Consider the following 72,089-nt stretch of genomic DNA (forward strand, 5'->3'; position numbering starts at 1 on the left):
TGAAGGTATCTTTTCGGTGTATACGACTGTGAAACCTATGATCAGTGTTGTCCCACCATAATAGAATATCCAGAAAAGTCACAGATAACCCTATGTCACCAGTCGTAAATTTCAAAAAGTTAACTGTGGAGTTAACTTCTCTGACAAAGGAGTTAACCGTGTCCTGATTTCCTTCCAAAATGAAAACCAAATCATCTATAAACCTGCAATAAAAGGAAATATGGAAAATATTCCTTAATCTATCAAGATGTTCCTTTTCCCACCAAGTCATGACTAAATTTGCATATGAGGGTGCAGCAGGAGAACCCATGGCTACCCCCCGTTTTTGTTTGTAAAAAGTTTCATCAAATAAAAAATAATTGTTTTCTAACACAATGTCCAGTAGTCTACAGATAATAGAAACACTACTTACACTATATTTATTACTTCTTGTTAGCAAAGTTCTAATGGCTTCCACCCCATCTTCGTGGGGAATACAGGTGTATAATGATACCACGTCCATTGTGAAAATAGTGAATCTATTAGGATCAAAAACTGAAGTATCCATATAATCTCTAACTCTGGCCAAAAAGTGCCAAGAGTCCTTAATAAAGGATACTTGTTCACATACTAAAGGCCCCAAAGTAGCATCAAGAATAAGGGAAATCCCTTCAGTAACAGAATGGGGTGAAGAAACTATGGGTCTAAATGGTGAGTCCGAAAGATTTTTGTGTATTTTCGGAATACCAAATAGAACCCCAATTTTAGGTTGTTCATTAACACAAAAATTGTAAATATCAGTAGTTATTTCACCGGACATTAGTGCTTCATATAAATGATAATGAATCAACCGGTATCTTTTCTTGATTTCAAACAGGGGAATAACTTCGTATTCTTCATTGTTGTTTAAAATTTCTAACATCTTTTGTTTATATAATCCCTGTTCCATAACCACAATGTTTCCCCCCTTATCACTTTTCATAAATCTCAACATTTGGTTTTTGTCACGCAGCTGTTTAAACGCCTTTCTTTCTTCCAAATTTAAATTGTGTTTATAACAGTTTTTACCTGATAAAACAGTGTCAAGTTCTTTCAAACATACTTCTTCAAAAACTTTCAAAGTGTACATCAACTGGGGATTATACACAGATGGCTTCCTTAAAACATTATTTGTTTCTGGTACATTATACATCAAATAAGATAAGTTTAATTTTCTAACATATTTTTTGATGTCTACCACTGTTTTGCTAAAATCAGCTTTGACAGATGGAACAAAATTCAGACCTAATCTTAAAATATCCAGTTCACTTTCAGTAAAAACTGTGTCAGTCAAGTTAATAATGTCAAATTGGTTGTTATTCGAAACTGTAGTCAAGTGTCTCACATTTCGTCCCCTGAGGAGTTGGACAATAGAAATGTCCGACTCCTGGTAAACACTGTCTTTTTGGTGACAGGTGGATTCTTCTTCGCTAAAAAAGAAGAAGAAGTAGTGGTGATAGTAGAAGAATCCGTTACTGAACCGCCTGCACCTGTATTGATTTTAATCCTGTTTACACAGTCATCCAATACTTTTTCTGTTAAGTTGTTACCGGCTAAATTAGTGTCACCGGGAACTTTATCGGCTTCATCATTAACACAGTTATCAAAAACGTTGTTGCCATTGTCAGAAACAGTTATTTTGGAAGGTTTTTTAAAAACACGTTGTTTATCAGTCGCAGCAAAACTAGTACCGTTGATATCAGAATTAACAGCAGAAACCACTGAACTGTAGTTCCGCCTATTGGTGTTAGTAAAGTTGCCAATGTTAGCTTTTTTGTTATTATTTCTAAAACCACTGATAAAACTGTCAAAAATAGTCCCTTCTTCATAAGAAGTGATGTCCCGTATTAGTTTGAAATGCTTCCGGTTTGTCACTTCAGTGGAATGTTTATCAATTTCATCGGTTAACTTGTTAAAAAAATCAACCTTATGGTTCTCTAATAGTGAATTACTGATATCTTTCTCAATATTAGCAATTTCACCCTTTAGCAACAATAATTTCGATCTATTGTTATCTATAAGAAGCTCGAGAAATTTTAGCCCGGCTTCGTTAAAAAAAGTAACTAACTGGTTGAACATGGGCTCGCCTTTATTGACGCCATTGGGGCATTTAAAAAATCTGAGCCCCTTTGGCACAAGCTTAAGTTCAATACACCGTTGGAAATAACAATTTTCCAGATATATAGAACGATACCTTTTGAGTAATCTTGCCAAAACGTCGCGTTTCTTAATAACCCCTTCCTTGTTGAAAACTTGCTGGTACTGTTTAGCGTCCCCAAAAGGATTAGAAAAGTTGTCAAAGATTGATTTTAGATTATATCCAGTGCACCCACGATCTCGAACTGAAGGAGCCGTTCGGCCACTCCCATGGTGATGTCTGTGGATGTGATTGCGGTTAGCTCTTTCTTCGTTGGTGACGTCAATCACGGTGTCCATTTCGGTAAAAGAACCAGTTGGACTGGAGGCGTTCGCCGCACAATCACTTGCTTTGGCTTTGGTGACTAAAAACTTCAAAGAATTTTGTATATCCATCAAGGTGGATAACAGTAAATTCTCGACACCTCCTGAAGTAGTCCCTGGTGTCGGATGAATAGATAGACTAAGCAACGGTTCCTCTCTGTCTTCAGCCATAGTGGTAAGACAACCAACAAAACCGCAAAACCACTAATTCAACCAACAAAAAAGTAAAGGTTGAAGAAGAAAGGACCAGATGGTACAAAACTAGTATAGACAAGCTGTATTCTGATGAAGTCATTTGACGAAAGCATTTATTAAAGATGATTACGCTATTTCTGTTTGCTTGCCTATACTAGTTTTGTACCATCTGGTCCTTTCTTCTTCAACCTTTACTTTTTTGTTGGTTGAATTAGTGGTTTTGCGGTTTTGTGTTTTCATATAGGGGTAACTCTCACAGGTCTGAGTGTTTGGAGTTTAGAGGAGAGGGATGTCTGTGTACATGACGCAATTGCAACAGTGCCTCAGAATGGACAAGTGCACCAGGTTAATGGGTGAAAGCACAGAAAACTGCACTTCAATCATGCCAGGAGGGGTGGTCATAACTTCTAAGTACTAGGGTTAATTCTGTGAGGAACGAGTACTGCCGATGGCTCCCAGGTGTGCTACACTTATTGATACAATAATCTGTTGAATTGCAAAGCTATTATGCTATATGAAGTGCAAGACAAAAAGAACTAGCAAGATGCAAGGGAAAAACTGAAGGCAGATTTTTTGCCACCTGTAATACTTTACCTCAGCTGTGCATTTATCAGCACCTTTGTCCAGTTGTTTGTCCAGTAAGCTCTGTACCACATGTGGTAACTGTGTAACACTATAGTACAAATAACTAGATAGGCAGGGGTTCTAATCTTAATACTAGCAAGTGTGTTTGTGTGTGTGTGAATCATATACTGTGTGGGTTACACCATTTTGAGTTGTGTACCCCCCTTTAGACATCCCCTCACCCCAGTTTATTAGTCCTGTTGATGTCATTCACCTTAGAAGTACATTTGGGGAGGTGAAATTGTATAAGCTCCATGGCGCCTTTGACAACTGTGTAACACTATAGTAGAAATAAGTAGATAGACAGGAGTTCTAATCCCAGTACTGGCAACTGTGTGTGTGTGTGTTTATGTGAGAATCATATACTGTGTGGATTATACTATTTTGAGTTGTGTACCACCCTTTACACCTCCCCTCACCCTAATTTAGTAGTCGTGTTGATGCAATTCACCTTAGAAGCACCTTTGGAGTAGGTGAAATTGTATAAGCCCATGGTGCATCTGATTACTGCAGGATACTATAGTAGAAATAACTAGATAGGCAGGAGCTCTAATCCCAGTGCTGGTAACTGTTTGTGTGTGTCTGTGTGAGAATCATATACTTTGTGGGTTATACCATTTTGAGTTGTGTACCACCCTTTACACCTCCCCTCGCCCTAATTTAGTAGTCCTGTTGTTGTAATTAACCTTAGAAGTACCTTTGGACAAGGTGAAATTGTATAAGGCCCGTGGTGTGTCTGATAACTGCATAACACTATAGTAGAAATAACTAGATAAGCAGGAGTTCTACTCCCAGTACTGGCAACTGTTTGTGTTTGTGTGAGAATCATATACCGTGTGGGTTATACCATTTTGATTTGTATACCACCCTTTACACCTCCCCTCACCCTAATTTAGTAGTCCTGTTGATGTCATTCACCTCTGGACTAGGTAAAGTTGTGTAAGCTCTGTGGTGTATCTGATAACTGTGCAACACTGTAGTAAACAAATAGGTAGGAGTTCTACTCTCACTGCTGGTGTGTGTGTGTGTGTGTGTGTGTGTGTGTGTGTGTGTGTGTGTGTGTGTGTGTGTGTGTGTGTGTGTGTGTGTGTGTGTGTGTGTGTGCGTGTGTGTGTGTGTGTGCGTGAGCAGTATTCTCTGTGTGTTGGGTCAACACAATATCCTCCAGATGTGTGGGATTTACAAATCTGAGGTGTGTTCCACCCACTACACTTACAATTGTCCACTGTACAAGAGCTGCTGATGTCAGCCACCATATACTTACCTGTATACACCCCTTAGCCCTGTAAGCAACATGCCACATGCAAAAACTGTTATACAGGCCTGTTAATTGTGTACAGCTGTACTCTGGATATGACACACTCGTGTTCCACCCACTACACTTACAATTGTCCACTGTGCAAGAGCTGCTGATGTCAGCCACCATACACTTACCTGTATACACTCCTCAGCCCTATAAGCTACATGACACATGCAAAAACTGTATACAAACCTGTTAATTGTGTACAGCTGTACCCTGGATATGACACACTCAGTGTTTCACCCACTGCACTTACAATTGTCCACTGTACAAGAGCTGCTGATGTCAGCCACCATACACTTATCTGTATACACCCCTCAGGCCTATAAGTTACATGGCACATGCAAAAACTGTTATACAGACCTGTTAATTGTGTACAGCTGTACTCTGGATATGACACATTCAGTGTGTTACCACACTACCATACTCCTTGTAGATAATGTATGCAGGGCCACATCCTGATGACACACAGATGCCTAGAAGACAAACAGAATACATTATGGAGACTACATTCTGTCAGCATTAATAACAAAAATAATGCATCATGGCTGGACAGCTACACACTGACGTGTAACCATTAAACATGCTGGCTGACAATACTTTACACAGCATTACATTGCTAAACTATACTAAATTCACCCTGTGCATCAGACCCATATTTGCATGTCCCTGTTCTTTAAATGGGCCATGCAGAGGTGGTGTGTGTAAGTCTGGAGGTGACCTGACTGTGATGGTGATGTGTGTGTGTGTGTATGGATGCAAACAGTCACGCCATATGGCTGCCCTACACAGGGGTATGTTGGACAGCTGTAAACCATACATGGCAGGGTGTGCAGGTCACCATCTCTGGCCATGGACATGGGAACTGGGCCTTCCAGGGGACCCACTGGCATGACCTGGCACAAGGCCAGATGCAGTACTACTCCCCAATAGTGACTACTGTCTGCTGGATCTGCATCCCTGTTGGGACCAGCCAGGGCTACGTGCCCATGGCCTGCTGCATTGTGGCATGGACAGCGACCCCCCTGCAGTTGTGCTGCTGGTACTGCCACTTATGGAGCGAGAAGCTGCATGGCCACATCGACCCTCAGCTGTTCGTGCTGCTGTCCTACAGCCACATGGCAGACAGTCATCTTCCACCACGTGCTCTATCACAGACATTCCATGTTCAAGGATTGACATTCCATGGTTGAGGATTCCCACCATCTCACCCAACCATCTATCTATGACCTCAGCATAATAACGGCGGGCATCAGCATGATCATGGAGGTTGTTACGCATAGCAGGAAGAGTGGCATTCATGACCCTGATAAGCTGTCTTGTGTTATGTTCACTATGTGGCTGTGCCTCCATGATGGTCTGAAACATGCATCTGGTGACACTTGCTGTGGCACTTGTGACAGGGGCATGACCTTCGAGTACCCCTGCCGGTTCACCAGTGTGGCACCTCGCCTGTTATCTGGCTATGGCTGGTGTCTACAGACAGACTTACCATAGTCACCACACTTGCCTGTTCCATGCCACCACCTGCCATCTGTCCATTATCTATGGCCACTGGTGATGGGGTATGTGCGGGCATTGTGACTGTGTGCAGGGATGGGGTGGACAACAGTAGGATGCCAACCAATGGCACAGATTCAGCCCCTGACAACCCCACCTGTGCCTCACTATGGCTATCAGCATTGTCAGAGTCTGCAGAGATGCTGACATCAATTCCCAACCGGGAGGGATCCCGACTCCCATTGCCACCTGTGAGGGGTAGACAATAAATGTAAATTAATACCTTATATTATGGTTGGCTGCCACACACACAAAGACACACACACACACAGACACTTACAGGTGAGGTGACACAAAGCTATTACACAGACCTTACCAAAAAAGGTGACATACATGACACAGCCCTCATTATCATGCATTGCAACCATTCTCAATCCTTGTTACTAACAATATAAATCTCTGGGATCCATGAGTACTGTTAGTAGGTGACGTCCATTCCCCTAGCACACACTGCATGCATGTACACATTATTGTTGTTCACCTGTATAGCACAGTGGCAACTACTGTAGACCATACCTCACAACTGTACAAATCATTGAAGAACGTGTAGATGTCTGGCACATATGTTTGCTCTGTTCCTCACAACCCCTATGTGTTTGTCTGACACATAACTGGGATCATATGAGGATTGATGTCACTAATTAATGACATACATTTGATTTGCAGACCTCATCACCAGCAGTGAATGTATATTCAAACAAATCCTGTTACACCAACAACCTTCTAGGCTTAACATGGATATGATAAATGTACACACCCCTGTTAACATGGCAGGCTCGTGTATCATGTAAACTGAGACCACAATACTGCATTCAAAAACATTACCCACCTTAAATGTGACATATGACCTGTGCAATCCAATCGAGAAACAAATGTGTTAGTTGTGAAATATACTGAGTGAGATGTGTACGATACAGCAGTTGCATTGGTGTGGACACTCTTAAAACAATGCTTTTTTGAAACACTTGTTAAGTGAACTACAGCAGTCACTCTTCCTGGGAAGGGGAGTATTAACATGGCACATCTTGACTTGGCATTATTTGGGCAGTCTTCCCTGCAAAGGTCCCCAAACTGGCAAGGGCAACTCATGTGCACAGACATTGGAGGTCACACTGGGGGTTTACTATTGGTGTTAAGTCTGGTCATTGTCTGGCCCAATGCATACCCTTGATTGTATTCAGGTGGAGCCATTCTTAGGTAGCTTTGGATGTATGTTTCAGATCATTCTCATGTTGGAAGCTGAAACCCCTCTCCATCCTCAGCCATCTTGAAGACGGCTTTGGTCCAAACATGAGTGTTATTTGAACTGTTCATAATTCCCTCCACCGTGCCTACAGGCCTAGTTCCAGCTAATGAACAGCAACCCCAAAGCAGGGCACTGCCACCAGTGAGCTTCAATATGTGGATGGTGGTCTTCAGGTGAAGTGAGGTGTTACTTGTGCACCACATGTTGCTTTAGGGATAGTGGCTGTAAGTTTGAACCTTTGTCTCATTACACCATTGCACATTTCAACACATGCCTTTGGGAAACCTGGTGTTATGTTTTGCTACTTGTACACAGCCCTGCATGGTGTTTGGTGTGGATAAATGCTTCTATCTACTGACCATACACCATAAGCCAGACTTATGCAGAATCCTGGTGAGTGTTGCCACATGTACTACACAGCCAGTACTTGCCAGAGAGTCCTGCAAGTCCATCGGTGTTGCTGCATGTCTCCTGGCAGCCTCCCTGAACAGTTCTCAACATGTTCTGCCATCTGTTTTGGAAGGACATCTGGTTCTTTTCAACAGCACGTCCCATATTCAATCTACCTTTTGATGACTGTCTCCACTGTGTTCCATGGTATATGCAATGCTGTGTTAATGTTGTTGCACCCTACCCCTGACTGATACATTTCAAATGTGAGATCCCTATGATGCTTTGTAAGATGTGTGCAAGCCATGGCTGCTTCTGATACAGGCAACTGAGCAAATGTCATGAATACACCACTCCGACAGTGGACCATTATTTGTTATTACATTGACTCCCTGTACTTGATGGCAGGTGTGTACCCAAGCAGAGTGAATGCTGTCAGTACATCACAAGCTGCTCCTAAAATGTGTTATTTAGAGGGTGTGCACACATATGCATCCAGCATATTATAAGGTTTGTATACCCCATATTTGGTGGCCTAACATATTGTTCGGTTTTACAAGTTAATTGTTTATGTTATGGTCACATTACAGGTTGGAAAAGGTGTAGAATGTAATATTGTGGTTTCTCATTGCATATATCAGAAACACTTTGCATCTTGACAGGGGTGTGTACACTTTGGTATCCACTGTATAGGATTAATGTTTCATACATGTCCCTACCATAGGCCATTTGTCCCCCCAGTTTGTTGGTCTCTGTCCAGACATCTTACACTATCAGATTGTGAGGTATGCTGCAGGAATGTTACATTACCCTTCAGATAGGGCCCTGTGGTGACCACTGTGATGCACTACAGTTAATGCCACCACAAGCAAACATGGACATCAAGCAGTATGGCTAGGTGTGTATTGGGAAAGCACAACAAAACAATTGCATACTCAACAGCTACAGGCTGCTGTTCCACTTGTAGACCAGAGGGAGCTAAATAGGTGTGGGAGAGAGGTACTGTCAGCAGACTCCCGTGTGGCCTTGGTACAGGGGGGAAGCAGCATTTCTGCACATTAACAGTACAACCCCCCAATACTACAAAATATGCTGCCCAGCACCATAGATGTGCACTTATGTGCATTACCAAACCCAGTCCACAACTACTATCTTATCTGACATATGCATGTAGATAATCTACAGATACAAACCCCAGTACTATGAAGTGTGCTGCCCATCACCATAGATGTGCACTTATGCGCATTACCAAACCTTGTCTACACCTATTATCTTATCTGACATATGCATGTAGATACTCTACAGATACAAACCCCAATACTATGAAATATGCTGCCCATCACCATAGATGTGCACTTATGTGCATTACCAAACCTCATCCACACCTATTATCTTATCTGACATATGCATGTAGATATTCTACAGATACAAGTATGTATGATAAAGTACTCTACTAATGTGCACTAGGGCCTTACCTGCACGATCCTCGTCCATTGTGTGGGGGGGCACCAACATCCATAATGCTGGATTCAGCAAGATGTTGTGTGCTTGGGGTGGGTGCACCAAGGTTGGTGAGGAGCTGCTCGGTGGGTGTCAGTGGGGCCTGTAAGACTGGGCCCCCACCTGTGGCTGTTGCTTCTCTGGCTATGGCAGCAGCCCTTCACCAAGCATTACTTATGAGGTCGGTAGCACGATGCCAGACCTGCTCGCAGGTTCTTGTGTGCAGGCTGACATAATTTACCCTGTGGACTAGGTCATTCCACAGGGCGGTCCACTCCCGCAGATGCTCCTGAGTACGGCCAAACATGACTTCATAATGGTTGACAATGGTGTCAATTATTTCAGGTGTTTCTGCTGCACTGTAGGGTGAATTTCAGGTGTGCTGCATCCTGCCTGGAAGACATAAACAGTGAAACACATCACAGCACTTCATACATTTGTCAACAGTTGTTGTTGTTGTCTTTCGGCTTTTCCCGGTTAGGGGTCGCCACAGCGGAACTCTGGTCCGCTAATGATTGGCAGTTGATTTTCACGAATGCCAAGGTACCAGCTTGATGTTCAACCTTCAACAAAGGCATGCCCATTTACGCATGTCTTTCAAATGCCCACCCAACCGCTGGGAGGATATGCAGACTCCACACAGAAGGCACTCCCCGCACTCCAGCCAGGAATCGAATGGGAGAACCTCTTGCTGTGAGGCAACAATGCACCACGGCAGAAGTCTATATACAGTTGTTAACTGTATGGACAGAAATTGCACATCAACAGTGGATATTTGTTGCCAGCATTCACAACTACACCATACCCCTGTAATCTATCAGCACAATATTAGCTTGCATTGCACTCCTGGCCCTGATGTGTCATATTTCCCCAGTGATGGGCAGTTAATTGCATAAACCTCTATTCCCTATTCATTTATGTGTAGAGGAATGACAGTGGCCATCTTCCATGTGGATGGGGTGTGGATGTTGCTGAGGGTGTGTTTGACTATAGTGTGTGATGGAACTGTGAGCATATGCCCAAGTTTATGTAGAATGCAGACATGGATGTTATCAGGCCCCATGGAGACTTTCTGTTGTTGCCTTTCAGTAGGCAATATGTACCTGCTCACCAGTGATGAGGGGAGGGGTGTGGTTGATGTGCATATCTCCCTATAGGGATGGGGGGACAAAGGAGTGATGTTCACACTTAACCTGTCTAATGCAGGTTTCCTATAGCTATGGCATGTGTGTATGAGGTGTGATTTAACACCAGTACAGGGTGAATTGTGTTGTTGCCTCTGAGACTGACAACATATGCGAAGACTCCCTTGTGACTGGCTTTGGCAGTGTGGATATGTGTGATTTGTACTCATAGTTAGCCTTACAGGGAGTCACATGTGACCTTACATGCTTGTTTAGATAGAGGTGGACATGATTCCAAGTTGTTGTCTGCACCTATGTGGCCCTGCACAGCAATATAGCAATCTAGTATGTGGTTTGTGTATTGCTGCTGTCCACTAAAGGGGATTACTCTACCTTGGTGGAGGTGGGTTTTACAGGTCAGGTATTGCTGAGTCCATACAGTTAAAGTGGCTATAGTGTACACACCCCTGTTACAATGCCTGATCTTTGTGCTATTTCAACTTGACACCACAATGACTAATTTCAAAACAATTCCCACCTTTAATGTGACCTATAGCCTGTACAATTCCATTGAAAACATAACAATCTGTTGTGGGAAAATATCTGTAAATTGAAATCAGTACAATAAGCTGGTTGCATGAGTGTGCACACCCTTAAACAGATACTTTGTGGAAGCACCTGTTGAGATGACAACATTCAGTCATCTTAGTTCAGAGTCTATCATCATGGCACATCTTTACTTGGTAATAGTTGCCCAGTCTTACTTGCAACAGTACTACAAATATATCAATTTGTGAGGGGATCTCTTGTGCACAGCCCTATTCAGGGCAACCCACAGATTTTCTATTGGATGTAGGTCTGGCCACTGGCTGTTACATTCACAAACTATAATTTTCATCTGGTGAAGCCATTATTTTGTCAATGTGGATGTATGCTTGGGTAAAATCTCTCTTCATCTTCAGCTTTCTAGCAGATGACTGAAGGTTTAGGGACAAAAATGGTTGGTATTTTGAACTGTTCATAATTCTCTCCATCTTGAGAAGAGGCCAAGTTCCAGCTTTTGAAAAGCAACCCCACAGCATACTGTCACCACCATGCTTCACCAGGGGGAATGGTGTTCTTTTGGTGATGTAAAGTATTGGTTTGAGCCAAACATACTTCTTGGAATTGTGGGCTAAAGGTTCAACCTTGGTGTCTTCAGATCATGACACATTGTCCAACATGCTTTTTGGAGACTTGATATACTATTTGGCAATGTTTGTCCAGCCCTGGACATTTTTCTGTGTATGAAAAGGCTTTCATCTAGCAACCATACCCCATAGGGCAGACAAATGGGGAATACAGAAGATTGTTGTGACATGTGGCACACACCCAGTACTTGGCAGGCATTCCTGCAGCTTGTTCAGCATTGCTGTAGGTCCCCTGGCAGCCTCCATGGCCAGTTGTCATCTTGTTATGTCATCCATTTTGGATGGACGTTCAGGTGTTTGCAGTGTCACTGTTGTCCCATATCTTCTCCACTGTCTGATGACTGTCTGCACTGTATTCCATGGTATATCCAATGTTGTGGACACTGTCTACTCTTCTCCTGATGGATATCTTTCCACAATGAGATCCCTTCAATGCTTTGTAAGCTCTCTGCCAAACATGTATTTTGCTGTAGAAAGCAACTGAGTAAATGTCAAATAAATCCTTCTAGGAGAGCTGAACATTATTTGGGGTTAATCAGAGTCTTGTTAATTGATGGCATGTGAGTAACCAAAAAGATAATGCTGTGATTACTGCAAGAGGTGCATCAATTAAGTAGTAGTTTATGTGTGTGCACATGTATGCAACCAGTTTATAGTATGTTTTTTATGTTTTATGTTTTCTCCCCTAAAAGATTTGCTTGTCAATAGAATTGTACAAGTTATGGGTCACATTCAAAATGGGAAATGTTTTGAAAAGATTTTCTGTGGTCTCATTTTTGTATGGTAGGAATGGACAGAGGGTCATAACACAGTTGCACCCTTCTCCAATTACAACCTGATAATCATGCCTATTCTACTACCCATATCATTATCATGGCAATGCAACAACCAGTACCTGTAAACATTTATGTCTGTGTATGCACTGAAACTGATATTACACACAAGTAGAACATGCACAACTTACAGTAAGTTCATTGCACAGTAGGCTTTGCTATCACAGGGCTGACCTGGAGGATGTCCCACATTCATATCTAGGCTATTATGTAACGGTATCATTGTTAACAGACTTGACAATGGTTTACCTAACATAACACAACTCTATGCATAAGTGACTACAGATATCAGGCACGCATGTCTTATAAGACTGTACAGTTGAATGGTATGAACTCACTTTATCACATGTATTTCAACACACACTTCTGCAACAGTACTTTACTATGCACATGCTCTGCATAGGTCCCTTATATTTACAAGACAAAATGTGCATCATAGTTATATTCACAAGTAACGTATGGATATGTACAACATCCAAGTAGCTGGCAGTGGTAGAGTCAGTGGTGTTTTACAGACACTGCAGTAGTTGGCAAATGTCAGCTGTCCTTTCCTGGGTTGTGTCAGGGGCCTGAGCTGTGATCTATGTCACTGCAGACAGAGCCACCTTCTATGACCATCAGTGCTGCTCAGCAGTACATCAGTAAAGCAAGTCTTATTGAGACATATTCTTTCAAACTCCTATTTTCCATTATTACAGACCATCTACTGCATTCAATTACATGCTTACTTGTTTCACATACTTTTTAAGTGGATTTGGTTAAATACTTCTTCTGTATTCAGTCCTTCTGTTTTTAATTGTATCACTGTCTATGACGTATGTGGTTTGAATACATAGTAGCTTGACTTTTGTAGATAATGCTCATGACCATGTGATGGCCTGTGCACCAACTGGTGTTCCCCAGTTGCTAACTGCATACAGAGCAGCTGTGTAGTTACTCCAATAGGCAATGTCATGACAGCACACTCCTATAACTGAGTACTCCATGTGGGCATTGGCCCATTCCCTTACCTGTGAGGAAGACATCCTGAAAGTGTGTGAGCTAATACCTCTTACAACAAGACTTGTGGAGACAAGCCAACTAAATGGTGGAGAAGGTTCAAGACTTAGGGGCAGAATGTGAGTATTGCTGTTATATGGTTTGAATACTGCTAGTTTAACAGGGTTTGTCTGAACATGCTACTTCTGCATGGGTTTCAGTCTGATAAAGTTTCTGTGTCTGCATAGCTGTCAACTGTAGGGCTATCCACATAATGGCGAGAGGTTTGCCTGTTATGTTTTTTCTGCTCCTCAGGCAGGTGTTGTCCTTGGCACATCAATAGCATATTCTGGTGAATGCAATCAGTAAATGCTAACATACACACACCTCAGTATTTATTGGTAATACATATATATGTATCACCATACATATCTATCCCTCTCTGTATGGATATGTTTCTTTTCATACATATATTTGTAGATACCAATCACTCCTGATTGCAAAGTGTCTCTTCCCTATTGTAAAGTGGCTGTAATGCATGGTATGTGTGAAAAAGCACCAAGCATTTCTGTAGCTCCGATGGATTAGTGGCACACTGTTGCTGTGGTGTACAGGCTCCTGAGTTCAAGACCTGTAAGGGCTGTTTATTTTGTTGCTGGGCAGAACAGAGGCTGATGGAAACAGAGTGATTAAAGCAGTTTTAAGCAGCTGTAAGCGGGTTTGCCAGGGTTTGTGTGATGGTAAGCAGTGCTAACTTACGGTTAAACCAATAGGTGCTTAACCTGTGTAGGCTTCACTTAATGACATTTACCAGTGCGCAAATCCATTTAGCTGAGCTAAGTGCATTCACATTTGCACAATGCTTAAACCTGCTAACCATAGCTCAGCCCTGGAAACCATTGCTCACATTCCAGTCTTATAAAATAGCAGAGTAATGGCTTCATTAATATGTGTATTTGATTTCCTTTACAGAACTTGCTTCTATGTGCTGTCATTACAGTAGCAAGGGGTGTGACTGTACTGTATGGGACACTTGTGTATACATAAGTAATATCACATGTTATATGAACTCACACTTGCATGTTACATCAGTTACAGTACATTGGTTGCCAAAAAAATGTAACACATATTGTATTATTGAATTAGTACTGTTAACACTGCTTTTCCATGTAAAATTCGGTACTCGAACCATGCACCCCTGCATGCAAAGCTGGGACTCTGCACTATCTTGTTCTTGGGGTTTGAGCTGTACGTTTTGATATATCTCCTATTGGATATTAATATGATATTATTATATTAACTGTACAGTACTGTGTTTTTGGACATGCACTCTCTCTATATATTTGTATGTAAGTGTATATATATATATATATATATATATATATATATATATATATATATATATATATATATATATTCATAGGTTCATAGGTGTGTACTAGGCTAATGGGCCTGGAGCCTTTAGAAGCCTAGCCCATGGGATTACCCTGGCATTGTGCCACCTGACCATAACTCACAGCGCCTCTGTCGAGTAAAGTCACTGGAGTGATCCCTGGGGTGGATTTTCTACTTCCCATCCACTCATCAAGATTTCTCTTGAAGAGAGCCAGTGAGGTGTTCTGCTAGACATGTATACCAAGTGTATTCCATATCATGGGCACTCTCTGTGTTATGAACCTGCCCCTGAACCATGTTGTATTGATTGTGGTAATGAGGTTGAGGTCTGTGGAGTGTATGGTGTGGGGGATTGGGATTTCTCTAGCTGTAGTATTTCTAACAGAGCTGGGTCAGACATAGTTTTCTAAGTCAAGCAGAGATCACCTCTATGTAGGCAATATGATACAGAATATAGTTGGAGTTTGTCCATATAGGATAAGTGTTTAAGGCCTAGGATCCTGTTTGTGAGGTACTTTTGCAGCCTCTCCATTTGTTGCAGGTGTCTAGTGAGGTACATGCCAAATGGGGCATTGTATTTGATGATTGGCCTAATGAGGGAAAAGTAGAGGGAGACAATGACCTCATTCTTCCTGAAGGCAAAAGCCTTAGTAATGAGATATGCCACACAGAAGGACTTTCTGACCACAGTGGCAATGTGGTGGTCAAGGGAAAGGTTGCTGTCAACCTGTGTTCCTAAATCTCTTATAACGCCTTCTGTGTTCAGGGGACTACTATTGATGTGGTAAGTCATGGAACCGGGTTTCTCCAAAAGGGGATGACTACATGTTTTTTTGTCAGTGAGCTTAAGGCCATGGTTCTGATACCAGTCGTTGGATTCAGTGAGGGCTTTCTGTGGGATATCAACATCACTTGCGGAGTTAATAACAGCTCCCAACTTGCATTTGTCTGTAAACTTTGCCCTGGACTTCAGAGGTGTAGATACTAATTAGGAGAGGACCCAGAACCAAACCCTGTGGGACTCTACTCATGACTGGCAGTAGTCTGACTTGGAGTTAGCTACTTTCACGGTGTAGGTTCTATCTGTGTGCTGGTTTGCAACCCACCTAGTGATATAGGGGCTGATGCCTAGCTTAATGAGTTTTTCCATGATTCTTGAGTGGGAAATGGTATCAAAGGCCTTGGCCAGACCCAGGTAGGCTGTATTAAACACCTTGCCTTCATCCACAGCTCTAGTGACTGACTCAAAGAAGTCAACCAGGTTGAGCAGGCATGACCTACCCTTCACAAAACCAAACTGTGTTGAATCCAGAGTCTGGAGATTTCCTATATCCCTGTTTATTAGGTCCATGATGATGTGCCCAATAGCTTTGCATAAGAGACTCATCAGGCTAATGGGGAGATAGTTCCGAGGGTCTGTAGTCACTACTTCTTTGTGGGGAGGGATGACTGTAGCAGTGTGTCATTCAGTAGGGACATGAAGCTGTGGTTGAACAGGGCACATAGGTGAGATGCCAGTTCACTCTGTAGTTCATGTAGAACACAGCCTGGGATATTGTCAGGTCCCATAGCTGCTGTATTCTTGGCCTAGCCTGTGCAGCAGTAATACTAAGTGCCTGGCAATCTAATGGCATTGTGATTGGTCCTTCATTGGGGGAGAGAGGTGTAAAGGAGGCACTGAATCTGTCAGCCAGTATATTGGCAATATCTGCTGGCTCAGTGTAGGAGGTAACATTGTGCAGTAGCTCAGAGCAAATATGGGTATTGCCAGGGAGATTCTTTACATAACTATAGAAGGCCTTGTGGTTGTCTTTACTATCTGCTGCAATTCTGTTTTCATAGTTAGCTTTAGAAGATTTGATGAGGGATCTCAATTTTTTGCTGAGGCTGGTAAGGGAGTTTTTCCAGTCCTGTGGCTTCACCTTATTCCACATCACTTTCCTCCTTCTGTTGTAGAGTTTGTCTATGGCAGGGGACCACCAGATTGGCTTCATTTCTTTGGAGGGGAGGGTCTTGGTTCTATTGGGTATGGCGGAATCCATGCATTTGTGGATGTGTTCATACACTGCAATGGTGTATGATTTGGTAGTCATGCAACTATTCTCCATTTGCATGGGTGCCATGAAGTTAGTCAGCTCTGTTTGTAGGAGCCCAAAGTTACCTTTAGAAATGTTTTTCATGGTGGTTACGTTTGCAGGGGTGGAGGGATGTGGGTTTCCAAGGAGATTAGTTTGTGGTCAGATCTAACCATGGAAGAGTTGATTATTGGTGTACAGCAACAGTCGCTCATGTTAGTAATGACCACATCAAGGATGTTGCAACCTGTAGTGGGGGTATGAACAAGCTGGCCCATATATATTTAAAATATTATTTATTTATTTATTTAGATTGGTTGACCGGGAGTGTCCGACTGGGCGTAGGTCCATTTTCAGCAGAGGTCCGGGGAGAAAATCCCCACAGTTAAAATAAACAGACAGTAGTTACATTGGATTACATAGCGATTAACAATATAACATAGCAATTACTTACAACATATATATATATATATATATATATATATATATATATATATATATATATATATATATATATATATATATATATATATATATATATATATATATATATATATATATATATATATATATATATATATATATATATATATATATATATATATATATATATATGCATTTATTTACTTATATATACACACACATACACACACACACATATATATATATATATATATATATATATATATATATATATGTATATATGTATACATTTTATATGTATATCTGTACTTATATTATGTATTTATTTTTCCATATATATGCATCTCATTACATATATATATATATATATATATATATATATATATATATATATATATATACACATACACACAAAACCTGACTGAATCATGTATTCATGTTGAATGACTGTGCTGAATGATATGTTTGAAAAAACATCAGCTGTTTCTGTAGTTCAGATGGCTTAATGGACAATTGCTGTTGCTATGGTGTATAGGGTCCTGGGTTCAAGACCTGCAAAGGCTGGTTGCTGGGCAGAACAGTGGCTGATGGAGACAGAGTGATTAAGGCAATTTTAAGCAGTTGTAAGCGGGTTTGCACAATCATAATTGATACCAACACATGGTTAACCAGGAAACTGCTTAATCTGTGTAGGCATCACTTAGCATCACCCAAACTCACTTACTGCCACTAACCCCAGCACTAATTCCTTTAAAAGAAAGAAGGGGTGATAGGAAAGTGGTGAAAAAAGGGGGCACACAGAGGGAAAAACAATATGAAATACAGCTAGGGATGTGCAAGAAAGGTCCATAACTGTCCATTTCTGATTCAGCAACAGCTGTGCACTTGTACAGAATTTGGAGGTGAATTTGGACACTCAAACCTCTGAGAGAAGGGTGAGAACAACAGTAATGTGTTGTTAAGCCAGTTCGAGCAGATTACATGTGTCCAGTGCCTACATGTTCGAAATGGACAGCTATGTATGGGGTGACATTTTTTTTTGTGGGGACAGATTGCCTTTTTTTTTTTTCCCATAAGGTGAGAGTGGGATGTTGGGGAAGGATAGTAGGTATATTTGGGGATGTAGGTTGGGTAGGAAGGCAGACAAAACAGACAAGACAGCAGACAGGGGAGGTATATAACATATGTGGGGGGGTAAACACCTTGGCCAAGGAGGGTGGTTGGGAATCGGATGACCAGAAGCCCCCAAATGGATACAGTGGGACTGAGATCCCCACCCATGTGCAGTCACCACTGCACCTTCATGGCCCCAAAGGTGGCTGTGTTGGGGGCTGAGCAGGAGGGGTAGGCTGACCCTCAAGATGCACCACTTGGCTTTCAAGCTGGCATAGCAGATCTCAGAACTCCTTTCAAAGCTCACTATGCACCAATCCCCAGATCTGATGATAGGTGACAGTGTCCTGTCCATGCCTGCTCCCGGGGGGGGGCAGGCCCCATTCCCTGAGGTGGTTCCACCCAAAAGTCGTGCAGGACCAGGGGATGTGGAGGTCCCATGTTGGGTTCCTAATGTGCTGGGGGCCTGGTGCCATGGCCAGTTGAGGAGGGACAGGTGGATCCACTGTGATCAGCCTTCCCAGACATGCTATGGTGTTGCAGTTTTATAACATATGTTGGTTAGTCATGAAAAACATTTTCCAAGATTAGTTATAACAGCATACATAGGTATTCCTTTGACACCCGTGCCTTGACCTAGCAATCAAGGAGCCTCAATCCTCACAACTAACACCAGAGAGGGCGTCTCATATATGAGGAAAGGATAACAAATACACACAGTAAAGAGCACTTTCCCTTAAGACCACACAGAGGTCACAGTCAGTCAAGGGCTGGTCGCTCCCTTGCTCCCCAGGTCCCCAGTAAGACTCCCCACTGGCACAGCTATAGGGTACAGATCTCAGCCTAGCTGGGCAAGCTAAAATCTCCAGCACCCTCTCTGTCCATCCAGTACTTCATGTCCCTGCCCAAGTAGCTGACATATACACGTTTTGAGATGAGTTCACACAACTTCACAAACACGTTTGGGAAAGGCTGGCACAGTTCTCCAGCTGTGCCCCTATTACTCAGACTATATGGTAGTACCACTAGCCACCACCCAGCTAATATTTATCAGCTACTCACAGGCCCTTAAAATGGTGTCCAATTATTACTGTGCAATATTATTATCCAATAATAAGTGTGACCCAGGGCTAAAGCTATTAGAGGGGCCTGGTACCGTTTTACCAAAGACATGCAATGTACTCTAGAGCTTAAATTATCTCTACATAAAACACCCACAGTTGAAAGTGTTTAAAAATATTTAATAATAATAAAGACAAGACAATACTACTACAACACAATGCTACTCAAGAGTTCAGAGATCACAGAGAAATACTTAAAACAATACAGTAGGAAAGGTCTGATATGAATACAGAAAAACACTTAGTCTAAATCTTCGAATTCCTAACTACTCCTAAGAGAAAACACAGTGGTAAAATCCTACTTACATACAGAACAGAAGGCAATGCTGATGAGATGAAAATGTCCAATATCAAAATGCTTAATAATCTCTGGTTCTCACTGTTTAAATTGAAACTACAGTTCTGATAAAACATTACATAATTTCTTTCACTTCCCTTGGTTCCCAGGCCACTCAGAAACTGCATTTACATTCTTTTACACTTAGAGCAATAAAGGACATTCCACGTGTAAGTTCTGGTCATTACCTTTAGCCTTAAAACAATAGGCAGGAAGCTTTCATCTACCTGGACTGGAGCCGACTTGTAAAACATCAAAGGCGGTGATGAAATAATTTTAATTTCAAAGGACCACCAAGAAATGCTTGACTTAGCTTTCTTTACAGCAGATGGCAATGTTGCCACATTGTTTTAAGTTCAACCTTTCACAATATTTACAAATTATAGAATTATGTACCGAATTCTATTGGACTAGGCTGGCAGCCTTCACCCATCTCTACCAGTCTTCACATACCCCCCCCCCCCATAGAACTTAAGCTAGTTTTTCAAGTGCCCCTTGAGAAATGCTGCTTAAGAGGATTAGGTCTGAGTATACATATCCCATTCCCTGTCTTGAGAGCCCAGCTGCATTGACATTGTTACTCCCACTGCGGTGCTGCACTGGCATATCATATGCTTGCAACCCCAGGCTCCATCTTAACAACTTGGCATTTTGCTGATTGGCCCTGTTTAGCCATGTTAGAGGGTTGTGATCTGTCATAACAGTGAATTTTCTTCCATACAGATAAAGCTGAAGTTTCTGCAGTGCCCACACTATGGCTAGACATTCCATTTCTACAGCTGCATAGCATTCCTCCCTGGGTAGGAGCCTACAACTGAGATAAAATCACTGGGTGCTCTTCCCCCTCTGAAGAAATCTGGCTAAGTACAGCCCCCAACCCATGGTTTGAAGCATCCACCTGCACAACAAATTCTTTATTGTAATCTGGACTGGCTAACACATGGGGCCCTCTCAAAGCTTCTTTAAGCTTCTGGAATGCCTGCTCACATGCTTGGGTCCACACAAATTTACCTCGCCTGTTCTTCCTTGTCAGGTCTGTGAGGGGAGCAGCTATGGAACTATAACTGGGGACAAACTTTCTGTAGTACCCTGCTGTCCCTAAAAATGCCCTCACCTGCTTTTTAGTAACAGGTGCAGGCCATGTCTGAATGGCTTCCACTTTAGCAGGTTCTGGCCTTAACTTACCACTCCCCACTCTATGTCCTAAGAAGGAGACTTCTGCCATACCCACCTGACATTTGCTTGCCTTAATGGTCAACTCTGCCCTCTGTAGTCTGCCCAGCTTCTCCCTGGCATGCTGAAGGTGCTCTGGCCAGGAATGGCTGTAGATTGCAATATCATATAGGTAAGCAAAGGCAAACCCTCCTGCTCCTGTTTAGATATTATCTACCAGCCTCTGGAAAGTCGCTAGGCCATTGTTCACTCCAAAGGACATCTTTGTGAACTCATGCACGCCCAAAGGAGTCACAAAGGCTGACTTCTCTCTAGCATTGGGGGTCAAGGGCACCTGCCAGTAACCCTTGGTAAGATCAATGGTTGTAAGATACTTAGCCCCACTCAGCTGCTCTAGGTCTTCATATGTCCTACACATGGGGTAAGCATCTGACTCTGTGTGACTATTTCATTTCCTGTAGTCCACACAGAACCTGGTGCTGCCATCTTTCTTTGGCACCAGCACCACTGGGGAAGCCCAGGGACTGTTGAACTCTTGAATCACCCCTAGTTCCAACATCTCTTGGACCTCCTTCCTCAGAGTCTGTCTCACTCTCTCAGGCACCCTATAATGGGCCTGCCTAATAGGCCTTTGGGGTCCTGTATTCACCTGGTGCTGCACTAGGTGGGTGCACACTGGTTTCCCAGTGAACATGTCCCCAAATTCCTGCAACACTGCTCGGATTTCTCAAACCTGGGTAGGAGATAACTACTGGGACATTGCAACCCCTTCCACTGAGGTGTCAGCCTGAGCAACACTGAGGAGATCAATCCCCAGATCTCCCTCAGACTCCTCCTGCAATCCACTGCAAATGCTCAGCACAAGGGCTTCCCTATCATGGTAATGTTTCATCATGTTAACATGGTACAATTTGTGCCCCTGCCATCTGCCTAGCAGTTCCACCATGTAGTTAACATCACTTACCTTTCTTACCACCTTGTAGGGACCCTCCCAAGTTGCTTGCAGCTTGTGTTTGACAGGAATGAGAACCATTACCTGCTGCCCCACAGCATACTCTCTAGCTCAAGCATTCCTGTCATACCACATCTTTTTCTGTTGTTGGGCTTCTGCCAGGTTCTCCTGGGCCAAGCCCATGAGTTCCCTGAGCCTTGTCCTGAGGTTTAGGATGTATGCCACAACAGACTCCTTGTGAGACTTACACTAACTTTCCAACTCATCTCAAATTAAATCTAGAGGTGCCCTCACCCTATGCCCATACAGCAACTCAAAGGGTGAAAAACCTGTGGATTCCTGGGGAACCTCTCCATAAGCAAACAACAGATGAGGCAAATATTTGTCCCAATCCCTCTTAAACTGATCTGCAAATGCCCGTAGCATGGACTTGATTGTAGAGTTTAACCTCTCAACACGACCATTAGTCTGGGGATGGTAGGGGGTGGTCTTAATGTGCTTCACCCCACAGGACTTCCACAGACAAGCCAGCAGGTCTGACATTAAATCGGCACCTCTGTCAGTCAATATTTCTTTTGGGAAACTTACCCTGATGAAAATCTCTGACAAAGCATTACCACCTTCTCTGCCTCAATGAAGGACAAAGCCACTGCCTCAGGGTATCGTGTAGCATAATCCACTACCACTAGGATATACTTTTTCCCTGTGGAACTTGGGGTACTCAGAGGACCCACAATATCCATAGCTACCCTCTGAAATGGCTCCTCAATCACAGGCAAAGGCACTAAAGGAGCTCTCACCTTGTCTCCTGCCTTGCCTACCTTTTGGCACTGCTCACAGGTTCTGCAGTACCCCATTACATCTCTTGAAATTCCAGGCCAATAGAAGTTCTGCATAATATGCCTCTTTGTACATTTTATGCCCATATGACCTGAAAGGGAATATCATGGGTTATGGCTAGAAGCCCCAGATGGTAGGCTCTAGGCATTACCAACTACTGTACTCTCTCACCTTCTAGCCCTCCCTCAGGGGTCCACTCTCTGTATAGTAACCCTTTGTCCCAATATACAGATTCCCCATTTCCTTGAGAATCAGGTGCCTCCCTAGCTACCTGCCTCAGGCCTTGCAATGTAGGGTCTGAGAGCTGAGCCTGTCTCAACTCTCCTTGTAACCCTTCCCAGCTCCCCTTCCACAGGAGGTCTGGCATCCTCTGATAGTAGTGCCTCACTGTCAGCCTGGGTACTACTACTCACCTCTACCTTTGCAGTCACTCTGTCCAAGGGACCATCAGTACCCACAAGCAGCTGTGGCTCACTTTCAGTTTCACTGCTACAGGGTAGCTCCCTCCCTGAAGTAACCACCTCACCAGTCCTGGCTGCAAGTATGCAGTCTGTTTGGGTCTCCCCCAGGCTACCAGACCCACATGCTTGTCTTCTAGCCTCACTGCATGTAACTGCATAAGCACATGGTACTGCCTCATCTAAATCCTTCCCTATCAGAACATCTGCAGGATGGTGGTTCAGTACCCCTGTTGTCTCAAGACAACCTACTATTGGCATTTTATCTTTCCGGCTTACTGGCTCCCTCACCTTTGGTTCCCTACCTTGCCTCCATGGACACCTGTATGCCACATGGCCCCACTGGTTGCATTCATTTAACCCTAGCTCCTGGATGTGTACCTGGACTAGTGGCTTCCCCTGCTACTGACAGATTCTGTTGGGGCAGTCTGTGCTGCCCACCATGGGTTCCTTGAGACCCATGAGCAGTACTGTGGGTCCCCTTCCTGTGCAGGGCTACCCTGCTTGCCAGGTATAGGTATCCCTTCTTCCCCAACTCATCTGAAGTAGCACATTGTCAATCAGCTAACCAGATCCTCATGTCCTCAAGCAAAGTGCTAAGGGCTTGTTCCCTCACCAAAAGGTCTGCCAGCCCTTCAGAAGTGGTGACCTGACATCCACTGTCCCACCTATGGAAATAAGTGCTCAATTCAGCAACATATTCACACACACATTCATCTGCCTTGTGTCTATGCTCACAAAACATTTTCCTATACGTTTCAGGTGTTAGCTTAAACAGTTCTAAAATACATTTATTTACAGCAGTATAATCAAAACATGCAACGTCAGACATTTTAGCTAATGCAATTACAGCATTACTATGGTGTAAGGGGATATGGAACCGTACCCAGAGCCCTTGGCCAACTTCATACTGTTTACATACTCTCTCAAACATATGAATGAAACTATCAAAATTATCTCCCTCTTTAAACTGCGGAAGAAATTTACTGACTTTTTGTGCTTCTGGGGTCCAGTTACTCCCTTCCCTATTATCTCCATGACTCTGGCGAAAAGTCAGCATCTCCTTCTCATGCTGCCTCTGTTTTTTTTGTTCCTCAGCTTCCAAATGTAACAGTTTCTCATCCTCCTCAGCCTGTAGATGCCTCAGTCTCACAGCTGCTTCTAATTCCACATGCCTGGCCTCCAACTTAAGTCTCTTTAGCTCCAGATGGATTTTTAAGTCCACTGCAGAAAGGCTGAGCTGTCCATTCTTCGGGGGAATTTTATCTCTTCTGCCACTCTGATTGTCCTCCTGGTTGCCGTTTTCTGATGCAGATGTAACCAAGGCTGCAGTCAGGTCTGCCTTAGTCAGGTTTCCATGCACCAGTCTCCTAGCCTGGCACATCTCCACCAGATGACTCCTAGTCAGCTTTCCATAGTCCTCTGCTGACATGCTGCCTGCTCACCCTGACTAACTAAGCTAACAAAAGAAATAAAACAATTGTGATCTGAACTCTGAGTATTTACTGCGTGACTGTTTTAGAGTACAAAACACCTTCAAAGCTCACTGTACACAAGCTACAGGATTCCCTCTATCCACACCACTACAAGCCAATTAGTATTTGCCAACTAATTAATATGTGATGTGGATATCCCACCGCTGCCAAACACAAATGTGAGGATATCCCAACCACTGCCACCAATTAATATGTGAGGATATCCCAACCACTGCCAGCAATTAATATGTGACATCCGTGGCCTGGCCCAGCAATCAATGAACCTCAGTCCTCACCACTAACACCAGAGAGGGAATTTCATATATGAGAAAAGGATAACAAATACACACAGTAAAGTGCAATTTCCCTTTAGAGCACACAGAGATCACATTCAGTCTGGGGCTGGTCACTCCCTTGCTCCCCAAGTCCCCAGTAAGACTCCCCACTGGCACAGCTATAGGGTCCAAATCCCAGCCTAGCTGGGCAAGCTAAAATCTCCAGCACCCTCTCTGTCCACCCAGTGCTTCGTGTCCGTGCCCAAGTAGCTGACACACACACGCTTTGAGATAAGAGTTCACACAACTTCACAGAAACTTCTGGGAAAGGCTGGCACAGTTCCCCAGCTGGGCCCCTGTTACCCAGACTATACGGTAGTACCACTAGCTACAACCCAGATAATATTTATCAGCTATTCACAGGCCCTTAAAAGGGTGTCCAGTTATTACTGTGCAATATTATTATCCAATAGTAAGTGTGAACCAGAGCTAAAGCTATTAGAGGGGCCTGGTACAGTTTTACCAAAGACATGCAATGTACTCTAGAGCTTAAATTATCTCTACATAAAACACCCACAGTTGAAAGTGTTTAAAAATATTTAATTATAAATAATAAAGACACAAGACAATATTACTGCAACACAATGCTACTCAAGAGTTCAGAGATCACAGAGAAATACTTAAAACAATACAGTAGGAAAGGTCTGATATGAATACAGAAAAACGCTTAGTCTAAACCTTCTAATTCCTAACTATTCCAAAGAAAAATCACAGTGCTAAAATCCTACTTACATACAGAGCATAAGGCAGTGCTGATGAGTTGAATGTCCAAGATAAAAATGCTTAATAATCTCTGATTCTCAGTGTTTAAATTGAAACTGCAGTTCTGATAAAACATTACATCATTTCTTAAACTTCCCTGGGTTCCCAGGCCACCCATAAACTACATTTACATTATTTTACATTTAGAGCAGTAAAGGACATTCCACGTGTAAATTCTGGTCATTAACTTTAGCCTTAAAACAATAGGCAGGAAGCCTTCATCTAGCCAGACTGGAGCCAACTTGTAAAACATAAAATGCAGTGATGAAATAATTTTAATTTCAAAGGAACAACAAAAATGCTTGACTTAGCTTTCTTTACAGCGGATGGTAATGTTGCCACATTGTTTTAAGTTCAACCTTTTAAAGTGTTTACAAATGATAGAATTATGTACCAACTTCTATTGGACTAGGTTGGCAGCCTTCACCCATCTCTACCAGTCTTAACAATTCCCATAACCCAAAACAACAGATATGGAACAGTTGCATAGAAAACAGAACACATACATATATGGAACCAGAGTGCGCATTATAACGACATGTAGGTTACATTGATAGCAACAGGCCACCAATGATAGCATTTGAACAGGGAACATTAATAGTCAAATGTTTAAATATTTGTAGAACAATAGGACACATGTCCCAACAGTAGGTTTGGTGAAAAACATACCCATTGATTTATGTTTAGATTTTGGTGCAGATAGGGTGGGGGAGAGGGAGAGATGTCAATTAACAACTGTATAGGCTTCAATTGCTCACAACTTTAATGATCATTGCTCTAATCATTACTCTCCAGGTATTATCTCACTTTACATCATCCTATGGCCTTGGGTTGGATAGTGGTATGTTTGAACACAGTGTATAATTACAGCCTTCTTACAGCTAATTTATACCTTTTCTTACCTGGCAGACCTGTGGAGAAAGTTTCCGTTAACACTACCTGACTGTTTCTATCCATATTTACATTGTCAGTGTTACATATGTGCACTCATACTGTGTGTGTGTATGTGTGTGTGTGTGTGTGTGTGTGTGTGTGTGTGTGTGTGTGTGTGTGTGTGTGTGCTACTGACATACTCTACTATGATTTCTATCGATCACCCAGTGTGACACTTGAGGGATATTTCTTGGAGGAGACTACAGACTGTATAAGTACAGCCGTTTTACAGCTAATATATACCTTTTCTTACCTGGCATACCTGTGGAGGAAATTTCTGTTAACACTACCTGTCTGTTTCTACACATATTCACATATTCCTGAGTGAAAATATGCATACAGCTTACTACCACTCCCGGGATTTGAACTGTGCCTGTTTGTGCATAAAATAGAATAAAGTTTGTGTTTCATCAGAATGAGCTCTTGAGAAACTGCTGTCTCTCATTTGACTGTTTTCTGCCTAATACTCTCTTGGTTGTATAATCTGAACTTGTAATTCTGACATTCATGCATGGCAGATAGTTCTTATACTGTGTATTCATACATTGACATAGCACAGTCTGAAAAACACTGGTTAACACAACATTACTATTCAGGTATCAGATCTTGGTGCATGGAACATTTCATGTAGTTAATCTCCTGTTTTACAACTCCACAATCTTTGTCAGATGAGCCTTGATTACTTAATGCTTTCAGAGCTATAGTTGCTGTGCAGAAACTGTACACATTTCAATTCATGCCACCACATACAAAAGTAAACACGACCAGTCTGGGGTTTTGACTTTTATTGACAGGTACTGACACTTTTATTGATATATACTCTGTACATCACTATTACTCTACTAATGTCTCATTTAATCAGTTCAAACCATACCCATTTTAAATACTGAAAGGTGACATTCTACTCTTTTATATTTATTGCTATGAATATTACAAACTAGATTTGTACTCACCAGCCTCACGACACAGCCTTAGCAGCCTGCTGGCATGGGTGCCCCATGTTCGCAGCCCTCTCATCTGCAGCTGTACAGGAGATAGGGAAACATTTATGCATGCATATCCATCACATTCACAGGCTGGACTTTGGAAAACACTTATTGATACTGATACTTACACTCAGCTGAGACATTCCTCACCCATGCATCTTGGACCCACCTGTCCAAGAGCTCCCTCTTCCTATGCTTCAAGTCAGCAAAGTGGTGATGGACCTATTCACCAGTCTGAGGGATGCCAGTGGCACTGGTGAGGTCATGTGCAAGATGGTCCCAGGCCTTTGCTTTGTATTGGGAGCCCTGGTACTGATCCTGCAGCAGTCTCCCTTCATGTTTTGTACTAGGAGTCCAACCATGACCCTGGACTCCTGAATGCCCCAGCACTGCGCCTGAAAGTGCACACCTTCACTAACTCCAGCCATAGTGCCTGCAGTAATGAGCTACAACTGGTTATGGGCTGTATTCCACCCTGCAAGGTTTAAATAGGGCTGATTTCCTGCACTTTGCCGTGATTGGATGGTTTTGAATATGCTGAGCTAAGTAAGTCACGGGCAAACCAGCTTGGCAAAGATAGGCATTGCTTAAAGGGATAGATGCTAAGCACTGCTTACCAGTGCACAAATCCACTTAGGCTTGATAATTATTGCCAAACACACAAATATAAGCAATGCTTACTCAGGCTAAGCATAGCTGAGCATAATTTAGCATTGTTCATCTTTCATTTTATGGACTATCAGGATTGTGGGCTTGATTCCTTCTTAATTATATCTTATGATATGTATGTTTCCCTTCCATAATATCCCCCTATGTGTGTTCATTACATTATATTCTTTTGTGGCTATACTGCATGGGACACTTGTGTTTATATGGGGGGTCACATCTGTACTACACTGACACCACACATTTGGACTTGCTACACTACCCTGGTTAACAAATATATATTATTCACTACCTATTTATAAAACAGATACTTTTACTGCTGTTTTCACATATAAAAACGTACAAAGTGCAGTGGAGCTCAAACCATGACTGTTTGCATGCTATGTGAATGCACTAACCACTACACTATTCGACTTTGACTGCTTTGCCTGTATGCTTCTATTTAGCTCCTTCAGATGTTTCAGCTATGCTATACACAGCTGCATGACATGCACAACCCCTCAGCTGTGCTTAAACTTTATTGGGGACAGGAAAAAAAATAAACTTTTTTTAATTATTATTTACTGTAGGGGTATGCACATTGCTTTCTGCAGGTTAGGGCAGGACATCCGGATGACTACATAATTCATGGGGGAATTTGTTTACATGTTCCTCTCAGGAACATGTTTACTTATTTGGCATGCTAGCATGTACACTGGCATACCATTCTGGACATTATGTGTGCTGGACCACTGTGGGGGGCTGTGCTTTTGTGTGTTTTGTCTGCAGACACTGTTATGTTATGATAGTGTCCATGGAGATTGTTACTTGCTTTGGGATTACCGCACGGCAATTCTAGAGTGCAGGGGGCATGTCCGAGCATTGCTCGCACTGTACACACACTCCCTGCACTCTAGAATCACACACATTCATTTGATATTCTCTGCCTCTCAGAGACCTGGCTAAAACCTATCACTAAAGACACTGAGATTATTCCCCAAGGCTACAATATAGTAAGACTCGACTGTCCCAACCACAAAGGAGGTGGAGTTGCAATCCTCTTTAAAAATCATCTAAATATCACTACCCTCCCAGCTTCTCCAACTCAAGATAGCAAGGTAGAAGCCATCATTACTAAACTCCTATTAAATTCCAAAAAATCCCTTTATATCATCTGTATGTACCTGCCACCTGGTAACAATATACCTATCCTAGAAAATTATCTTAGTTGGATATCTGCCACTTACCCCCAAGAAACTATTATACTAGGCGATCTGAACATAGACTGGAATACCATTAATGCTGAAAATCCATCTTCCATATTAACCTGCATGGTTTTACCCAAACCATTACCTCAACTACTAGGCTCAACAAACATAGTAATAGAGAAAGCATATTAGACCGGATACTTACAAACAAAGTCAAAAATACTTACAAAGTAGGAACCTTACCAGATGATGTTAGTGATCACTCCTTAACATTCTTAACAAGGGAAAAAGCTGATTGTATAAATCCAGGCATTATAAGAAAAATACGCACCATCAAACATTTTAATGTGGAACTGTTTCGGTCTGAACTTAGTGCATGTAAGTGGAACCCCTTAAAAACACTTCCTCTTGAAGATGCAGTATTTTACTTTAACACAACTTTTTTATCCATTCTTGACATACATGCTCCTGAACGTACTATTAGAATGAAATCTAACAGAGCCCCTTGGCTCTCCCATGAAACCAAAACACTTATCCTCAATAGAAACAAAGTCTGGGCCACTTGGAGAGCCCATAGAAAGAACCCTGATCTACTACATTTCCGCCAACTTAGAAATCTAACTAAAAAGGCAATAATAACTGACAAAAAAAAATTCTACTGCGAACTACAACAAACTCATCTTAACAATTCTAAACTTTTCTGGTCATCAGTTAATAGACTCCTCTCCCCAGGAACTTCCAAAACACCTCCCCCACTTAATGCTGACCCTGATACCCTGATACCCCTCAACAAGCTGCAGATGCTTTTAACTCTTTCTTCACTGAAACTATACAAGCTCTAGCTAAACAACTTAATGCCAACAACTTCCACCCAGCAAATAACCTAACAAACTCTGCCTTTAAATTCTCTCTACAACCTATCTCTACATCTTACATATACAGACTCCTTCTCAAACTAAAACCTTGTACCCCCTCTGCTGATAAGCTCCCTTCACTTTTTCTTCAAAAGGCTGCCAAGGTTATTGCATACCCTATATCTATTCTCATAAATAGGACAATCAAAGAAGGAACCATCCCAGATATCTGGAAGGTCTCTCACATTATCCCACTTCATAAAGGTGGAAACTCCATTGACTACTCGAACTATAGACCTATTGCTCTCCTCTCTCCACTAGCTAAAATTATGGAGAAATGTATACATCATCAACTTGTACAATACCTCTCTCTTCACAACATAATTGCAAACTGTCAATATGGCTTTAGACCACATCACAGTACTACTACTGTCCTGCTGTCCTTTGTAGACACCATCAATCATAACCGTAACAACAACCTACTCTCTTCTGCCCTCTTCATTGACCTCTCTAAAGCATTCGATATGGTCAACCACTCTTTATTAATTAATATTCTTGAATCCCTCTCTTTTGATACCCCAGCCACTAAATGGTTTAGTTCCTATCTTACAAACAGAAAACAGGCAGTTCTCTGGGATAACCATATTTCTTCTCTTTTGCCTGTTTCTATCGGAGTTCCACAAGGCTCTATTCTTGGCCCACTTCTCTTTTCCCTCTTCATTAATGATCTCCAAACAATAATCCCTCAAGCAACCTGCATTCAATATGCAGATGATTCTACACTCATCTGCTCAGCATCCTCCACCCCAGAACTTATCTCTTACTCAAAAAACCTTTAACACTGTGGAAACATGGTTCTCCAGCCGGTTCCTCCTACTAAATGCTAAAAAAAACAAACTTCTCCTCTTCACCCCCACTTCCAGGAAGTCCCCCTTAAACTTCACCATCTCTTCTAACAATGCCACTGTCATCTCACCTGACTCCACAACTAAACTTTTAGGTGTTACCATTGACAACAATCTCTCTTTCAACCAACACATTAACAACACCATAAAACTTGTCAACAGAATAATAGGGTCCTTATATTGTATTAGACCATTTCTTACACCTACAACTAGAACTAGGATTGCTCACTCCCATCTTATATCTACTCTCCTTTATGCTTCACCCATTTTCACCAACCTCAAGAAAACCAACCTCAACAAACTGGCAACCTGTTATAATAACATTGCCCGTTTCACTACCGGTAACCCCTACAGAACCCATCACTGTCTCAACCTGAAACAACTAGGCTGGCTAGAGCTTCAGAACTTTCTTGTAATCCCTCAACTCACTATTGCCCATAAAATACTGTACCAACCAAATGACACCCCTATACTATCTCAACTCATAACCCTTTATAACAATCTTAACTCTCTCCGCTCTTCTAATAAAATCTTGGCTAGTTCTGTAAAAGCAAATAGCACTGCTGGTGACTCTCTATTCACCAATTCAGTAGGTTCAAAATGGAATTTGTTACCTAGGAACATAACAATGATCACATCATTGCCTCTCTTCAAAAAAAATATTAAACTGCACTTCCAAAATCACTGGCTTTGTCCCTGCAGTAAACCTGACTAACCTTTCACTTGTATTATGCAACTTTAATCCACCTCTTACTCGTGTGTGACTCTTTCCTCCACTTTCCTTTCTTTTCTTATCTCACTTCATCTTACCATAGCTTCTTTATCTGTTAACAGTCTTAACTTGATCTCTTTTTCTAAACTCTTCCCTTCTTAACTTCTCCTTTTCTTAGTACTCTCTTTGTCTTTTCCTTCTTAGCTCCTTTCCTTTGTTACCTCTATCAAACTAGTATTTTTATCTTTGGGTAATTTTATTTTGGATTGTAACTGAGTCTAGTAACTAATTCATGTAGTAATAATTTTAAATTGCAGAGTGTTAGTTTTTTAGTTTTTTACTAATTTTTTTTACTAATTCTAGTACTTTTACTTATGTTGGTTTTATGCCTTGGATTTACTTCTGTGGAGCTTTTCTCCCCGGGCCTCTACTGAAAATGGAAATATCTCCAGATAGACTAGCCCGGTCAACAAATGTAAAATAAAAAAAAAATAAAATAAAATAGAGAACACCATAATTTATAGGAATACCTACAACTCCAGAATATATGTAGTAATTCAACTCTTTGATATGTGTAGTAGGAACAGTTTGGAGAGAATGTGGGATAATATAATTACATCTGGAGTTAAGTGTGCATTATTGACAATCATTAGTTGAGTATATAAAGTTTTTTTTATAAGGGAGTAATTTTAAAGTTAGCTGGATAGATTTCATTTTTTGGCTATGCACAATTTCAGATTTATGATTAGTCCAGTATTTAGAACAGAGAGTGGAATTTTGATATTTAAGAGATATAATTAGTTTATATGTGTTAGATATTGCTTTTCACAAAATGATAGCAGTCCATATTAGTTTACACAAGTTTATGTTTTGATCATTAACTTTTGAGTAATCTAGAAACCTCAAAACCATTTCTCTTACTTGTCTAAGAATTACAGTATAACCTTTAGGAAGGTTCAAAGTATCCCTCAAGTTGCAGATTGCCAGTTTTCTATGAATATATATATCTAGGATAATTTTATTATTGAGTAAAGGTTAATTAAAAAAAGATTAAGTATTGATTTATTTAATCTAAGGTTATGGTTAAGGTGGAAAGGTTGGAGTATCATGAATGGATTTTTTAGATCTACGAATGCCATTGTTTTTTTAAGAATTATCATCTTCTTTAAGTACTTCTGTATTCTAATATTTCTGAGACTCTCGTTACTAAGAAAAGGTAAGGCTTTAGGGTTATAGTGGCTTTGAGTAACATGGTTATACCATATTTAACCCAAATAGGCTTCCATGTATTTAGGTTTGGGTTGCATTCTGCTATTTTAATAAGTCTCCCAGAATTAATTATATGATAATAGAGCTTGAAGTCAAGGAGGCTCAATCCCCCTATGTTTTAAAATAGATGGGTCTATATTAAATCAGCAAAAACCCACTTGAACGAACGGCATTTCTTCAGAAACGCCGTTTGTCGAATTCCGCTCTTGTGGGCCCCCATACCTCCTGCTAATTACATATACGAACTCCAAGATCACGCTACAGTGAGGTAAAGGCAAATTTTCTGATCTTCACTGTACCGCAATCTCAGTATGAACAGTTCAATGAACGGCATGTTCGATGTAAGTGAACCTTGCTGAACTGGATTTTCAATGATCTAATATAGAACCAAGATAGATCAGTTTCTGATAACTCATTTTAATGGATTGGGAAACCATAAGAGTTTAGATAATTTTGCATTTATATTTAAAAAACATGTGTGGAATTATCATACTAGATACATTAAATTGATTGAATAATGTAGGTATGATATTCATTTTAATGCCAGCCACTTTAGCTAGTAACTGTAATTTTAGTTTATTCCATCTAATAATATCTTGTTCAATATTTTTCCATAGCTTCAATAGGTTCCCCTGATAAAAATAAGTGGAGTCTTGACTAAAGTTTATACTAAGATACTTTAATGAGTTATTTATCTTTATTTCAGTGTCTGGAAAGTACTTAGTTAATTTGTAATTTGGATTTAGGGGAAAATTAAGGATTTGTCGAGATTTCATTTATAGTTAAAAAATCTTAAAAAATGTTTGATAGAATTTACGATTTTTGGCAAATCAGTGCTTGCTAAAGTAATGTATAAGTTTAGATCATTCACAAAGGCTGTTAGAATGACACTTTTGCTGTAAATGTGAAGTATTAACTGATATATTTTTTTGTGTTATAAAGAGAAATAGTGGTTCTATGTATATATTAATTAAGCACGGAGATAATTGGCATCCCTGTCTTGTTCCATTCACCAGTTTTATTGGGGAGGAAGAACTTTTTAGTAATATATAAATATGTACAGGGACTTGAATAAAGGACTTTAATTAAATCAATAAAAGTTTTTGGTAGACCAAAATACAGCATTACTGAGAAGAGAAAATTGAGGTTGTGCTGGTCAAAAGCTGCATCTAGAGACATTGTAAATAGTGAAGTATTGTATTGTTTAGAGTAATCATGGTATCTAGTGTTAATGTATGATCACAGGTTTATCTAGTTGATAAGAAGCTAGACTGGTTAGGTGAAATTATGCTTGGTATTATAGGTATAAGTCTCTTAGCTAATAATGAAGCAAATATTTTAATATCTACATTTATAAGGGAAACTGGACTACAATTTAGTGGATTTTTAGCATCTGAATCTGTTTTAGGAATAAACATTGTTTTAGAATTCGTATTATATAAATCTGAAATTCTATTAGCTTTTATATAATTGAATATGTGTACGGATAATCTTTGCTTATATTGCACAATTGGTCCTGGTACACAACTTCAGTTATTAATGGAGAGGATTTATCAACATTTATAAGTCTTGCTAAGAGTTTAGATGGGGCTTGGGCTCATTCTGAATAGCTGTTTTTTTTTCATTTCAACAAATGAATGGTGCACTGAGTATAGTAGATAAAGTTCTTTTTGAAGTTCAGTTAGATATTTTACAGTGCCAGATTTGTAAGTTGAACCAAGTTCCTGCTGGAGTTTATAAATGTTCCCTTTTACTGTTTCTTCCTTTAATCTGTTAGATCTTTTATAGAAAGATGCTTTACTTATAAATATACCTTTAATCTGGGCTTTAGTCACTGTCCATTGTATGTCAAATGGAATTAGAGAGTTAAAATAGTTATTCAGAAGGTTGTTTAGTACATAATTAATTTCTTGTTTAATGTCCTGTTTGTGAAGTAGGTTGGGGTTTAAGGTCCAATTAAAATTAATGCTTTTTAAATTGCTAACTGTTAGACCAGTTGATGGTAAGTGTGATCCTAGAGTGATCTGAAAAGAACAAAAGTTCTGCACAAAAAGCTAAAATAGTTCTTAAAAAACTTCTAAGATCAGAAAAAAAAAATCAAGTCTAGCCCAAGATTTATAGCATTGAGAATAGTAGGTAAATTTTAATGGTGAAGTCAGATTTCTAGACACAGTCAGCAGTAGTACAGATATTACTGCATGTCTGGCTCAGTGGCAAAGTGGTTAAGTTGCTGGTTTTGTAATCTAAAGGTTCTGAGTTCAAGTCTTGCTAGTGCATCCTTAAGAGATTTGATGCATACAAGTCATGTAGTCAGAGGATTTTTCCGCAAGTCAAATGGTACACAGGTTACTCACTCTAAAGACCTTAACCTGGTATGTGACATTAATAGAACCTGCAGGATAGACATATCTGTCTCCCAGAGGTTACCACACCTTTGTAATAGATTCCCACTTCATGTCAAACAGAGCAGCTCATTTGCCCTCTTCAAATGCAGTCCGGATGATTAGATGGGTAACCACAAATTCACCCCAGGAGTTCCACCTGTGTCTCTCTTGGATAGGGGCAATTTGTGCTGATCATTGAAATAAAGGTAGAACTTGACTAGGCTTATAAGTACTTAGGGCCATTAGCCTAGCAACTTCAAGGGAGAGGGACTGGGGGCACCTATGAGCATATAATTTAACCTCCTTGAGCAAAAAATCTGGACAAAGCCAAACATAATGAGGGGCAATGACCCAAAATCAGGAATGGAATTTAATTCTTCCTCTTATAAATTTAGGAAGGTGCTAGAATAACAGGTTTTGCATTGGCTTGCATTTACTGAATGATATTAAAGTGAACTCAAAAAAAAACACCATTTATTTATTAGTTCAATCCTCAGTGGTTTGCAAAAAAAAAAAAAAAAAACTTATGAGGCAACAATCTGGTCATTCTCAACACTCTGGACAGTTCAGAGCTATACATACAAGAGCCAACAGCAGGAGTGTCCTGCAAACTCAGGGACAATTGAGAGACATGTGGGATTATCTGCCTGCCTGTCTGGGGAGAATTCCTCAAAACAAAGTAGACAAAAGTCAGTCAGAAGTATGAATCTCTAATGTCTGGCATAATTGACTGGCTGTAATCATCTATGATTTATGAGGGAGGACAAACTTAAAAGGAGATACAAATAACATTTTGGAAAGTCAGGGACAGGTAAGGGCATGTAGTAAGTGGATGTCCATATATGTGTGTGTGTGTGTGTGTGTGTGTGTGTGTGTGTGTGTGTGTGTGTGTGTGTGTGTGTGTGTGTGGGAGAGTGAATGGAGGATGCCTGTGCCAATGGAGTGCATAGTCTGCCAGTGTTAATTACCGCAGGAAAGTGCTGATTAGCATTAGCAGTCATTAGTGGCCACTCAGAGACATGCAAATTAGTCAATATAATGCATTAAAGTTCAATAACTCTCTATTTTTTTCAGTCTCGTTTTTACCAAAGATATATGCCTTTTGAAACCCCTGTCTTTGGCTTCCTTCAGGCTATCGTCTTTCAAGACCCTTAGCCTCTTTGGTGCTTCAACCCCACCCAGGGCTGAGTCTTCTGTCTTTTTAAGTCAGTGGAACTCCTCCTTTGAACAGACCTTTGCCTGAACATCATACTGCAACCTCTATTACTCTCACAGAGAGCCCCTTGCTTGGTTGTAAGGCTGTCATTTATACTGCTCCACTAGAACAGGCCCCGACCTGTTTCCCTTTGTAATCCTCTGGAGGGAGAGGCAAACATCTGTTTTTGTCTTTTTCTTTTCTCATTTTATAGGAATACTCCTCCTCCTTAGATTATTTTGGCTCTAGCCGCAGGCTCCCTCATTATATGACAGATCATCAACCTCTTTCTGGCTCCACCTGTCAACCATTTTGTTGAATAACAGGTCTTCTAACTCTACTGCATCACATAACTCGCCACCCATCCTAGAATTAGGAAATGAGCTATACCACTGCCCTGCTGACTCTCAATGTGGCTTACCTACTAATTTGAATGCAGAATCTGGACATGGTCAGGTCACTGTTATCCAGAGGCATCCTGGGATGTGAGCATTTTAATTACATGCAACTGCCTTCCATTTAGTCATAAAACATCTAATTCTGCCTTGGCATTTGCTGAACTTCCAATTGTTTGAATTGTTTTGAAGTCTAGTTTCCGGTATTGTAGAATTTCTTCATAGCAGTGATTTTTGAAATTTGGATATATCTGCCAAACACGTACTAGAAGATCTCTTCATCTGTGGTACTGGATAGATAACCCACCAAAGAACATTTTTCTTCTATTATAATCTTTAACAAATGTCTTTCCCTGTTTGTCACCACTGAACATTTTAACAGGGTGATTTCTGCCCTTTGCTTTACACCATTATTCCTAAAACAAATTGCTGTTTTTTTCTTTCCCAGACCAATGTGAGTGACTCGCATGACAACCAGTTAAATTCACTTGATTTTATTATCTTTCTTTCTTTCTCTTTCTTTCTTCACTCTAAGGCAACAGTTTCACTTTTCTAGTGTGCCTTTTACAGTTCACTATATCATTAACTTTTGTTTTACTGCATATGTTAATTCACATTGCCTTGTTTCATTTGTTTTCTGCTGCTGTATTAACTAAACCAACCCTCCTATAGGATTCTTTAGTCCTTAGTTATGTTTTCTTTAAAATATTCTTTATATTGTTGCTTCATTTCATTTGCATTAACAACTCAGTTTTTATTTTGAGCTGTAGTGTTTTAATGTTTTGAACTTTGCAATGGGTTTTTCCTTTGAATGTTTGTTTCCTCTTTATTTTTGCCAGGTTACTACTGTGCTTTATTTTGATTATATATCCTCATACAACTCATTTACTCTTGCACTGGCTTCCCTTTCCACATCATGCATTTTTAACTTTCCATCATGTTGTGTGTTCCTCATAGAATTTCTGCTGAGGACTCCCTTTGCACACTAGAAATCTTCAGTACTGAGTATCTTGCATTTTTAGGCACTATAGCATGCTCTCCATAACAAAACAACAAAAAAAAACTAAATCCTTTGTCAAATGTAGCTAATTCATCTTTTGTTCCACCACCATTTCAAAACCCAAAACCTTTTTATCTTAGTCTCCTCTGCAGGATGTTATCTTTCTTAGCATGCCTTCTTTAAGACACATTGCACCTTGCATTTATAGACTTTACACCAGATAAATGCACAGGCTGTGCCTCCAGTGTCTTTATATTCCAAGAATGTGTATTTTTCACACAGTGCAAATAATTTTGAGTCAAGGTTTTATTTACCTGTTGTAGTTCAGACTATAGTAACCTTTATGTCCCAGACTTGTTTACAAAGTTTCCATTTATATGAACTTTTCAGACATCAACTGGTTTAATTTATAACATTTCTCAGCAACTACACCGCCATTTATTTGTTTTATTAAAATGTTTTCTGCAATATTTTGCATCCCCAAGATTTCCTTTTTTTTTTTAAAGAAGTCAAATCTCTTTTAAACCATACTTGCTGCAATATCACAGAATTGAGCTTGTTTAACAAACCATCAACCTAAGAGGTAGATGTTCATCGTGTTTCACTGTTGCAGTCATTACACTTGGGTTATCCTGCTGGCAGGCTACCCGCAGTCGGCTAGAATTCCAGAGTCTAGGTCCGGCGTTGGTTGCTGTCACCTCTTCCCTGACGTCAGTGTGCCAGGGGTATAAAAGATGCAGCCGACTCCATTTTCTTCAGTCTTTCTTGCCACGTGGTGCCCGAAGCAAAAGTAGTTCACAAGTGCCAGTAGGCCGACTCCTGAGATTTTCGAAATCGAATTTCAGAACTGAACTCTTCAATAAAGCTAAGTACCCCGTTGGGGAAACTTTTTTTTGCTCCAGACCGATGTCAGTAAAAGTTAACAATTGTATTTCTTGTGGGAAGCAAATACCTCATAAGGACTTTCACTCTTACTGTATTCCTTGCCTAGGCCCTGACCATGACGTCACTAGTTGTTGGTTTTGTGCTAGATTCAACAAACGCACTATTAAGCGTCGGTTTGATTTTGCTTTACATTATTTTGGCTGAAGGTTTAACTACATAATGCCATCGGAACAACCGACAACCGTAATTTATAAAAAACGCAAAGACAAGGAAAAGGACAGGCATCCGAGGTCCAAAACTGATGACGAAGCCTCTTCTAGGCCAGTCACCAGTTCGCCGGTTCTCAGTGAGGTGCTTTCGCAGCCCCTGACACCCGCTACCTTAGAGCCACAGGCTGTATCCGACTCCTAAGTGGAGACACCTAGGCCTCTGGAAACTCAAGGTATTGGGCCTGCGGAAATTATTCCCTCAGATGGGTCTGGAGCTGCGGAGCAGGCATCGGCTTCTGAGGGTGTTTTCAGACCTTCACAGCTTACTATTAAGTCCACTACAGCAGCCAAGGCAAAGTTAAAAACTCCATTAAAGACAAGGAAACAAGTACAGCATTCTCCTGGACAGTCATGCATGCCAAAGAAACAGATGCTTAAAATGGCTGAGGACCTAATTACTTTGATCAGGGGTTCCCATCCCACTCCTGATAAAAGGTCTAGACAAGACACTGACTCCTCTGACCAGGTTTCTATTTCCTCTGATTCCTCTTCAGATCAGGGATATTCTCTCCCTCCCTATGAGGACTCTGATGCTGAAGAATCTATACCTTCAGCCTCTCTGCTTGAGGATTATTCTTTTGGGGAAACCTTGCACACCATGAGGGAGCATTTCCATTGAGAGAGCCAGGATTATTCAGAATCCAAGAAAAGGCTCAGAGACTTTCTTTTATTGCCTCAGCACAGGCCCCTGGCTATCCCTCTGTGCTTGATATTGTTGATGATGTTTTCTCTGAATCCAGTCTGTCTCCTGATTCTTTACCCCCTGCACCAGTCAAGCCAGACAGGTACTACAGGGTCCCAGACTCTCATAAATTTCTTTATAAAAACCCTGCTGCTGACCCAGAAACAATTTCTCAAGGTCCCAAAGGGGTTAAGGCTTCCACTGCAAAAAAACCCTGTCCCCTCTGATAGGGATTCTAGAGCTCTGGATAGATGGGGGGAAAAAGTTTATACTTTTGCTACTTTAGCTGTAAGGGCTTTAAACTGCCAGTTTCACATGCTTAAATATCAACAATACCTAATGTCTTTGTTAAAACAGAAAATGCTTACAAAATGTCCTGACAATAAGGAAATGCAGGATTTATTGCATGCAGCTGAACAAGTGGGAAAGCATACTCTGCAATGTGGTTTTGATTCATTAGAGGCTTCTTGTAGAGCCGCAGTTACAGGCTCTGTCATTTGAAGGCATGCTTGGTTGAAAGAACAAAGTTTACCTGAACATGTTAAAGTCAAATTATTGGATGCTCCACTACAGCATGATACTTTGTTTGGTGTTAAGGCAGAAGAGGTGTTAAAGAAAATGGAGGATAAAGCAAAATCAGTGCAGACTGTAAAGGATTTCTTACAGGTTCAACCACCTAGGTTTAGCAGAAACTGGCCTTCAAAAAATTGGACCTTTCCAGTGTCAGACAGGCCACAAAGAGGCAGATAAGATGCCCAAGAGGCAAAACTCAGCCCCAAGGCTCATACAGACCTAAACAATGGGGTGCTTCAGCCCCCAAAGGAGGAGAAGATAAATCACAACCTTATAGGAAACAGTCACAATGACTTCCCTCTACAAATGCCAAGCACTTACCTTTTGGCAGCACCCTTAGGGGGAAAGCTTGAACTTTTCTCACAAAATTGGCACATGATCACCCAAGACAAATGGGTACTGAATATTGTTTCTCAGGGTTACAGGTTTCATTTTCACACCCTTCCAAAATCAAAAGGTATGCCGGACCTGCCACAAAACCGATGGGTAGAGGCACAAAAACAAATTTCTGCTCTCATGCACATGAGAGCTATTCAAAGAGTACCACAACAAGAACAGGGACAAGGATTTTACTCAAGACATTTCCTGGTACCCAGAAAGGACAACGCCTGGAGACCAATACTGGACATGTCAATCCTAAATACTTTCCTGGATGTTCCAAAATTCAAAATGTTAACACTGCAGCAACTTCTACCTATGCTGGGTAAGAAGGCTTGGCTAGTTACTTTGGACCTCAAGGAGGCATACCTGCATGTCCCAGTCAGACAATCTTGCAGAAGATACCTCAGATTCACAGCTGGCTCAATGCATTACCAATTCTCTGCACTGCCCTTTGGCTTATCTACTGCACCCAGGGTCTTCACAAAATGCCTGGCACCAGTAATTGCATTTTGCAGACAAAAAGGAATTCAAATATATCCCTACTTGGACGACTGCCTTATTCAAGCAGAGAGCAAGGACATTCTACTAAAGCATCTGGCGTTTGTAAAAAGATTACTAATTTGCCTAGGGTACACAGTAAATGAAAAGAAATCAAAACTAGTGCCCTCGCAAGAGATAATATTCCTGGGTGCAAGCTTAAATACAACTGCCCAGATGGCTTATCTCATGCCAGACAAACAAAGGCAACTGACTCATTACTTTCAAATGATGGCAACAAAGACCCAGCTCCCTGCAAGAAAAATTCTGCAGGCCCTGGGCTTCATGGCATCCTGCATTCTACTAATTCCATATGCAAGACTGCATATGAGGAAACTACAATGGTATCTAAAAAGTGTTTGGACTCAACATTGCCACAGCCTGGAAACAATAATAACTCTAATTCCCTGCCTGCAACAGGAGTTTCAATGGTGGGCACTGGCCTGTCACCACAACAAGGGACAGCCTTTCACCTTACCCACAGCCAGGCAGACAATAACAACAGATGCATCGGATTATGCCTGGAGGGCACACATGGCAGGAAAATGTATTCAGGGCACATGGCCCAAGGAAAAAATGCATCTTCACATCAATCAAAAAGAGATGCTAGCTGTACAGAATGCCCTGACAGCCTTCAAGGATCTACTACATCCAGGACAACTATTACTAAAGACGGACAATACCACAGTTATGTTGTATATAAACAAGCAAGGGGGCACACATTCCTACCCCCTCTGCAGGCAAGCCATGACTTTGTGGAACACATCACTGACCTATCAAGTACATCTGCAGGCACAATTCCTGCCAGGAATGAAAAATACACTGGCAGACGAACTATGCAGAAATCTCATGGATCCTCATGAATGGAAACTAGATCCACAGGTCTTCAGCATGATAACAAGGAAATGGGGATGCCCAGACATAGATCTTTTTGCCTCCCCTCACAACTGACAACTACACAGATTCTGCACAAGAACTTATCACTCACAAGCATGGAAAGTGGATGCTCTATCATTCAGCTGGAAAATCCTGACAGTTTATGCCTTTCCTCCACTGCCTCTTCTTCCCAAGGTGCTCCTAAAAGTCAGACAAGAAAAGCCAAAAATGATCCTGATTGCCCCAGACTGGCCACACCAGCACTGGTACCCAATCCTAAAGAGCTTGTCTCAAGGCCCAGCCTGGCCTTTACCTCAAATTCCTCATCTTCTGACTCAACAAAACAATCAGATTCTGCACAGTCAACTCAGAACCTGGCTGCATGGCAGATAATATAGCCACTCAGACCACCCCCCTCTCTCTAAAGCTGTTATGGATGTCATTTTAGAAGCCAGGAGGCCCAGCACTAGGAAATCTTATGCAGAAAAATGGAAGAGATTCTGTGCTTGGAGCCAGGCAAAAGGACTCAAACCACTTGTTCCAAATATACCTCAGATTTTACAATACCCAACTGAGATGCTGGACAAAGGCCTATCCCTCTCATCAATTAAGATCCATGCCTCTGCCATTTCAGCTCATTACAATACGAAACCTCCTATTTTCTCTCATCCACTACTAAGACAGTACCTCAGAGGGGCAAAAAACATAAGACCCCCAAGGAGAGCACCAATACCTACTTGGGACCTCAACTTTGTTTTAGAAAAACTCACACTGTCTCCTTTTGAGCCAGCCAATACAGCTGATATAAAATTATTATCATGGAAAACTGCTCTGTTCCTAGCAATAACTTCAGCAAGAAGAGTCTCAGAGTTACAGGCATTAATGGCAGTGGAACCTTTCATCAGTTTTCATCAGGATAGGGTCTGACTAAGGACAAACCCAAAATTTATGCCAAATGTAGTATCCAGTGTGGCTCTTAACCAAACCATTCATTTGCCAACATTCTATCCAAACCCCCAGAATAAAGGGGAGAGACTTCTGCACGCTTTGGACCTACACAGGCAGCTACGATTCTACATAGACAAAACAAAAGCTTTCAGAAAAACTGAGCAACTGTTTGTAGCTTATGCTGCAGGATCACAAGGAAAGCCTATATCAAAGCAGACTATTTCAAAATGGACAGGACACTGCATTCGCTTCTGCTATTCACAACATGGCAAATCAGTGCCTAAGGGCATTAGGCCACATTCTAACAGAGCAACAGCCACTTCAGCAGCCTTCCTCAGAGGAGTACCAACCAAAGACATTTTAGAGGCTGCAACCTGGAGTTCTGTGCACACTTTCACCAAGCACTACCACTTACCTCTCTACTCTAAATCCAGAGCAGGCTTTGCCACTGCAGTTTTGCAGGGCCTGGTAGCCTCTCCTAATCCTATTTAGGCCCAGCCACCCAACCTCAGCTTAGGGATTCAACCCAAGTGTAATGCCTGCAACAGTGAAACACGATGAACATAGTACAGTTGTGTACCTACCATAAATGTAGATGTTCGAGTGTATTCACCGTTGCCATCCAGGTTACCCACCCACCATCCCCCCTTTTCTTTGCTGATACAACCTATGTGGTGTATTTGCTTGTAGATGAAAGAAATGTTTATTTTAGTACTGCATGCTTTTTAGCATATTTTTTTCCCAGCCTACCTATTTGGGGGCACCTGACATCTGGGGCAAGAAAAACTGAAGAAAATGGCGTCGGCTGCATCTTTTATACCCCTGGCATACTGACGTCAGGGAAGAGGTGACAGCAACCGATGCCGGACCTAGACTTTGGAATTCTGGCCAACTGTGGGTAGCCTGCCAGCAGGATAACCCAAGTGTGATGACTGCAACAGTGAATACACTCGAACATCTACATTTATGGTGGGTACACAACTGTACTTTTCAACCCTTTTAAATTCTGTGGTACCAAAACATTACCCGGAATTTCATTTATCAGTTTCTGTAATGTCCCCTTTTAATGTTTGTTTTAATAATTCAAAGGTAGTGTGCCAATCTTGCCATATTTTCCCCCAATAATCTAAGCTCTCAACAGTCATAAGGTTTGCAGAACAGCTCCTTTTGTCTATGTTGTGACACCTGTGCACTGGCTCAGTAATCAAGGAACCTCATTCCTCACCACTAGCACCAGTGAGGGGTGTCCACATTGGGAGGATAACAAATATACACACAATAAAGTACAATTTCCCTTAAGAGCACACAGAGATCACAGTCAGTTTGGGGCTGGTTTTTCCCTTTCTCTCCAGACCTCCAATAAGACTCCACACTGGCACAGAGTGGTCAAGCCAAAACCTCCAGCACCCTCTCTGTCCAACCAGTGCTTTGTGTCCCTGCCCAAGTAGCTCACACACACGCACACACACACACACACACACACACACACACACACACACACACACACACACACACACACACACACACACACACACACTTTGAGATATGAGTTATATACAAACCTACAGACACTCCTGGGGAAGGCTGGCACAGGTTCTCCAGCTATGCCCCCTTCTCTCCAGACTATAAGGTAGAAATCACTGCCACCAACTACTGCTTATCAGCTACTACTAAGGCCCTTCCCAAAGGGTGACCAGTTCTACTGTGCAATGTTATTATTATCCAAATAGTAAGTGTAACCCAGGGCTTAGGCTATTGGAGTGGCGTAGTACAGTATCACCAAATACATGCCAGTACTCTTAAGAGCTTAAATTATCTCTGCACAAAGCAGCCACAGATGAAAGGTTTAAAAATATTTAATAATAAATAATAAAAACACAAGAAAATACTCATCAGTTCAACACAATGACAATAAAGAGTTCAGAAATCACAGGAAAATGCTTAAAAACAATGTTGTAGGACAGTCTGACATAAATATGAAAAAATAGTTAGACTAATCCGGCTATATTCTATCTCTAAGAGAAATCACTGTACCTAAATATCTTACTTACAAGTCAAAGTACTGGTGAATTGTTGTCACATTCAGACAAAATGCTATTCTTTCTTTCTGTCCTTAAATTGATGAGACACACTCCTGCTAAGTCATTTCAGATTACATAATTCTTGTCTCTTCTCTGACGTTTCCCATGCTCACAGAACTCAAAATTTTAACATTTCTTTGATCTGCTCCTGCCAGGAAACCACAGCAATAAAAGACACTTTACATGTAATATCTTAGCAATTATCTCTGTCTTAAAACAATAGAAAGAATTTCTAGTTCAGACATCCTGTCTCCGATGTTGAGATCAGTCATAAATTGCTTTACTTATCAGCTTTCTTCCAGCAGGGTGCACTGTGGTTACATTTTTGAAGCTCAGAACATAATACAGTTTTCTTACATTTGTTACACAAGCCTGTGGATCATATTAATATTTACAATGACATATAATTATTTTACAAAATTCTATCTAGCTAGGCTGGGAGCCCCTCAGTTTATCACATATGTATATCAAGTAGCATGTATTTCTGCTCTGCTTGCAAGGTATTGACAGCATTTTGCAGCATTTAGTTTTTCAACCACACAATTTAGTATATTGATTAGTGTTGCTATACATATTTTCTTGTTGCTGCCTACCGAGTTCTGCTACTCATGGTGCTACCTACAGCCTGAGTAACTTTTTCCACCATACCCACTTTAGTAATCAAACTGCTTAATTTTCCAGCATCAGTCTTAAATGAATATTGACTCACTGCATCACTTTGTTGTGTGGTTATCAACATCCTGCTTGGTTTTATTTAATATTTCAGGTACACTTTGCATCTTGTCTTTGCTAGTTTGAAGGTTACACAGACCACATTGACATACTAATAACTCAGTGACACTCTGCAGCATTTCATCAGCAGTCTCCAACTGCTGCATTTTAAAGCTATTATTGTTTTAGTAGTGAATATACTTCTGCCTTTAATCTAAGTATTGTCACCTGCTTCGTTTTGTTTTTTCATCTTATCAGTGAAAACAGTGTATTTCAGTCCACAAAATTTACTAGGTTTCAGTATCAAATGTTTGTAATACAGTGTCCCTTTGTCTGTCATGTTATGCAGGCTTGTGAGTCATTAGTTAGAACAGCACCCCGATTTTTCAATTCTTATACATCTGTTTTGCACTATTTAAGACCTTGTAACTAGTTTCCCTTTTGATTTCAGTATTGGTTCACAAAGTATGCATGTAATTTAATTCACAGCTCTGCTTTGCAATTTATCAGTCCTGATTTCTGATCCAGTGACAGGTTTCTATCACAGAGCAACAACCACAGAATATAGCTGAAGCAAAATTTATACATTTTCATTAGAGTTTTACATCCACACCATTTCTTTTTCCTGCTTCTCCTCTTTAAGTATTACAATGCACAATGAACAGCGGGTAGTTTTCAACTGCTGTAGTCATAAAAATATAAGTATAAATGCCAGCACAAGTATTTTTCTATAGCAGTACAAACACCATTAGCAATGTCATGGAAATTATTTAGGTTAGATAAAGACGTTGTACTGCCACAAAATTCTTTTTCAATATTTGTACATTGCTTATCACTCCACTTCATTTAAGCACACCACTTTTATTACATTGCATATACCAGCAAGATTTTCTTCCATTTAGGGGATTTCCAAAACTTTCCCTTTGTCATAGGTAATTTGAAACAACAATGCTTCACAATTTATTTTTTCTGCTTCTACATTTAAAATGCATTAGGCCACTTTTTGCAGCTTTAACATTCAAAACAATCATCTTCAGTTATTTCTCTTGCCAGTAGATTTAAGAGTATGTTTCATGCTATAGTAACACTACCCAGTGTATTTTTTTTCATCATTATACTACATTCACTATGCACAAACAACCTTTCAGGAATTTACTATGCACTTCTCTGGTAACCAATCTTTTGACAGCTTCATATCATGTTGTTAGAATGTTCAACAATGCTTGAAACTCTGTCATTATCTTTTCTGCAGTTAGTTTAAACTTGGTTTCACTTTGTTTTCTCTCAGTGTGTTCCAGCTATACTTCCCTGCGGCACAGGGGAACCTATGACCCTGTTTAGTACAGCACAGCTTAATAAAGCTACAATTAAAACTTGCATTTCATTTTGAGTTTATACTGCTTTTTAGTCAACCCAGTTTAAACAAAGCAAACTACATATACTATGAGTAAGTGTTATCACGGTCCAAATGCTCCTGTTACTAATAAAATAAATAAATAATCCAAAAAAATAATAAATAATCCAAAAGAGAAGTACAAGAGCAAACCAAGGCCGACAACAAAAATCAGCATAAATCCAGCAGTCACTAAGGCTTATTCAAGCAGCAGAAGTAAATGATAGTCCAAACAATAACTGAATCAGTGCCAAAGACAAATAAAATCCAAGCTGTTTTATTGGTAAGCGCTTTCATCCTGCAAGGGCTTTGTCAAACCATAAGAAACAAGCACTGAATAAAATCAAGACACATTTTATAAGGAAATAGAGCTGACATCACTTCCTGTTCCTGATTAAGACTTTTCAGTATGCAAAAACAATACATGTATATAAAAATGTATATAAAAAACTATATATATATATATATATATATATATATATATATATAAAAGCAATATATATATATATATATATATATATATATATATATATATATATATATATATAAAGAATACACATCTGTGTATAAAAACAAATATAAAACATTTTGGTAACATTCTAAAATATGTATGTTTATCTCACAGTAAGTCTCCTATTCTTAAGAACAGGTTTCAACGGAATTTTGTCATTCAAACCTGGTCTCCGGTCTGCTCTAAGTCTAATAATCCATTTTAATTGCAATGTTTCAGTGTAATTGCATATATCCCCTCCCCTAACACTGGGTTCATTGATCTGTATAACTAAGAATACAAATGAATGTGTATTATCACTGTCTATAATGTGTTTAGAAAGTACACTGCGTAGAGACAGTGTGCGGATGTGATAAAGGTGTTCCCTTACCCTATCTCGTAGGCGTCTGTCTGTCCTGCCTACATAGAATGCTTGACAGGTAGTGCACTTTGCTAAATAAATGGCATGTGATGTATTGCAATTAGCACTGAGTTAAAACCTGAAACAATAGGAAGTAACTGGATGAATAAACTGGGAACTGGTATGCAAAAATTACAACAGTTACATAGAACAGTACCTACAATATTATTCAAACACTCATTAGACTGTGTAGATAGGCGAGGGTAACAAAGTAATCTATGTAGGTTAGACTTGTTCCTATATCGAAAATAAGGCTCCTCACCAACAATGTCTTTGAGTTGTGAATCAAGTAAAAGTAGATTCCAATTCTTGTTCAAAACCTCTCTTATACTATTTATATCTTGCGTATAACTGATAGAAAATCTAACTGGTGGATTCCTAACTTCAGGACAAATATCAGGCTTTTACAAAGAGCATATAGGCCAGATGAGATCACCTCCCACTTTGAAGGTGCTTTGGAGCTGAGGAATGGTATTGCCAGACCATATTTCTCACAACTATATTCAGTGGAGAATGTCCCTGATATTTGTCCTGAAGTTAGGAATCCACCAGTTAGATTCTCCGTCAGTTATACGCTATCAGGAACAGGAAGTGATGTCAGCTCTATTTCCTTATAAAATGTGTCTTGATTTTATTCAGTGTTTGTTTCTTATGGTTTGACAAAGCCCTTACAGGGTGAAAGCGCTTACCAATAAAACAGCTTGGATTTTATTTGTCTTTGGCACTGATTCAGTTATTGTTTGGACTAGCATTTACTTCTGCTGCTTGAATAAGCCTTAGTGACTGCTAGATTTATGCTGATTTTTGTTGTCAGCCTTGGTTTGCTCCTGTTCTTCTCTTTTGGATTAAAGCAAACTACATAGCTTGTAGTCACAGTTCTTTGAAATGTGCTATTGTCCTAACAGTCAAGACTTCATTTAACAAAGCTTCTTTGAGAGCACCATTTAGGAATTTGGATCCCAAATCCCATTTTAAGGTGGTACCCATCCCAATGCAACTTCAGCAAACTCTCCATTATTTCAGTTATTACAGTTTTAAACAATCCTCAAGTAAATTTCAGTACTGACATGTTATAATGCATTATTTTATGTTAAGCATAAAGTCAAGTAAATGGGTGGCCGTGGTGGTGCAGCGGCTAGCGTTGCTGCCTCACAGCAAGAGGATCTCCAGTTCAATCCTCGGCTGGGGTGCCTTCTGTGTACAGTCTGCATGTCCTCCCTGTGGTCATGTAGGTTCTCTCCAGGTGCTCTGGTTTCCTCCCACATCCCCACGACATGCTGTAGGTAGATTGGACACTAAATTGACCCTAGGTGTGAGTGTGTGTGTGCCTTCTGTGGAAGGTTGGGAGCCAGGCTGGCAACTTGACACCATAAAACTTCATTGCCAATCATGAGCAGACAGGTGATCTGCTGTGGAGACTCCTAACTGGAAGAAGATAAAGTCAAGTAAATGAAAAAGAAACTTTCTGTCCTTTCAGGGATCACTAGACTTTTCTTAACATATAGTGAATGTCTGGACACAAATACTGTTGACACCCAGACAAGCAACCTTTATTACTGGGTGTGCCAACTGCACTTATTAAAGCTTTGGAACTCAGGCAACTTCTGTGAACATTTCTCCTTCTGTCTTCATGCTAAGTTCATTCCAATTTATTTATTTAATTATTTGTTTGTTTGCTTGTTTTTTGTATTTGTTTACTGGTGTAATGTCGTGATCAGTACTGGCCTATTTTAGGCTCAGCCTGAGTGATGTATACTCTCCAATTTCAATTCAATCTTGCTTGCAAGATTACTAACAAAGAATCAAATTTTCCCACATTAGAACACCACAGTGGTGAACTGAGGCCACCCCAAGCCATATTTTAAGGAATTTTACTCACATACCATTCATTTTGTGCCTTTCATTACATTCACTTCATCAGTTATGGCAAATTGTTCTCAATGCATTTTACAGACTAACCTACAGAATCACTAAAATGCAACAAAGCTTCCCTGACTGGGAATCAAACCTGGGCCACAGTGGTGAGAGTGCCAAATCCTAACCACTGCCCCACCAGGGACTCCCACAGCAATGCATCAAAGCTTCCCTGACTGAGAATTGAATCCATGCTAACCACTAGACCACCAAGAACTCTACTAAAAAGTACATCTGCACCCTATTTCATACCCAGGACCATCGCACCTGCAGAACAGTGACTCAACCCACCAAGCCCAACATAACGTATCAGAGATACTTCAGGTGCAGCTAACATAGGGTAAGACAGTGATTCAGGTTATAGCCTGCTATAGGTCCCCAACCATGTCCCAAGACTCACACTCCATGTTCCTAAGCACCCTGGAGAATATTAGGGTCCAACCTAACACTCTCATACTGGGTGACTTCAACTACCCCTCCATTAACTGGGAAAACTGCTCATGTACCAATGCACTTGCCCAACATTTCCTGGAATTCATTAATTCCAATGCCCTGGACCAGTTCGTTCTTACCCTCTCTAGAGGTAGTATACACTTTTAATATTGTATTAATTATTTAATTTCCATTCATTATTCGTGAGATTTGGCATGTTTAAAACATGATTTGTTGACTTTCTAAACCAATGAATTTAAACTGGGTGCTATTTAAGTCTGAAAGGTCATATATTAATTGTTCTGACGAAGTCATACTATTTGATGAAAGCGCTTAACTAACTTGTGTATTTTGTATCAATAAATCATATCTGTGGACTCGCAACATTGTGCTATTATCTGTTATTTGGTTTTACTTCAGCACTTCAACACCATTTGGTTGGATTTTGTTGGTTATTTGGTGTTTTGTTGCTATGGGGTCCCCAGACTCTTTATTGCTCTCTCCTATCTTGGATTCTGGACAGCCTGAGTTTTTAGCCTTGAAGAAGGAAGTGGCTGACCTGAAGGGAGAGCTTACTAAATTAATTGAACTATTTACACAAGGTAAAAAGGATTTTGACAGTAAAAAGGATTCTAATAGTATTATTCCTCTTTCTCCGTTTACCCCGATAGTTCTAAAAGGGGAAATGACTTTGGTAATAACTCTGGTACACATAAGGAACATGTTGAGCATTGCCACTTTAAGAAAACGCATGACGTCACTACGTTGGCGCAAATCCATGATGGAGGTGAAAGAAGCATTTCTACACCGAACGCTGGTCATAGTATTCACTTGGAAGGTGAACAGGGCGTTTTTCCATCTAAATGACATTTTAGAAGTAACTGTGCTGTGCAGTTTGAAGCGGAGATTGAGTCAGCATTCGTGGAAACTAGCAGACAAGTTGGAAGATGCCAGGAGCGTGAAACTTTTAATTTTAAACCAGGTACTGTTTCTAAGTCATTGGTTGACAAGATTAATACTGTTCATGGCTCTAGTAGCCACTACCAATCTCCTCCTCGCAGAGGTGGTGCAGATAAAGAACTTTATTGCACAAACTGTTCATGTAAAGACAAAAACAAGCTTTTTCAAAGTCGATTGGGGAATAAACAAAATGAACTGGGTGAGGAAAGATGTTATGTTAATAGCAGTTCTAGGGGAACAAACAACACTGGTAATGATAATTCAATTGGTAAAAACAAAGCCGACAGGTATGGAAAGTTAATACAAAGACATTTTTCCTTTCAAGAAACTGGTAATAAACTGTATAATTCAAATTTTGAGCCTAAAAATTCTAAGCATGTTGAATACACATCTTTAAGGGAAATGATTTATGCTTTTGAAAAGAAGCTGTTTAAGTTCAAATTGTGTGAAATGGAAATTTGTTATTTAAATGAATGTATTAAACAAGAGTTAGTACCACAGGGACTAAGGGTTTTTAAGTTTCCTTATGGAATTTATTATGATAATGTGACTGTAAAGAATTTTTCTGAAATGTTTGACAAGTGGGGATTGGAATTGTTGGCTAAAACTGTTGCTATTTATGAGTCTATGATTATTGGACTAAGGGAAGAAGTGAATATATTGAATGAAAACATCAATACTGATTTACTATTTTCCCAGTATGAAAACTTGTATTATGATTATTAGTAGGGGGGACCAAAAATGTGACAATATATTTAAGAAAAAAGTTAAAAGGATGGAAAGGGATAATAAGCAATATAAGCAAGGTAGGGTTTATCCAACTGATAAACTATTTTTTTATATGCAGCAGCAGGATGAGTATGGTTCTGGAGGGGTAGAAAATAGGATTAGAACTAGCCTTAATATGAAGGTTGAAATAGATGTTATCAACCATGGTGACGATGATTTTGATTGTCTGGATGATATTCAGGATTTTCCCATGCCCTGACGCTCAGAAAGAATAGCCATATGCAGACAAGGAACAAACAAGACCTACAGCAGGGTTGTGAAGCAGAATCAAACTTACAACCAATGGTAGATAGTACAGAACAGATTCAGAGTGTCGACAATATTAAGTATAGTTTGGATGGTTTTAACATATATAATTATTCCAACTTTCCTATCACTAAGGACTTATTTTCCTTATTTTCGAAGGGATTCAAGTTTGTACCTACTCACGTGCCGGATATAGCTTCAGTTATGATTGATTTGCAGTTGTATCTTAGGAAATTAAATTTGAATCTTATATTGCCAGACAAAATAAGTAAAGGTGAATCAAATAAAGTATTAAAGAAAAGCAGTATGTTTAACCCCCCACTGCATCCGCTTATTGCGGCATATGAGAAACTAGTTAGGGAAGATTTATATAAGACTTGGGGGGGGGGGAGGAAGGTGTTTAACAACTTGAATATTCGTGAAAAAATATTCTTGAGAGTATCAGAAACAACAGTGATATAAGAATTATGACCCCTGATAAAGGGGGAGGGGTGGTTATTTATGGTGTAGAAGAATATAATAATGACATGCAGAATATACTATTTCAGGAGGGCAGATATTCTTTATGCTCTAAAAATGAAATTAACATCTCCTACCGTAGATTGGATAGTTACTTATATGAATACCTGATTGATCAGAGAATTTCCAAAGAGGAATACAACTTTTTATTAAACAAATTTCCTAGGATACCAACAATTTTTGGGATACTGAAGGTACATAAAAATTTTAAGAAACCACCGTTCAGACCCATAGTTGCGGCCGCAGGTTCTAAGACACACAACCTAGCGGTCTATGTGGATGGAAAATTGAAACATATTGTCAATAAATTTCCACATTTGTTAAAAGATTCTTGGGATTTCTTGGGTCAAATTAAGCAAGATATTTGGATGACTGATTGTTGGTTTCTTACAATTGATGTACAAGATCTTTTTTCTTGTATTCCAAAATTGGAAGGGTTAGATATTTTTCGAGGAAGTTCTTTTTTCCCACTTTGTTTTAAAACCTGATGAGGTGTCACTTTTGTGTGAGTTAATGAGTCTGATTCACAGGAATAATTTTTTATTCTTCGGTGGTGAATATTTTAAACAATTACAAGGAGTTGCTATGGGTGCTGCCTGTGCTCCGTTGTATGCTAACTTGGTGCTTTTAGGGTGGGAACAAAAATATGTTTTTTCAACCTGACATGGAATTTTCATCTTGCATTGCTTACTATGGTAGGATTTTGGACAATATTATTATTGTGTGGAAAGGGGATGTAGCAGGAATCTCAAAGTTTTTGGAATATATAAATCAGACTACTAGGTATTTAAAATTTACTTTTCAATACCATCAGCAGGAAATTAATTTTCTTGATGTACAGATTTTCAAAAAACAAAACAGTTTCCACTCAAAAATCTACCAGAAAAACACTTTTTGCAATGCATATTTACATTATACTAGTCACCACCCTATTCATCAGAAAAGAAGTATTGTAAAGGGCCAGGCAGTAAGGATAGCCATAATGACCACCATAAAGGAGGACGTGATACTGGAATTTCAGAATTTAAGGAAGATGTTTCTTGAGAGAGGCTACTCGGGGTACTTCATTGATCCAATACTTGATGAAGTTGGTCAAAAATGGGGTACCGTGTACAAACCATTACTGGGTAGTAGTAATCATAAACCAGGTGATATTGTTGATTTTGGTAATACCAGGGTTGGTACTAATTTCCAGCAGGCATGTGTAGTACAGTTTAGTCCCTTTTACTCTCAAGTAAAAACAAGAACTGGAACATTTTCATAACCAATTCTGAAATAATTCGGGTTCTTGGTGAAAAGCCTATTTTTTCCACCAAAGTAGGTAGTAATATAAAATCCTTGGTGGAGGTTACTAGAATTTTCAATGAAAAACAGAGAAACTCATATGGTAATAAGCCTTGTTGTAGATGTCATTATTGTTCATATATAATGCTTGAACGTGACATTATTATTAATAATTCTAACAAGTGTCATATCTATTTGAAAAATGGTAACTGTCGTTCCAGTAAACTGGTATATCTTGCTAAATGCAATTCCTGTTCTTCATTCTATGTCGGAAAGACAGAAAGGGTGTTGAAGAACAGGATATATGAGCACTTATATGATATGAAAAAAGGAAGAAACACTAATGCATTATATAAACACAGTGGTTCGTGTAGAAATTTTAGTGGTTTTAAGTTTGGTATCTTGGACTTTGTCACAGTGGATGAGGGGGGGTGATTGGCAAAATAGGTTGCACAAGAAGGAATTGATGTGGCAACTTAGATTAGCTGCTGATCACCCCCCAGGCATTAATGAACATCTTTCAATTATGCCTGTTTTGAAAGAGAAGGCAAATTTAGTATAATACACTGGCTGGCAGTCAGTGAAGTAATTTTTAAATATATAAAAAAGTTTTTTTTAATATGTTGAAATAGTATGAATATGTAGCATTTGCACTTCTGCATTTTTGATTTTTGGCTTTATAGCTCTTCTTAAAAACATGATATTCTTATATATATTTTTATATGTATATTGGAACAGTATACACTTTTAATATTGTATTAATTATTTAATTTCCATTCATTATTCATGAGATTTGGCATGTTTAAAACATGATTTGTTAACTTTCTAAACCAATGAATTTAAACTGGGTGCTATTTAAGTCTGAAAGTTCATATATTAATTGTTCTGACGAAGTCATACTATTTGATGAAAGTGCTTAACTAACTTGTGTATTTTGTATCAATAAATCGTATCTGTGCACTCGCAACGTTGTGCTATTATCTGTTATTTGGTTTTACTTCAGCACTTCAACACCATTTGGCTGGATTTTAGAGGTAGCAACATCCTTGACCAGGTCATTAATAACATGGGTGACCATTGCTCTACACCAGTAGTCAACTTATTCCTGGTTAGACCCGACCACAAACTAATCACTTTGGATTTTCCACATCCCAGCCCACCCCACCCCCCACAAAAGTAAACTCCATGAAAAACTTTGCCAAAGCTAACTTTGGGCTCCTAAAAACAGAGGTGGCTAACTTCATGGCACCCATGCAAATGGAGAATAGTTGCATGACCACCGAATCATACACCAATGCACTGTACGAACACATACACAAATGCATGAATCTTGCCATACCCAATAGAACCGAGACACTCTTCTCCAAAAAAGGAAGCCAATGTGGTAGTCCCCTGCCATAAGCAAACTCTACAACAGAAGGAGGAAACTGATGTGGAATAAGGTGAATTCCTAAGACTGGAAAAACTCCCTTATCAGCCTCAACAAAAAGTTGAGATCCCTCATCAAATCCTCTAAAGCTAGCTATGAAAACAGAATTGCAGCAGATAGTAAAGACAACCACAAGGCCTTCTATAGTTATGTAAAGAATCTCTACCGCAATACCTAGATTTGCTCTGAGCCACTACACAATGGTACCTCCTATAACGAGCCAACAGATATTGCCAATATACTGGCCAACAGATTTAGTGCCAACTTTACCCCCCCAAAGGACCAATCACAATACCAGTAGATTGCCAGGCACCCAGTATTACTGCTGTACAGGTTAAAACAGCATTGTCCAAGGCCAAGAATACAGCTTCTATGGGACATGACAATATCCCTGGCTGTGTTCTACATGAAATACAGAGTGAACTGGCACCGCACCTGTGTGCCCTGTTCAATCACAGCCTCAACTCAGGCTTTGTCCCTACCAAATGGTGCACTGCTACAGCCATCCCTCTCCACAAAGGAGGAGTGACTACAGACTCTGGGAGCTATCAGTACATTAGCCTGCCGAGTCTGATATGCAAAGCTATGGAATGCATCATCCTGGACCTATTAAACAAGGATAAAGGAAATCTCCAAACTCTGGATCCCACACAGTTTGGTTTTGTGATGGGTAGATCATGCATGCTCAGCCTGATCGACTTCTTTGAGTCAGTTACAAGAGCTGTGGATGAAGGCAAGGTGGTTCATATAGCCTACCTTGATCTGGCCAAGGCCTATGATACCATTCCCCACTCAGGAATCATAGAAAAGCTCACTAAGCTAGGCATAAACCCTTATATCACTAGGTGGGTTGCAAACTGGCTCACAGATAGAACCCACAGTGTGAAAGTAGCTGACTCCCAGACTGCTGACCAGTCACGGGTGGAGTCCCACAGGGTTCGGTCCTGGGTCCTCTCCTGTTTGGTATCTACATCTCTGAAGTCCAGGCCAACACGAAGGGACTCTGGCTGACAAAGTTTGCAGACGATTGCAAGTTGGGAGCTATTATTAACTCCCCAAGTGATGTTGACATCCTATAGAAAGGCCTTACTGAGACCAACGAATGGTGTCAGAACCATGGCCTTAAGCTCAATGCCAAAAAATGTGTCGTCATCCCCTTTGGGAAAAGCTCAGTTCCCATGAATTATCACATTGATGGCAGTCCACTAAACACAGAAGGCATTATAAGAGATCTGGGAACACAGGTTGACAGCAACCTCTATTTTGACTACCACATTTTCACTGTGGTCAGAAAGTTCTTCTATGTGGCACATCTCATTACTAAGGGTTTTGCATCCAGGAAGAAAGAAGTCATTGTCTCCCTCTATTCTTCCCTCATTAGGCCAATCATCGAGGACAATGCCCCATTTGGCATGTACCTCACTAGACACCTGCAACAACTGGAGAGGCAGCAAAAGTACCTCACAAAGAGGATTATAGGCCTTAAACACTTGTCCTATATGGACAGACTCAAAAAACTCCAACTATTCTCTTTCTCATATCGCCTACTTAGAGGCGATCTCTGCTTGTCTTACAAAGCCATTTCTGACCCAGCTCTGTTAGAAATGCTACATCTAAAGAAATCCCAATCCCACTGCACCACACACTGTAGAGATCTCGACCACATTACCACAATCAACAGAACATGCTGGAGGGACAGGTTCATAACCCAGAGACTGCCCATGCTATTGAATAGACTTCCCATACATGTCAACAGAGCACCTCACTGGCCCTCATCAAGAGAAATCTTGATGAGTGGATGGGAAATAGAAAATCCACCCCGGGGATCACTCCAGTGGCTCTAGTCAACAGAGGCACTGGGAACTAAGGTCGAGTGGCACGATGGAAGGATATTCCTATGGACTAGGCTTGCAAAGGCTCCAGGGCCATTAGCCTAGTACACACCTATGAAACTATGAACCTAAGCCAAAGAGCTGTTTTATGTATACATTGAGCAAGCCAGTCAAGTTTACTAGCTCAGTTTGTATGGCCAATAATCTAGTTATTACTTCAGCAACATTCAGTTGTAACTCTTTTATACTCTCCGTCACTGTTATATGGAACATCATTACACACCCATTGTGACAATGACTTTCTTCATCACTGTATGCTGAGCCCACCACAAAATTCAGAAAATAAACACCTTTGGCCATTAACTCAATAAGCTTTACATTGAATCAACTAGTTTAATTTGACTATTTAGTGGTTTAAACTTCTCAATAAATGGAATGACCCAAGGAATCACTGCACATGCATCTAGACTACACAAGTCATTATACACAGTACAAGGCATAGCTCCTTGTGAAGCAAAGCTAGATATGCTTCTCAGTAGTGGTACAAACTAAGTATTATTTAATCTATTTAGCAACATAAATAGTGTATACGTTAGTCTATGAATTACATTGATTTATAACTTAAGTAATTCTTCCTAACACTTAGAAGGGAAAGGAAATCCAACAGTCAGAGTTCCCCATAATTTTCTGCCTTTGTCCATTCTAAGCAAATTGGTAAATCTTGGCTAAGTAAGTATGCAAATAGATCATGAAATCCCCTGCAAGACCCAACTCAACCCCCCCACTGTCCCTCATGTTCTTCTTTTGGCTTTTCCCGGTTAGGGGTTGCCACAGTAGAACTCCGGTCCGCTAATGATTGGCAGTAGGTTTTTACGGTTCCATCTCGATGCCCAACCTTCAATGAAGGCATGCCCATTCACGCATATCTTTCAAATGCTACTCAACTGCACGGAGGACATGCAGACTTCACACAGAAGGCACTCCAGCCGAGAATCGAATGGGAGAACCTCTTGCTGTGAGGCAACAACACTACCACTGCACCACCATGGCTTCCCCCACTGTCCCTCATCTGATTCCAAAATAGGTGTGGAGTGCAGGAAAATAAGTCTTACTTATCCACTCAGAAAATCAATTTAACTTGGACAATTTTTTTTTGCCAATGGTATCTTATTGTCATCTTACTTTATATGTCAAATCAGCAATTCTAATGTAAAGTTGAACAGTAGTGATGTCTCATCGTTTATCCACTTTAAAAAGAAAGGGCTTCAAAAATACCATTGTTCTATATCAATGTTGTTGGGGAAAATATAGATTTTGCAACCGAATTTTGCAGTCTTGCAAGGAAAACTATTACTTCTAGAGTAATGCAAACAAAAGGCCAACTTACTTGATCAAAGGCCTTTTCTGCATCAAGGGTACCACACCCCAAGGCTCCTTAACCACATTTGTCAAACCACAGAAACATAATCTGCTGGGTTATGTCCCTGAAGAAATGCAGCCTTGTTTGTGCTTAGCAGACACTCCTCCATTTTTGTCCATATGACATGCTAATCATCATCATCATCATCAACCCCATTTTTCTCATTGTCTATATGGAGACAAAGTATTACATCAGTTTTTGCCATTTCTCAATTCAGTGCCACTCTTATACCATCTTTGATAATCATGCATGACTATTGCATGTGTACTGTCATGCAGTCCATCCATCTCTTTGCTGGATGCCTTTATTTACTACTGCCTTCTTCATGTGTCTCCAAAATCTTATTCACCAGATTGCCTTCTACTTTCCTGCACATGTGCCTGAACCACCATAACCTGTTCTCTTTGACCTTCTCTGCAATTGGAGCTACTTCAGTTTCTGATCTGATGTCCTCGTTTCTTCATTTATCTGGCTAGAGACAAACACAGCACTTACCCCACTGGATACCACAACCTTACCACTGCAAGAGATAAATAATATCCTTTAATCATATAGTACATAATATATACCAGCCACAAGATCTTAAAAGTGAATAAATACAAGTGTGCCAACACAACAGCAATGTCAGTACAGTGCTGCTCTTCATTAAACATGTAGAGGTCAAAACTGTGCACAAGAATGCAAAAATAACTGTCATTCATACAGGCAGGACATTTAAAAAAGAAAGTGCCGTTCTTCATTACATATGCAGAGATCAAGGCAGTAAACAGAGAATGTAGAAATAGCTGTCAGTTGTAAAGACATAAATGTTTAAAGAAGACCTTTAAATATTCTAGACAAATAAATGATATTTTGAGAGAGCAGGAATGATGAGCTGAAAATATATACGTTTCAGCTCATCATTCCTGCTCTCACAAAATACCAGGGGGGTTACATCACATTACATCACTTTCTTTTTCACAGAAGACAAGTTATTCTGTTCTCAGAACCCCACATACAGTAGATCATTATTTGAATATTAATGATTTACAAGAGTATTATGATTGCCCTTTTTTATTCTTGGCTTCAGACCATTGTGTGACTTAATTATATACAAGCAACTAAGCCCTTTACGAGAAGCTGCAGAAAGCTACACTTTTTCCTTCAGTTAGAACTTTCATGCTTTTCTTTGCCTTTCATCTATTTTTTTTCATTCACAGAGGAAGGTCACAAGGTTATATTCATTTTCTTGACAAAGGACACACACACATACTGCAGATAAAACAGACCTCAAATATAGCTTACAAAGGTGCCAAAAGTATTTAAATTTGCTTTCTCTGCCTTGGTACCACACCCTGTTTTATCTTCTCCTGCATTTTCTCTTTCATCTTTGTCTGAGATGTTCTCTTCTTAACTTCTGCTGACTTACCCAGGAGGGAGGATGCATCAAGGTACTTATGCATTGAGGTTCATACCATAGCTCCTCCAGTTCCATTGATAGCTGGGTCACATGACATCTCCAGTAGGATTGCTGACATATTTCCTTCTTTCAGAAACCTTCCATGAAGAAGACATACTCAGTTAAGAAGAAAAAAACATATTGCCAGTAGCAGCGTGCAACATAGGTCCCTTTACATTTTCATTCCCTCAGATTTTATAGTAACTCTCAGATCATAGTTGTGCTTCTCTCAGAATGCATTTAGCACCATTGTTCAATTTGCAGATTGGCCAAGACTCATTGTCACTGACATCAGCAGTTAAAATTCAGTCAGTGCATTCCATGGATTGATAATAAATAGTATTGTATTTCAAACAGTGCCCTAACTAAAGATAGTGACCTACACTGGAACAAATAGTAATGTAATTCAAACAATATCCTAACTAAACTGACTTAGTTTGTAAAGGTTGGGATAATGAATTGAAAGGCTTAAGCACATTTTGTTAGTATGAGTAATAGGATATATACATCTCCTTTCTACCATTCTGCTACATTTAAATTGATAAAAAAAAGGAAAAATGAAGCTGTTAAACCATTGCCATTAGAATGTTTACTTTCAAGTGTTTGGATTTGATTCCCCCAGCTGCATGTTATCTACAGTGTTACATGGAGAACATCAGTTAACCCGATAGTACTCCTAGGCTGACACTGAAACCTGTCCATGGTCATCAGTGCTGTACAGTAGTTAACAAATAATATTAAATACATAGTAGGTGCTAGCAGGGTAGGCCAGAAGAGTGGATATAAACGGTGAGTGTTTGTTATTGTTCCTGATCTCATATGGGAGAAGGTTCATAGATGTTTACTAGGCTAACAACCACAAGGCCCTTTTTAAGCATAGCCATGCATCCTAAATCTCTGACAAGTTCTGATACCCTTGATAAGTGTCAGCATGGGCCTGGGAGATGAACCATTTACAGGCTACATATGTTCATTAGAGACATAGGTGCCAAACCAGGGATACATTTCCAGTTTCCCATCCAATTTTCTAAGTTGCACTTGAATTAGGTTAGGGAGGAACTCTGCTTCACATGGATGGGGAGCCTGTTCCATAGATGGGGTAGTTTTTGGGATACATACCTATCTCTCCAGCAGGTCCTATTTATATCACAAGCAAGGTTTAGGTCTTTAGAATGGGTAATTATGGTGCTGTTTGCTTTGTGGATATGCAGGAGACTGGGGTCTGACAATGCCCTGTATGCCAGACATAGATCTCCCCTCAAAAGTCTGTATGAGACAGAATACAGTTCCAGTTGTCTGGGGCAATTTTACAAAACTTCTTCACAGCAACAGGAGTAAAGTTGAGGCTTTTGAGCATTTGGGATTCAATTTCATGATATCTTAGGGTATTGGTATGGCTTCTGATAAAATGCTTATTTGGCAGAGGACAGTAGGTTATATACAAGAGTTTTAGGATTAGCATGGTAATATCAAGGATGTGGCCAAGCATATGTCATGGCATACACATTTTTGGAAAAAGTATTCATTTTGTGAAGTGAGATATGCTAGAATTAAAAACAAAATCTAGCAAATTTACCATGACTTTATTTTATCAAGCTTTATTAAACAGCTTTATTTCTAGAATGCCATACTCACTATTTTTTTCCCAGCACTGGAATGTTATACCAAGCCAAAAACATGCATTCTCTTGGCATGACTGGGTATACTTTGAGAGGGAGGAGCCTACATGCTGGAATTTGATGTACCTTTACAAAAAATGCTGGCTATGCCCTTAGGGAAGATGAAATCCAACTCATGCTGTACCAGACAGCCATTTGCCATTTTCAAAGAAAAGGCAGTGGTAGTCTAATCTTCTTGAAAGTAATATGCTTTTGCATATTTTGTGTACTGTTGTTTTGAGGGTGGTTGTGTTCTTACTAGAACTTAGTGCAGTGTTTGGTGGACATATTGTGTTTTGGGAAGGAATCCACTGACCCAAAGTTGTTGTTGTGTCTTTTGGCTTTTCCCGGTTAGGGGTCGCCACAGCGGAACTCCTGTCCGCTAATGATTGGTAGTTGATTTTTACATGTCGAGTTACCAACCCTGATGCACAACCTTCAACGAAGGTATGCCCATTCACACATGCCTCCACGTAAAAGACGCTATAGTTGAGAATCGAACCGGACAGCGTCTTACTGTGAGGCGACAATGCTACCACCGCACTGACCCAAAGTGTTCTAGGATAAAGTATTAGAAAGATGAAAATCCCACAGCATACTTTTAATTGCTTTAAGACTTCATTGGCAGATATGCTGCATTACCAGGCATGGATTTGGTATGTGTGGCTTTTCTCTTTTGTACATAGTTGTGTAACTGTAGAGTTAGTATATCTAAGTAAGGGCTTCTGGAACAGGTGAAGCTTCACCCCATATGGAGGAAAGCTTTTTGTATATTTTGGCAATCTAGATCTTTGACTGCTGTGATTCATCTTTTGAAGCTTCAATCAGTTTAGAGTTTCCAAAATGTAGGAGTATGTTAATATCATGCATGAAAGAAAGAGAGGAGTCAGAACACAGACTTGGATGTCTTTCTGAAATCTTCAGAGAGTGATCTTAACCTGGTGGAAGAATAGGTTATGCACATGAGGGCTTTTCACTTTTTTAGCCAACATGAGGTTCCAGATAGCACTAGTGATTTAGTAGTATTTGCTGTTAATTAGGACAAAACCTAGTCCCATATTTTATACAAGAGTTTGTAGGTGAGTTTGAAAAGCTACACTTGATCAGACTACTTTCCAAAGGTGTCTCTTGACTACTGTAGTGGGCTATTACTAAGACCTAGGCTCTGGAGTCTAGAACTGTCTCAAATGCAGTCTTCATATCACTGAGGAAGGTAACTTTTAAGTGAATCCTGCTACTTGTAGTACATGGTGTGTCAAAGAGTCATTTGCAATGAGCAAGTTACATACATTTTGAAACCCATGTTGTTCTTGTGATAGAAATCCATATTAGTTTACAAAATGTTGATAAACCTGCAAACAGATTAGCTTTTCAGGTATTTTGGCTAAAGGAAGAAATTAACAACAGGTTAAAAAGCTTGCAGGGAATGGAAACAGGATTTTAGGAAGACATATAATTTGTTTACGCTTGAGTTGAAGTGAAAACATCCCTTTCATGACAGAAATGTTAACGATATTTGTGAATGGCATTGCTAGTATTGGATGTACCTTTTTAAGGAATTTGGATATAAAGGTAGGAGTTAGAATTACAGGTAATTGGTAGCTTGTTTACTAGATTTTGTTTTAACTGTAGTGAAGCTGATTGCTTTGAAGTAGAAGTGTTGGAAGTTAGAGCTTGTTTTGATAGGAAGAATTTGAGTTGGTGGGACTGGAAGAGGAAATATTCTTTGATGTTGCATATAAGATTATAGGCTGTATGTTTAGTCTGAGACTCAAGGCCTGCTATGTTCTTGATAGTGTTCCAGAAAAGTTTTGGGGTGGATGACATGACTTTTTCCCAGACTTAACTAACTTTTGCAGCACCAGCGCTGATATTTCTCCATTTAACACTAACTGTTGTATATATTTAGATGACTTCCACTTATGCATTATTTGGTCTCGGGCTGTCATTTTGTCTTTAATGGCAGTGATTACCCAGGGTAATGTGGCTCCTTCCAACCTTCAAAGACCAAGGCAAAACAGTATTTATAACCTTTAGGGCAGAAGTAAGTCACATTTGTGTATAAAGTGACTTACAATCAGTGGAAGCAAGCTTTGTTAAGTATTGGGCTTTTCATTTTTTTTCAGGATTGGAATAACCATAGGTTTATAGGTAGTTATTAGGCTTGCAGTCCAGGGGACCATTGAGGAGCCCAGCCCAAATTCCCAGTTGCCCAAAGCACTGTCTGGTTAAGTAACCTGCTGTAGGTCACACAGTAGGCAATGAAGGCTGTGGGAATCGAACTCTGTACCACAGGAACTAGCGTGTTAACAACTAACAACCATAACTCTTGACACCAACTGCCAGATTTGCCACAAATTAACATGATGCACCTTATGTTTCCCGAATGATAATGTGAGGACTGGGCTGTAGTAAGTAAGGGAGCTGGGTCTGATTAACATTTGATTGCACCTCCAAGGTGAGTTTGTGAAAACAAGGTGTAGTAGGTAACATCTGTTTGCATTAGGTTTGACTTAGTAAATCAAGTAACTAGCTGTGATAGGCTGTGTCAGGTTGAGATGTTTTAGGTTCATAGATTAGTACTAGGCTAACTGCACTTGTGGACCATTTTGAGCCTAGCCAATTGTCCCTTGTGAGACTCAAACTCTGCATCTTGTGTTTGTAAGGCAAACACCTTAACCATTAGGCCACCATCCCTTGTTTTATTAAACAATGAAGTCTCAGATTTGCCTGTAGTATGTCCTGATGTGTGCCCCTGAAAACAATGCTAGATGAATGTGTTGGGATGTAAGCTGCAGCTATATGTAATATTTGAAATGTCGGGACCTACTAGATTGAGTCCAGAATCACACAGACTGAATGGCCAAAAAATGTACTTGCATATACTAAGTCTGAGATGGCTATTTTTCATAATATTTCCTTTTCTCAAATCAAATCTCTCTCTAGAATGTGTAAAAATCTGTTAACCTGTTTACTGTGTAATTTGATTTAATCCTGACTTACGCTCAGGATTAACTCTAACCTGTGGAACTTGTTTAACTTGCTTACTTATGTAATCTCTGTAAATAGTCTGTTTGTAATATGTAATGCTGGTATTATGTAATGCTGTATCTGCTTACCCTTGGAGCTTTTCTCCCCGGGCCTCCACTGAAAATGGACATGCATCCAGTCAGACTATCCCGTCAACAAATGTAAAATAAAAATAAAAAAATAAATAAAATGACAACCTTGGAGTTAGTATATATAAGTTCGAGAAGTGTAGAGGGTGCAGGGAGGCTTGGAAAAGCATAATGTGATATTCTCCTCCATTTTCATTTGTTTTTCTTTTTCCCAGAATGTCAGTGCTTGGCATTTGGAGGGCCAGCATTTTAATATGGAACCATTACTAAGTGTCACTTATGTCATAAACCACTTAGGTATATTTTATTTCTACTAAGTATTGAGAGTTGAAGGTCTGTGGTTGATTTTGATTAATAACAGGACAACACCACTGATTTTGTATCTTGGTTAGTTGTCATAGAAGATATGTTAGTGCTGAGTAATGTTGGGGTAAGGGAGAGGGGCTTTCCTTGCTTCTCCTTCCTTGAAAGAATGCCCTTCTTGAATGATTTTCAGTTGTACTTACTTTTACCTAAGGGTGCTTTTGTATCCTTATGGATTTCTATATTCTACTTTTCAAGTGCTATAGTTGTCATGCTATTGCTATATACAGTACTGATCTGTCGCCAGTGAAACACAGTGCTGCTTTTTGCATATTCGGTGAGAAGTGTATAAAAAGAGTCCAGTGATTTTTACCAAGAGAATTAAGGATGTAGCCTTATCATATTCATAGTGTCTGGATGCTTTAAAATTGTATTCCATGTATGTTATATTATTATAGGGAGATTTTTTTATATTGGCTTACAAATGCCTTAAAGATGAGCTGCTTGTATCTACTATAGAAATTAGCTATTGATCTCACAGTGTCAATACTAGTACTCTCTCTTTGCTAATTGTCATTGATAGATTTAGTACAACAGAAAAAGAGAATTTTTTCCAGTGAAAGTAGGTAATGTGTGAAACCACATACCATTAAGTATTCAACAGGTAGTAGATTTACATTATTTCAAAATATTGTTGGAAGATTGGTTTGGGAATTGGGTATACAAGCCATATGTCTTGGGATACATATTCCTAGACAGTTTCTTTTGAGTTTTAATGAGTCTGTGCTACCATCCAAAAACAAAATGTCCTTACAGACAATCTGAATTATAATGCAATCACTATTTCCAGGTCCAAGTCTTCCTCTGCAGCCATGATTATTAAGGGTTCATTCCCACAGGGTCCCCCGAAGGAAGATTAGCTAAGGACACTGTCCTTTGGCTACTATAGGTGGACCTCTTCACTGTCAGATATGAAATGTATGGGTACTTACCATAATACTAGGTCTGTAAGAAGAGGGGCATCTGCAATAACCAACCCTTGTCCCAACTCCCAGCCTTTGTTTTTGGCTCTTTTTTTGGTTTGCGTCATATAGGGAAGTTTCTAGCTTTCAGAGCTATTGCTCAGCCCAGACCTAGACAGAGAGAGAGAGAGAGAGAGAGAGAGTGAGAGACATCAAGGTTTTACAGATCTGCCATTGCACTCATTGCAAGCATTCTTAAACCTGGAAGAGGCTGACATTTGTGCAGTCACAGAAACCTGGTTCAAAGCTGCAGAGAGCACCCCAGCCTTACCTGGTTACTCATTCTATCATACATTCAGACCCCAAACTGTGGGCAGCAAAGCCAAAGGAGGTAGAGTTTCAATATATAAAGACACACAAACACCTCCAGGCTGGTCAAACAGTATGACACAGAGGAGACACTCCAGGTGCAGTAACTATTGACAAGACCCCTATTCAAATCATAGCTATCTACAGTTCCCCCAAATTTGACTCAAGATGCCCACTCCACCTATCTGGACCCCTTCAAATCTATAAAGATTCAACCCTTTACCCTAATCCTGGATGACTTTAACTACCCAACCATAGACTGGAAAAACTACTCATGCCAGAACACAAACGTCCAGAGATTCCTCGATTTTATCAATGCAAATGCCTTGGAACAGCTAGTCGATACCCCCACAATAGCTGATAATATCTTGGACTTGGTATTAACCAGCATGAGTAACCACTGCAGCACCCCTGTGGTATCATCCTCCTTGGTAAGATCCAACCATAAAGCGGTCACATTCAAAGTCACCATCTCCCCTGACCCCCCCTCTAGCTAGGGTCAAACAAAAAAACTTCTCCAAAGCTGACTACAACCACCTGAGGGGTGGTATAAACAGCTTCACAGCCCCCTCCTCCACTGTAGGGACTGGCACCAATGTCCAAATCTACACCAAAGTACTATATGAGCACTTATATAGATGCATGGAATCAGGAATACCTGGCAGGACAAAATCATCCTCCGCAAGGAACAGCAAACCTGTCTGGTGGACATCTGCAATAAATAAACTATATAACAAAAGGAAAAAAAAACTGCTGTCCAGGACCAAGAAGGAGCAGGTACCCAATTGGAAGCAATCTCTCCTTAGCCTGAACAAGCAAATAAGAGCACTAGTGAAATCCTCTAAAGCTAACTTCAAGTCCAAATTGGCCACATTTACTAGAGACAATCATAAGGCCTTCTTCAAATATGGCCGCATTCTCTAAGAAAACATGCAGATTTGTTCAAAACTGGTGGTCAAGTACACCACATACACAAATGCTGTAGATATAGCCAATCTACTGGCTGGCAGATTCAGCAAAAAACTTCTCCCCTCTGTCACCCCATCAGTAAATCAGGACATCCCCAGTACCTGCCCCAACCCCTTATCTCTAGGGAACAGGTCATCACTGCCCTCTCAAAGGAAAAAAAATACAGCCTCCATGGGAGCCAATAACATCCCAGGCTGCATCCTACATGAACTCAGGCATGAACTTGCAGCACCATTAGGCACCCTATTCAACCAAAGCCTGAGTACTGGCTTTGTCCCAGCTGAGTGGAGGATGGCCACTGTCATCCTTTTACACAAAGGTGGAGTGTCCACCAATCCAGGAAATTATAGACCCATCAGCCCAACTAGCCTGATCTGCAAGGCCATGGAACAGAATATCATGGACCTCATTAGCAGGGACATTGGCAACCTCCAAACACTCGACCCCACAAAGTTTGGCTATGTCAGAGGGAGGTCATGTCTGTTAAATCTGGTCTACTTCTTTGAGACAGTCACCAAAGCAATGTATGAGGGGAAGACAGTGCACACCACCTACCTTGACCTGGCCAAAGCCTTCGACACTATTCCCCACTCGGCCATAGTAGATAAACTCTCTCAACTAGGCATCAATCCATATGTTACCAGATGGGTAGCAAAGTGGTGCTAGAACCCACCTAATCAAAATAGGGGCAGCCACCTCAAGCAGTAGACCCATAACGAGCAGCATACCCCAGGGATCGGTCTTGGGGCCTCTGTTATTCAGGATATACTTCTCTGAGGTGCAGGCCAAAACTAGTGGGCTATGGCTGACCAGGTTTGCAGACAACTGCAAGCTGGGTGCAGTCATCAATTCCCCAAATGATATGGATGTCCTCCAAGAGGGTCTCACCCAAACAAATGACTGGTGCCAGAAACATGGCCTCAAGCTGAATGCCAAAAAATGCATCATCATCTCCTTTGGAGAGAGTGATGTCCCCACATATTGTCACATTAATAACAATGTCCTAAGTACACAATCAGTAGTAAGAGATTTGGGCACCCAGGATGATAGCAACCTGAATTTTGACCACCATGTTGCTTCCATTGTACCGGAAGCTTTCTATATGGCCCGCCTCATAAGTAAGGGTATCTCATCCAGAGACAAAGAAGTCATAAGATCCCTATATTCTTCCCTTATAATGCCAATTATTGAGTACAGTACCCCCTTTGGCATGTACCTCACAAAGCACATGCAGCAGCTGGAGAGACCACAGAGGTTCCTCACCAGGAGAATCCAGGGCCTCAAACACCTACCCTGCACAGATAGGGTAAAAGCCCTGTCCCTCTACTCAGTTTCATACAGACTCCTCAGAGGTGACCTCTGTCCGGCATACAAAGCAATCTGAGACCTGGCCTTGATGGGACTGCTGCATATCTGCAAGTCAAGCTCCATTCGAGCAACCCATACGCATGACCTCAACCTGCTCTGTGGTATCAATAGGACTTATTGGCGGGACAGATTTACATCCCAGAGACTCCCCCATCTGTGGAATAGACTCCATCTCCACATCAAGCAGAGTACCTCATTATCCCTTTTTAAGTGCAACCTGGATAACTGGATGGGAAACAGAAAATACACTCCTGGGACAGGAGCTCTGGGTGCTGACCTGTCTAAACATGGGCTAAACTCTTGGCTAGAAGGGCCTCAGGGCCAATAGCCTAGTAATCTCCTATGATCCTATGCTTCTGTTAGTGCACTGTGGAATAAGGAATGAAGTTGACAATCTGGGAAAGTTTTACTCCCTGAGCAATGCTGACAGTGAGGGAGAGACCTGTGGCTGCTGCAGATGGACCCTGTTTTACAGGTCTGCCATTGTGGTGAGAGCCCATAACTTTTGTTTCCCATAACAAGACTGTAAGCAGGAACCATCTGTAAACTTCAAGGCACATTGGAACCAAGATCTGTATAACCTGTGTTAAACTGTAAAAATACTTGACCTGACACTATTTGGTGCTGGGACAGTCCCAGTGCATCTGTTAGTTTGGTGCCTCTTCATATTGCAGATTCTAGTGACCAAAATTGTGATGGTTGCAGCAGTGTCTGACTAAGGGAGACATTTCCTGCATCATATGACCAAAGCCTCTGGTCCATTGTAGAGACCATTCTGCATGCCAGAATTTTGTAAATGTGGCCAGTTATACTTGCCCTCCAACAGTTTACATCTCTTCTTTCCAAGGAGTATATGTTAATGCTGAGGGTGCAGATCAGTATGGGAATATGCATATGAACAGTACACTGGTTGGGCTTTATGCTAATGCTGAGGGTACACCACACGTTACCATTGTGCTCTTTGTGGGTTATTTGTTTATTCTTAGAGTGAGCAGCAGGGTAGCACAGTGCAATATATATGTGGATTGTGCTCTAGGAGGATTATACATTAATACTGAGGGTGCTTATGAGGCGGCACCATGCACTGTCCATATGAAATTTGCTCTTTGTGGGTTATTTCTGTATGCTGAGGGTAAACAGTGGCATAGCACTACGCAGTATACATAAGATTAGTGCTCTGGGTGGGTTAAACATTAGCACTCAGGGTACACAAGAAGCTTGCACTGTGCATTTTCCATATGAATACTGTTTGGGATCATATATAGGATAATACTGAGGGTATAGGATAACATTGACTGGGCATATGAATGCTTCTCTTTGTGAGTTATGTATTAATGCTATCAATTTTAGAACAGGATGGCTTTATACACTGGCAATATGCATAGTGATCTGGGTGAGTTATATATTAATGGTCAAGATGCTGAGCAGGGCAGTTCTGTGCAACCTGAAGCAGACTGTGCCTATATGGATACCCAGCTTTTCATTTTTTGAAGATCTGCACTTTGTACAATGCAAAAGATGGCTGCAGGTAATATGAATCAGTGCTGCTAAACAGGTGGTCGGTAATGAGCAATGCAGTTTGGAAATTTACTGAACTATGTCATGCTCATTATGCATACTTGGCACTGCTCATTTACATAATAGCTGGGCTTTGTACTCTGTGACACATATCATAGCACTATGATGTCCTGCTGTAGCCAATTACTAGCCTGTGATGCTGTCAGCAGAACTAGTCTTTATTTATAGCTAGTTATTGGGACTTGGTGTAATGGTTAAGGTGTTTGATTTATAGACACAAGGTACATTGTGTGATTTTCACCTTGGGGAAAACATTGGCTAGGTTTAGAATGCCCTGTTAAAAAAGCAAGCCTAGTAATTAGGTATGAACTAGTGAAACCATGAATTTAAGGGAAAATGAAAATTTTAAAGAACTACTCATCCATTAACTGGGGTAAACTACTCGTGTACCAATACACTTGCCCAACATTTTCCTGGAATTCATTAATTCCAATGTCCTGGACCAGCTCATTCTTACCCTCACTAGAGGAAGAAACATCCTTGACCTGGTCATTATTAACATGGGCAACCATTGCTCTACACCAACAGTCAACTTCTGCCTGGTTAGATCCGACCACAAACTAATCACCTTGGAAATACACATACACAAAAGGAGGCCAATCCGGTGGTCATAAATAAACTCTACAACAGAAGGAGGAAACTGATGTGAAATAAGGTGAAGTCCCAAGACTGGAAAAACTCCCTTATCAGCCTCAACAAAAAGTTGAGATCCCTCATCAAATCCTCTAAAGCTAGCTATGAAAACAGGATTGCAGCAGATACTAAAGACAACCACAAGGCCTTCTATAGTTATGTAAAGAATCTCTACGGCAATACTCAGATTTGCTCTGAGCTACTGAACAATGGTACCTCCTACACTGAGCCAACAGATATTGCCAATATACTGGCCA

Source organism: Protopterus annectens, chromosome 2.part2 (assembly GCF_019279795.1).
Source record: "Protopterus annectens isolate FY-2018-M chromosome 2.part2, PAN1.0, whole genome shotgun sequence".
NCBI lineage: Eukaryota > Metazoa > Chordata > Ceratodontiformes > Protopteridae > Protopterus > Protopterus annectens.